The sequence below is a fragment of the Eumetopias jubatus genome, unplaced genomic scaffold, assembly GCF_037043125.1.
Source record: "Eumetopias jubatus isolate StellerSeaLion01/CBP00866 unplaced genomic scaffold, mEumJub1_p1.0 scaffold_6, whole genome shotgun sequence".
NCBI lineage: Eukaryota > Metazoa > Chordata > Mammalia > Carnivora > Otariidae > Eumetopias > Eumetopias jubatus.
This window is the reverse complement of record NW_028274812.1, coordinates 77,800,469-77,872,557: the sequence shown is the minus strand read 5'-3', so window position 1 is coordinate 77,872,557 and position 72,089 is coordinate 77,800,469. Positions and strand designations below refer to the sequence as shown.

General features: G+C 41.0%; 2 pseudogenes; one reads left to right on the top strand and one right to left on the bottom strand.

Annotated features, from left to right (window-relative positions):
- The first annotated feature begins 28,620 nt into the window (after window positions 1-28,620).
- Window positions 28,621-67,054, top strand: LOC114213006 (parafibromin pseudogene; annotated as a pseudogene).
- LOC114213088 (U4 spliceosomal RNA) lies at window positions 41,689-41,816 on the bottom strand (annotated as a pseudogene).
- Window positions 67,055-72,089: the final 5,035 nt, after the last annotated feature.

Sequence of the window (72,089 nt, the reverse complement as noted above, 5' to 3'; positions counted from 1 at the left end):
CCAAAATTGAACATAGATTTATCATGTTTCTAATTCTGGGATTTCCACTTCGAAATATATACCCCAAGGAATTGAACGGAATGCCTTGAACGGATATTTGCACACCCATGTTCATAGTAGCATCATTCATAATAATCAAAAGGTGGAAACAATCCAAATGTCCAGCAACGGATGAACAAGTGTGGTATCTACATAAAATGGAGTTTTGTTCGGCCTTAAAAAGGAATGACATTTAAACACAGGCTACACATGAATAGACCTTGCAGACATTATGCTAAGTGAAATAATCCAGTTACAGAAGAACAAATACTGCATGACTCCACTCACATGAGGAACTTAGAGCCGCCACATTCCTAGAGACAGACAGTAGAATGGAGCTTGCCAGGGCCTGGGGGAGGGAGGAAGGGGTAGTTAGTGTTTAATGGGTACTGAGTTTCAGTTTGGGAGGATGAAAAAGTTTTGAAGCTGGATGGTGGTGATGGTTGCCCAACAATAGGAATGTATTTCATGCCACAGAACTCTACTCAAGCATGGTTAAATAGTAAATTTTATGTTATGTATATTTTATCATAATTTTGTTTTTAAAAAGGAGACAAGACAGTGATTTTGTGATAGCTGTTTGAGTCCGTTGTTATTGTTGTTGTGGTTTTCCTTTTTTCTTTTTTAGAATGGAGGGAATTGGTTCATGTTCATGGTAGGAGGGATGGAAGGAACTGGTGGAAAGGAGAAACTGCAGATGAGAGAGGAGGGACCATGAATTGTGCCATTTACTTCCAGAGCGACTGGACATTTTGTACCATCTCCTTCAGTATTCAAAATGGCTAAAGTCTCCATTTGGCTACTACAATAATGCCTTTCTTCCTTTCCAGGTTCTCCCCTTCCCTCCTCTTCTTCCGGTGATTAAACTAAACTCTCCAGGGGTTACTCAAACCCAGGGTTACCAAGCCTAGGTACAGTGGTGGGAAACAAAGAGACTAAAGGAGCGGCCAGCTGTCTTCAAGGACATCCTGGGCTCTGCGGCTGTCACTGTTGTGGCCACAAGGTGGCACTGATTCTCTGGCAGCCCTCGCTATCCCTGACTTGGGGAGTGGGGAGGAGGTAGGGCTGGGTAAGAGCAGCTCACTCTTGGGAGGCTGCTGGTAGGTTCCACCTCTGCCCCCACTCTTGTGGGGGGATCTTGAAGATTGGGGTCCTGACTCTTCCTTTCTTTGGAGCCTCTCCTGACTCGCTGCATTCAGGGGTCTCTCTCTGAGACTTGCCCCATTGTAGCTGAGCAGCTTGCTCTCAGCAGTCCTTCTTCGAAAGGTCCAGTTTATGCACCTTCCCCTAGACTCGCTTCCCAATCCTAGCTGGGTTCAGGGATCCTACTTCAGTTGCATGAACTCTGAGCCCCATAGTGCTGCCCCCTTCTTAAGAGCTTTCCTCCCTAACCCCAGCGTACAGGAAATCCTCTCTCTCTCTTTCTCAGTTCTTCTCACAGAAGGAAGATGTTTTTCTGGGTGCAAACTCCACCAATTTGTCAGAACACTGACTGAGCAAGCCCTTCCCTGAAAAACTGGGAGGGCAGAAGATAGAGAGTATGGATGGAAGGGCCAGACTTTGAAAGAAGGAAGGACCCATAGCTCTCCTTCTGAGAAAGGAGAGATGGTTAGGTGGGCAGAAGGAAGGGAGTTGGGGAGACCTGGGATCAAATTCCCTCCATATTTTCATTATGAAATAGAAACAGATGTCATGTCCAAAAATGAGAATGGTAAGGCTGAGGCACATTTGCAGAAACGGAAAATTGCAGAGGGTGAGGCCAGTTGGCTGAGTCCTGCACAAGGGTCATGTGATCTTGGAAACCAATTGTTTGCTCATTTAAGTATTTAAGATGTAAGAGGTGGGGATACATCAGTGAACAAAGTAGAAAAAAATCTCTGCCCTTGGGAAATGTTCTAGATGGGGAGGGGGACCGAAAAGAAAGAGTGAACATTATTCATTAGTAAAAGGAATGGGATACTTAAAGGTGATATGTGATATGGAAATAGTAGTTCAGGCTGAGGGATATCAGACGTTAGGGGTTTGGCAGCGAGGGAGCTATGACTTAAAATTCCAAATCAGATGTTCAGGGAAGTCCTCATTGTTCTCAAAAATGTGAAGGAAGTGTGGAGTTTACCATATTACTACAGGGGGGTTGTTGGAGCGTGTGGGGCAAGCAGTCCAGCAGAGAGCAGCCAGTTAACCATGTGGCATGTTAATGTCACTCCTAGAGTAAATGGGATGCTGGAATAGGACAAGAGGGGAAAAAAGAAGATGGTTGGGCAGGGTAGTGTAGTGCAGGAGTGGAGGAGGGGTAATGGGGAAGAAATGGAAGGAAATTGGTGTGTGAGTCAAGGAAGTGATGATAGGGAGTGATCCTGTGTCCCAAGTAGACCAGGAGAGCGGAAGGAAATAGGAGGTCTTGACCAAAGGAAAGGAGGCTTAGTAGAAGTTGTCAGAGTCGGGAAAGTAGGAGGATTCAGTGGATAAGCAGGAGGTATCTGGGTTAGAATCTGAGATGTCATTGGTAGAATAATTCAAAGTGATGGCAAAGTCAAGAGTGTGCCCTTGGGAGTGAATTGCTAAAAATGGCCTGATGGGGGCTGACGCACGGTGCATGCCCAAGTAAACCACAGCTACAATCACATTCTTCTGAAAGGGTTTCAAATTATATTGAGGAGTGTAGGAAATTTCTCTCATGTTTTACCAACAAACATACAGTAGAATTTTAAATGTTCCCTAAAGCAGTTAGGAATGCATGGATGCCTGCCAGCAAATATTATAGGTAGGGACCTTAAATTCACCACCAATCTATCCATTTCTCTTGTAATAGGTGGATTATTTTGTTCTCTTCTAAAAGGATGATGCCCATCTGTTGATGAGAGGCAGTGTGCAGGTGTTGAGGTTGAAGTCATAGAGAAGTGTACAGAAGTTTTGTGATCTAGCAGCTTCCGTTTCTCTTTTGCCAACTCCTGACTTTAAGGAAGGAAGTATTGCCAGGAGTGGCAAGGTGGAGCATGGAAATCTCAAGCCAGAACTGTACATTGTGACCACGGGGTCTAGTTTCCTTTATCTGGGAATGGTTTCCCTATTGCAAGTTCCCTTATCTTCCACCACTAAATATGTTGGCATGTCCTCTGCTATCTTATGAAAAGAATTTATTGTGGGAGAGTAATGATACATGAGTACAAAGGAATGTGACTGGGGGAAGTGAAATGAAGAACAGTGATGACTCGTATTCATTTGTTACTTTAACAAATATACATTAAATGTCTACTTAGTCATGTGCAGACACATGCAGACATGTGGGGGGCAATCCCTGAACAAAACAGAGGCCCTGCCCCTTAAGACTTACGTTCCATTAAGAGAAGACAGGAAATACACAAAGGTGATAGGTTGTAGGGGTTGAGTTAGAGGAATCAGGAATTTTCCTGATCAAGGAAAAAGATAACTGTGAGAGGGAGTAACACACAACAAGCTTTACTGGGTGGCACTTGGTCAAGGTTGCATGAGAAGCGAGCTTCCTCACAGTACTAGACCGGCTAGAGATTTGTAGTGAGGGGGCCAGTATCCAGAAGGGGAGGAGAGCAAAGGAAGCCCCGGGAAAGGGGGGATTGGAAAGGGTCTTCTGTGTCTAGGTGATATCATTCAGCAGCACGGTGGAAAGTCTCTGGGTCAGAGAGCGCTGAAGGGCAGTAGTGGCTTGGGGCCTTCTAATTCTAGTGCCCAATCTTATCAATGAGCAGCAACCGTTGCGTGAGGCTTTAAGGGGTATACAGTGCAGGCGGGCTCTAAATGGCTGGAAATCTGTGTGGCTGGGCTATTCTTTAAATAATTGGATGTATAAATATTTGTATTTGGCTCAGGCAGGCTTTGAGCTAACAACCCAGAGGCCAACACACAGAGGATATCTTTGACCCGTTATAAACATATGAGCTCGGGAGAAAAATAAAGCAAGGTAAGGAGCCACAGGGACACAGGAGATGGGTTCTATGGTAGATGAGTTGTCAGAAAAGGCCTTTGTGGTAAGGGGACATCTGAGCAGAGACATGTGTGAGACAGTGGTGGGAGATGAGGCCACATTACTTAGGGCCACACAGGCCACACACCGGAAGGATTTTACTCTAAGTGAGATGGGATCCCATTCGACAGAGGGGAGTCGTGATCTCACTCACATTGATTTTTTTATTTTTTTCACTCGCATTTTAAATATGCTTTGACATTCCACAGAAACACATGTTATTCATGGAAGAATGGCAATGGCTTGGACCAGAGTGGATATTGGGGCAGGCCATGAAAAATCAAACTCTGGAATTTTATTTTATTTTATTTTATTTATTTGACAGAGAGAGAATACAAGCAGGGGGAGTGGGAGAGGGAGAAGCAAGCTTCCACGGAGCAGGGAGCCCGATGCGGGGCTCGATCCCAGGACCCTGGGATCATGACCTGAGCCGAAGGCAGATGCTCAATGACTGAGCCACCCAGGTGCCCCCAAACTCTGAAATTTTAAAAATAGAGTTCAGAGATGTTGATGAATTGTGAGGTATAAGAAAAAGAGAAAAGGAGTCAAGGATGACCAGTATCTTTGGCCCATGAAATTCTCCTGCACTTGCCATATTTAAATGCTAGGCAACATGGTGCCTGAAGTGTGCATTTTACCCATTTAGGTCTCAGAGAAGCTGTTAGTGGAGGCAGCATAATATGGACAGGAGAAGAAGCTGTGGGAGCAGATGACAGGGGATTGAATGCTGGCTTCCCCACTTACTAGCTGTGTGACCCTTTTCTTAACTATTTCTTAACTATTCCCGCGTCTGTAAAATGGACATAATGATAAAACTATTACTGAGATGCTGTGAATATGAACATATATAATGGGTAGAAAGTGTCTAGTGCCTGATACATGCCAAGTGCCCAGCAGATGTACGACTACCAGTGTTCAAGCAAGAACTTACAGAGATAGGAAGGCTTACAATTAGGGGATGGGAGGAGGGACAATTTCAGGTGAAGTGAATGAGATTCTTTTGGTTTGTAACTACTCTTAGAAAACATCCTTCATCAGCACACTGGCTATATAATTTGCAGGGCCCAGTGCAACGTGAGAATGCAGGGACTCCTGTTTAAAAAGTGTGAATTTCAAGATGGTGGCCAAAGGGTATTATACCAAGTCAAGGACCCCTTAGAACCAAGGTTGTTGCACACCCATGAAGTCAGTCCCATTCATCAGAAAGTGCTTCAACCCTTTTCCTCTAAGTATTTATTGCCAAAGGCCTCTCAGTGTCTGTTTGACCACTTCTGAGTCAAACTGAGTGAAATTGGTGGCATAATTCAATTGTGCACTAGAATCGTAGCCCATCCCACCAAGCTGTTGGTCTCAGAGGCCTTTCTTTTTGGCTTCTATTACCATTTTAAAAAGTGCCTCACTTCTCTGTATGCTCTTGAATAAAATTAGAGCCTTCCAAATATATATGCTGAGCTAATAGAAAGATGAAAATGAGTAAATAACACCATCATGCCCTTGAGAAGATAATGCTGAGTGTATACTATAGTTACACATTCCCTACCATTTGGATAGTACCATATACATTTGAAAATGCTTCCACAAATAGTAGTTCTGGGAGACGAATGATACTGTAGGGGACACAAAAGTTCAAAATGTTTATATTGTTTTCTCAAAGTCACTGTTAGTGGAATTACTACCATTGGACACCTTGTCCTCTCCAATTCTGTTAACCAATTAGCAAAATAAATAGAATCTAGAAATGACCTTGGTCTCTCAACTTGGGTTCATGCGAAAGATATCAAGATTTATCTTTCTTTTCAATAAAGAAAAGTTGAAAGATGACCCTAGTTTTCTTTTGAATGTGGAATGTAATTCCATGATATCAAGCATTTTGTGTATTTTTATGTCTGTAGTGTCTTGTTTGAAATGTGAGTGCCTTGAGAGATTGGCCTAGGTCAGTCAGTTTTCTTCTATCCTTCCTTCCTTCCTTCCTTCCTTCCTTCCTTCCTTCCTTCCTTCCTTCCTTCCTTCCTCTTTCTCTCTTTCTTTCTCTCTCTTTTTCTTTCTCTCTCTCCCTCCTTCCTTCCCCTCCTTTCCTTTGTTTCTTCCTTTTTTTAAGAATGACTAGAATATGCTTTGCATATAAATGTCTTTAGCCAGTTGCTTTGGGTGTAGAGCCATGGTTTTTAACTAGGGATGATTTTTCTCCCAGAGGACATTGGCAATACCTGGAGACATTTTGGCTGTCACATTGAGGAATGCCACTGAAATCTAGTGTACTCTCAATTAGAATAATCTTTGGGGTGCTGGGAGGATATATTTAAGCTGACTAAAACTTAAAGCAATAAACATTTATTATCTCACCAGTTCCATGAGTTAGGACTCTGGGTGCAGCTTAATTGGGTCTTCTAGCTCAGGATCTCTCCCAAGACTATAAGTAAGGGGTTGAGTTGGGGCACAGATTTCAATCAGGTGAGGATCCACTTCCCTGCTGGAAAGAGGTCTCCAGTCCTCTCTGATTGTTGGTCGGAGATATCAGTCTGACACACACTAAAGTTCACACATTTGAGGTTATAAAACCCGAAGTGAGGATCACTGGGTCCATTTTAGAGGCTGCTCACCCCAGGAGACAATTTAGCATTATGTGTCAAAAGCATTAAAAAAGTATGCATTTCTTTGGCATATCAGTTCTAATTTCTCTTAAGGAAATAATCAAATGAGTGTACAAAGATATGAATACAAGAATTTTTGTGGAATAGCATTTAACAGAATAAAATGGGAACAACGAAATATCAATCATCTTGTTTAAATAAGTCATGTTATAGCTATACAACAGAATAGTATGCAACAATGAAAAGTTATGTAGGTACATTCATAGTAATATAGAAAGATGTTGAGCTATTACTGAGTTTAAAAATCAAATTGGGAATAATCTTTAAAATGCATACTTTTAATAGAGTATTAAATATATACACAGGAAAAAATCTGGAAAGACAGACTCTAACATATTGACAATGATTATTTCTTTAAAGTGATAGGAATGCACTTTTAAGATTTTCCTTTATTCTGCTTAATTCATATGATTTATATTTTCTACTGTGAAGATATAATATTTCATAGTAAAAATGAGCCAAAACTTGTAATAAAAAATAACAAAACCAACTTTGCTTGCTAACAATCATACTGTACATTTAGACTGTGTCTTAGTCCATTCGGGCTGCTATAACAAAAATGCCATAGACTAGGGTTGCTTAAACAACACACATATAATTCTCATAATTCTGGAGGCTGTGAAGTCCAAGATCGAGGTGCTGGCAGATTTGGCATCTGGTGAGAACCTGCTCCCTGGTTCAGAGACTCTCCCTGTGTCTTCTCCCTGTGTCCTCACATGGTAGTATCAGAAGACAGGGGAGCTCTCTGGGGTCTCTTTTCCCTAAACCCATTCATGAGAGCTTCACCCTCACAACCTAATCACCTTCTAAAGGTCCCATCTACCAAGACTATTGCACTGGGGATTAGGTTTCAACATATTAATTTTGGGGAGACTCAACCATTTGTGATTCAGTCCTGCTCCTGCTTTCAGCACCCTGGAGAGTCGTCTCCCCCCATCTCACCCCACCCGCTCACTGTCAGTCCCCACCTTCCTGAGGTCCTGCCCAGATGCCTGAATGCGGCAGGAAACAATCAGATCCAGACCATTCTTCCTTTCTCTGGGGAAGTTCTGCACAAGCCTCTTTCCAAGCTTCCCACACAGCAACGGCTGCGTCACCCTGCATCCTAGGGGAGGGAGGCTGTCACTGTTTCCCAGGTAGAGATGAACAGCACCATGACACATGTAGCTAACAAGCGTGAGAGACCTCGTTGGAGACATAGAATGCCGTACTCCAAAGCCTTCCTCTGACTCTTCAGATATGTGTGCGATGTTGATGCTCTCTTGTCAAGATGAGCCTGCGAATAAGACATAGCACTAATTTTTCATTTTTAGCACTCCTTTGAAATTTAAAACACATTATTTTTGCCTTTGGAACACAAAGCTCTTATTTTCTATTAACAACTGAGAAGTAAAATAAATTACATTAAGCTGTGCTGTCAGGTCTTCATTTCGATGAGATTATTTCTGCTGAAACATTTAATTGGGCATGGTTTATGCATTGATAATAACCAGTATATTCATTCCCCAGTGAACTGGGAATCAAATCCTCTGTTTGAAGGCATCATTTATATGTATATTATAGGTTCATTAAATAAAACAAGTGAAACCCGTGGCTGCACAATATTACCAAAATACTCGGCAGAATGCGTCCTGATTCCTTTATTGCCTGATGTTGTAATTAAATTCATGTACTATAAAGTAATACGGAAAATGGTTCCATTCCTTTCTGAATGAAATATATTCTTTCCAGTTTTAGAAATTAAAACTGGAAAATGCCTATATTTAAGGCAAAGTGCTTTCAAAACTAATCCCAAGGAGGAGAATTCTTAATATGGCAGGTCGTTAAAAATGTGAGTTATTTCCTACCAGGCCTTTCTTAAGCTCCAGCCCCCAACCCTTTTATCTGATTCTGAAACTGCCTCAGACATAATTGGGTTTCCTCAGACCTGTTTCTCTCACTGGACACAATTGTGAACAAAGAGGACTGAACTGGGAAAATAATTAAATTTAATGAGAGAGACACTGGGGGAGTGTGAGTGGTTTCCTCTGTTTTCTTTGATCTAAAATAATGAATGTTCATGCAGCAAATAGAGCAGAAAGATTACAAAACATCTAGTCCTAAACAGGGGTGGCACTTTTATGCAATCTAATGAAATCTCCTTCAACAAAACCATGTTCACAACTGGGTTTGTTCAGCCGTGACAGAACGTCCCGGAGCTCTGTATCTTTAATCTTCGTTTGTGCCAACTAAATTGTACAGAATGTGCTCTGTCCAAGGTACACGAAAGGTATGTCCCGTTATTTCTATCCTTTCAGGTTTGGGATGTAGAATTTTCTCCTTTAGGTGTTTAGGGCCTTTTTATTTTATTTTATTTTATTTTATTTTATTTTATTTTATTTTATTTTATTTTATTTTTATTTTTACCCTCTGTATGAAGACTGTCTCACCTGCACTTTCTTCTGACACATGGTAGGACCGTGAGCTCCCTCAGGTAAAGAAGATCCCATGTTTATCACCAAGTATCACACAATTCCTCCCACTCCATTATCAGTGGCCTCACTGGCCACCTGGCCTCCATCTGACTCTCAGGGAGGCTGAAAATGTTGTGGGTCAGTACTGAACGTTCCGATGGTGACTCTGTCTCTGCCATGTAATTTCCATCTGGTACTCCATCATATGGCCGTGCCGTAAGTACTTTAAGCAATTCCTTATTGTTGAACATTATGGCAACTTTCCATTTCTATATATTATAAATAACATTGTGGTTTAAGGGGGAAGAAAAGCCTCAACAGTTTACACACATTTCTGGTTACTTCAGGATAATTTACTAGAAATAAATTACCTCTTCAAAGGAAGCTTCCTGACTTTTACAGTAGTGATCATCAACCAGGGAAGACTTTGCCGTCCTCCCCTCCCCACCTCCCACCAAGGGATATTTGGCAATGGTTGGAAACATTCTGTTGTCACGACTTGGGATGGGGTCGGGGGTCCGTGCTACTGGCATCTAATGAGTAGAGGCTAGAGATGCTGCTAAACACCCTCTAATGTACAGGACAGCCCTTATGATGAATGATTACCCAGCACAAAATGTCAATATGGCTGAGGTTGAGAAACCTGTTTTAAACTACAAACATGTCCTAAATGAATAAATCAGCCTCAGTAGCGTATATGTATTTTATACCTCCCCATAGTAGTAATTCTTAATATTAGTGGCACCTGGAACTCTTTCAAAATTACTTCCTGAAACCATATTTCATTGAACAAAAGCCTCTAACATTTGGATTAGAAATTAATGCTCAAATAGTCCTTTATGTCCTTTCTAGTTTTGTACACGTTGGTAGGGTCTCTCCAAACTTGCTAACAGTAACTATTAAAAAATCCAATCATTTCCCCGGCCTAGAAACTCATCTTCATCTTAACCTAAGTAAAATCTGACTAAATGATGCCTTTTATGAATGACTGCTTATAGTTTTAATCCTATGGGGAAACTACATTTCAGATATACCTTTTTTGTTCAAATGGATTAGACTTATTCTTATTTCTTATCATTTTACTTAATTTTCAAATTTTAAAAAATATGTAATAATATTTGGGGGGAATTTGAGTATTTACTTTTACCTTTGCATTCTCTCTATGGCAAGTCATCTTGATTTTCCACACAGAGCAGTAATATATTCTTTTTTTTTTTTTAAGATTTTATTTATTTGACAGAGAGAGACACAGCGAGAGAGGGAACACAAGCAGGGGGAGTGGGAGAGGGAGGAGCAAGCTTCCCGCAGAGCAGGGAGCCCGATGCGGGGCTCGATCCCAGGACCCTGGGACCATGACCTGAGCCGAAGGCAGACGCCCAACGACTGAGCCACCCAGGCGCCCCAGTAATATATTCTTTTAAAAAAGTTCTTTTTATAATAAAATTAAGTAAAACAGAGTCAGTTGGAAGTAAAATATTTAGTAATAGTGTAGATGGCACAGAGCAGTCATGAAAATTTGCATGGTTGTAGTTAGAATGGATGATGTCTGAGATGAAGTGATTTAGCCCACTCCCAAGAGCCTATTTTTAGGGTCCTGGAAACTGGATGTATACCTTTCACTGTTGAGGTGACAGAAGGTGGTTCTCCATCCTGGGTATACATTAGAACCACCCAGGGAACTTCTAAAAATTGGTGACACCCAGGGACATCTGAGTGGCTCAGTCGGTTAAGCACCGGACTTTTGGTTTCAGCTCAGGTTGTGATCTCAGCACAGAGTCTGCTCAAGATTCTTTCCCCTTCCCTCTCCCTCCCCTTCTGCTCCTCTCCACACCCACCCCCACCATTCACTCCCTCTCTCTTAAATAAATAAATAAAATATTTTTTTTAAGAAAAGATGGTGATGCCCAGACCCAGCTTCAGACCAATTAAATTAGAATCTCTGGGTGTGGGGCCCAGGAATGGGCATTGTTTAAAGCTCCCTTTGTAATATGCAGCTGGAATTAAGAAGTACAAGATCTCCTCCCTTCTCTTCATGATGGTTTCCAAGGTGAACTTTTGAAATGTACGTTCAAAGTAAAGTATACAGCTTAGCTAATAAACAAGGGGAAAAGTAAATTCAGTTTTTTATACCTTTGACGTTGAGAACTATACTCAGTTGTGACATCTTGTTCTGGAGCACCCCCCCCCCCCCACTGACAGCCTACCCAGGCCAAGCTGTTCCCACCCTGTGAGGATGCCCTCCTCAGCCCCCGCTCCCCCCAGCCCCAGGCTCTGTAATCTCATTATAGGCTGTATAACAAAGAACAGAATCAAAACAAACTTCCACTTATCCAGTTCTTACTATATACTATCTTTTGCTACAATGCATCAATGAACATTATTGTACACACAACATTTTCCACATAGGAAAGTATCTGTAAGACAAAAACCGACATACATACCTTCTTTATAAAAGTGGAATTTTTACATACATACTTCAGCTTTTAATTTGGAAACAATCTCCAACTCAGAAAAGGTGCAAGAACAGTGCAAAGAACTTTTTTTTCCTGAACTATACAAAAGTGAATTGCTGACATGATGCCCCAGCTCTCCAATACTTTATTATGTATTTTCTACAAACAAGGACATTCTCTTCTATAACTGCAATACAGCCATCAAAATTAGGAAGTTAGCACTGATACATTGGTCATCCTAGCTTTCATTCAGATTTCGCTAATTATCCCAAAGTCCTTTATAGCAGAAAGATTCAGTCCAGAATCACATGTTGCATGTAGATTTCTCTAGTTTTCTCCACTCTGGAAGACCTCCTCAGACTTTCCTTGCTGCTCATGCCCTTGGTGCTTCTGAAGATTACAAATCAGTTATTAGCAGAATGTCTGTCAGTTGAGGTTTGTCTGCTGTTCTGTCACAATTAAATTCAGGTGTTCATCTTTATGGCCTCACTGAAATTTCGCTGCACTATGCTCTTTGTATGCTACCAGGTGTTGCATTATTTCAGTTTGTCCTATGCCTGGTGTTGTGAATTTTGCTTAATTATTCGACCAGACTGCTAAAGTGACTTTCTCCCCTCATAATTAGTAAGTATTTTGTGGGAAGGTATTTGGAAACCATGTATTTATCCCGTTCCTCTTCAAACTTTCAATTCATTCATTCATGCATCTGTATCATCAGGCACTCACGGATTTCTAGTTCATCCAATAGGTTATAATCCACTTGTGTCATTACTTATTGCCATGTGGACATTATTCCAGCCTTAATCAGTGGGAATCCACTCAAGCTGGCATGGTATTTCATAGATCATCCTTTGATCACTTCCTTGTTTTCTTGCGTCATGAGATGTTCAGGCTCAGCTTTTCCTTTCTCTGCCCCTAGCCCAGGTATCATATCTTTATCCAAGGACTTTTGGATTTTTTTCATACAGAAAATTATTTACAAACCAAAATCTAGGCACCATATATGTTCATTGCTACGGAGGTGTCCCAGCTCGCAGGCCTTCTGAGGGGACAGAACTAGGGAATCTATATATGTGCACACACACATATATATTAACATCACATTTTTTTTCTATAACTACCTCTATATACTAAGGACCATGAGTTCACACCAATATCCTCAATTCCAATCCAGCACTGCAGGGTTCATTCCAGTTTTCCTTTCCATATCCGTAACTCCATTCTCCAACACTGAGAATCCTGTCTCATGTGCTCCTTAGTATATTTACTAATTCGAAGTGGGGACACTGGCCTCATTCCATTAGGACTGACACTCTGTACTGAACTTCCACTGGATTTTAATGCCTTGTTCTGGGCCACCCTCCCCCACCCCCGCCCTCTGCCCCCTCATCCCACTTGGGCTCTGGAGCCCTGAAGTGGACTGCTGTTACAGACATCCCTCCACTTAGATGCCCTTCTCGCTCTGCTCATGGGCTGCCACCCTATGCCTGTTCTCCTTCTTGCTGGGTCCCCTCTTTGCCTTGCTCAGGCTGCACCAGCTCCCTCTCCCCACCCTCATGCCTGCTTCCCTCAACCACACCTAATGCTATGCAAATTTTTAATTTTGATGTTTTTCCCCAAATGCCATTCAGAGAGGCTCTTACCACCAATGTAAGAGCACCTGTCTCCCTGACACCTTCCACAATGGAGTGTGTTATCCCATGTTCAGACCTTTGCTATTTTGAAAAGTGAAAAGTTTATATATCTTATTGTAACTTAAACTGTATTTAAAGAAAAAAGTACTTCTACAAAACAATTAAAATTCATATTCTCATTAAAACTCAAATTTATGATTCCATTAGCATTCTTAGTCTTTGATAGTAAACATCAAACTTTGTAAAAGGCTGAAATCCCCTCAGTTATGTAATAGCATAGTTTCCTCTATTTAATAACTAAACTGAGTGCCAGAAACCTGTTGGTCCCAGATTTAATTGAAAGGAATAGCAAATTTTAATGTCTAACGGGACAAGAGAAATAACACATCAGCAGTCTGTTTTGACTGGAAGAGTTGTCAAATCAATAACTGATTGCACTTATGTCACTTTATCTGGGAAAAAATTGAATTTAGAAAGGAAAAAGTCCTCATCACATGATGATAACAGGCCTAGGTCATTTGATTTTATGTCAAAGTTTTGGAGAAAGTCGGAAGGCCACAACATGACCTTGATCTCAGAGCAGTTCCCAGCCCCCATCTCATAGTAACTGATGGTGGTCTTTATAGAGCACCAACATCATCCACAACGAAGCCCTGGTACACAGGCGGTGGAAGCAAGCTGTAGCCCATTTGCATTTACGCAGGAAGCAGCCCTGAAATACCTGCTCAGACTTCCCTGTACATGGCTCCTGGCCAGATCAGAGCCTCATGCAGTTACCAGGCCACTGTTTTCCTCTTTGTTAGAGGTAGACATGTGAATTTTAACAAGCTCTAGAAATGAAATGTAATATATCCCAAGGAGTTATGCCACTTGTACTTATAGTTAACAGAATCTTAAGGGAGGGGGGGAACCCTTCATGATAGCTTCAGTTTTGTATAATTTCCTAGATTTCACCAAGTAACTAGAAATTGTCCAGGGCTTTCCATTCTGGGAAGCAAGAGGGCATTCTTTAGTCACACCCATGCAACTCAGACTCAGGGTGTGTCAGAAGATATTCTGGGATCTTATAAAAACTCACTTGGCCCAGTCCATACAAAGAGGGCATTCACAAGGTTAAATTAATTTTGCCAGCTACACTGGGGAGCCTGAGAACCATCAGCAATACCTCATTTATCCAGCATTATCGGGTAGAACAAGGTTTTCTCTGTGGATACATTTCCAGGGTAACAGAGCTTTCCAGATAATTGAGGTGATTTAATTTTAAATATTTTTGTTAATATTTTTTCTAAGTGTCATCATTCGAGGGATTCTAGAACTAGAAAGTAGCATAAAGAGGATCCTGTTTAAAGTTCTTATTTTTCAAATGAGGATACTAAGGCATAGTGAGGTTAAGAAATATGACCAAGGTCCCACAGTGTCCTGTCTGGAGCAAACTGGGACAGGAGGGTCACAACCAGCCATCATCAGGCAGGCTATCGCTTCATCCACCACGATGCAAGAAGTAGGATTGCAGGGTTCTCTGAGATTAATTATGGGAGGGGTCCCCAGGGGGCATGATCAAGACTCAAGGGAGTGAGGGGGAGATAGAGTTGGAAAACAGTGACATTTATTGGAAAACTTCTGCTTATCCTTTAGGCCTCTGTTTAAACATCACCCCTGTGCGAAATCATAAATGCTTGGCCTAAAAGAGGAAGCAATGGTGAAATAAATATTTCTGTGCTCAGTACATCCAGCATTGCCTGACATATGCTAGGCACAAAAGATAGGTTAGCGGAGTAGTTCAATACGTACATGAGTGAATGATAAACAAATGAAAAATGAACACAAACTGTGTCATGATTTAGGGTCATCTTGCGGACAGCAGGGATTGGCTGAGGGTGGATAGGCCTTCAGGCTGGCCTCTTCCCATTGGGACCCAACTTTCCTGAGCCTTTCCGCATGCTTCTGTTTCAGTCTCATCTCTCACTCTCAGCTCAAACTCCCAGAAAGCTAAACTTATTAAATCACTAATCATAATACTTGGAACAGCAACAGGATTCATTGATTCTCCGGGGGTGGGGGGTGATAACTGATTCCTTTATTTTTTTAATCAAATATTTATTGAGGGTCTACCATGTGCCTAGCGCTTTTCGAGGGTCTGTGAATTCAACAAAGTTCTCACCCTTGTGGATCTTACATTAAAGTTGGATCAGACACTAGATAGATGGGAGTATAATAAACTATAAGCTTGTGATGAGAATGATTAAGACAAAGCAAGGTAGGGGGCTTGAGAGACAGGGAGGGACTAAGATTTTAGACAGCCCAGAGAAGAATGTCTCTCCGAGGAGGTGACTTTTAAGCAGAAACCTGCTTTGTCCCTTGTATGTCAGACTTGCAGCTTCTAAGAGCATCAGTGCCAAGGTAGACATGACAGGCTCGGGCGATTGGCTGGATCTGATGAGTGGAAGTGAAGGACCCTGCAGAAAGCTTTGTCTTCCTCTTCCCCATCTTCTCAGCTCTGAAAAGAATAGTATGTCCTGGTGCATGAACTCCAGTTTACATGACTTTCATTGGAATTTTTATTAACCAACAAACAACTTCCCATTCTGTCCTAGCCATTAGGCAATGAATTTTAAATCGAAAGAGTTTCAGAGGCCAGTTTCGCATCACTGCTTTAATTTCTTGTTTGTCAAATTGTATAGATTTCCAATGCTGCAGAAAGGGAGGGCAGTTGGGCAAAGGAACACAGGGATGCCCGTGATTCCCTCTAGGCCTTTCGATGAATGTTTTGCAGCGGCACATAATAAACTACTTTCCTTTACCTACACAATAGATGGAAGTGGGAATTTAAGATTCTAAGTATTATTGCCCCATTCTCTGTCCTCTGGCTCCCCCACAGCACCCCTGTCTGTATATTCCAGATACTCCTCTGAAAGGCAACTATGTCTAAGGTGAAAACTATTTTATGCATCAGACAAAAAAAAATACAATTTAAAATACTCTGGAATTCTTTCAGAAGCAGGAGACCCTTGAATGAATCTAGACTTGTGTCTGTGTTTTCAGCACCAATCAAATAATTCAATAAGGTAAATGAAGGAATCCAATAAATGTAATTTATCTGTTTTATCGCCTGCATTTTGAAATTAAGTGTGCAAAAATTCTTAGAGTAGATGTTAGAGGTCCTTCCTGAGGGAAGTCACGTGACCTCCTCTACCTCCCACAAATGCTCCTTTTTATAACCAAGAGCCATTTGTTTGCTCTTAATGGCAAATAGCACACTCCATCCTCCAAATGGCCACCTGCTCAAGTCTAGCGTTTGATAAAGACTAAAAAGCTGTCATAGACATTGATAATACAAAGGCCTTCATGAGGCTGATGGAATTGGATTGTCTCAGAAAAACCATCACCGGAGTGTCAGTTTCTTAAGTGGATTAGACTGGGCTGAAGATTGTATTACAGCCTCCTCCTATTCTGGAAAAATCTAAATCATTACAATATTTTCTATGATAAAGTTTTCTATATAGATCCTTGCAAGGAAACGAAGCACTTAATAACTGCAATGTACCAGCCATCAGCCAAAATCTTCCTCCAGCAGTTCAAGGCCCAAGATGCACTTTACCAGATACTAAAAAGTATAATCCCTTCCAGATATCAGTGGCAGATTCTGGGATGCGATATCTGAAAGTCACCTGAGATGTGAGGGATGTGTTTCTTCAGGTTCATGCCTCATCCTTTGGAATTTTTCTCTCAGGCTGAAGAAAATGTGTTTGAGGCATAGCCCCCAATCAGCCTGTGTTGGGGCTGTCCACGAGAGGGGAACCTGCTTGAGTGGGTAGGATGGGGTGGGAACAGGCGCCTTCTTGCCACCCACTACACCAGTGGTCCTCAGATTTTATTGTATATCAAATGACCGGAAGGCCCCACCTCCAGAGTTCTGATTCAGTGGGTCTCGGAGGCCAGGGGCAGGATAAGAGGTGTGGGGAGAGGTGAGAATTTTCATGTCTAACAGATTTTCAGGAGATGCTGAAGCTGCTGGTCTGGGACCACACTTGGAGAATCACAGCCCTACAGCATCCTTTCAGAACCCCTCAGGAGGAGGCTGGTGGCTAGCTGGGAATAGCACGCTGGTGTCTGCTTCTCCATCCCCCTGGGTACCATTTTTTCTGATTCATACTCTGCCCTGGCTGGTTTCCTCACCATTCGCGGTCCTCCACAGTCATTGCCATCCCCAGGCTTTGGCTCCCCACCGCCCCTGCCCGAATATCTCTCCTTCTCTTTACCGTCTCTTCACCTTCCTCCCATTCTTGGAAGCTCCTACCGTATCCCACTCTTCACAAAGACTGCCCCAACAGGCTCACACCCTCATTTTTCTCTCCTTTTCTTTAGTTCTTCTGGGTTTTGCGCTCTGCTGCAAGTCTCACTTGTTTTCGGACAGATTCGTAGGTTTTTCCCTCTTCATTTAGATCGTAAGCTGCTTGCAGGCAGGGCCTCTGCAGAGAAAGTCGGAGTGGTATTCAATGTACCGAGTGTTTACCATGTGTAACACATTGCGCCAAGCATTTTCCTTGTATTAACCCATGAGGCACCCCTTTCGCAAGTGAGGAAAACGGAAGAATAGAGAGAGTGAACAACTCATTTAAAGTAACACCCACAGATAGTACTTGCTGGGGCCAGGATGCAAGCCCCGGCCGCCTCACAACCCAGTTTGTCGTGAGGGGCCTTGGGCACCTCATGAAAATCACTCAGCAGGGCACCTGGCCCCCCAGCACCATAAACATTCTGTAAGTATAGGCAAGGTCCCTGGGGACAGGGGGGAGACTGACTCCCAGGTGGTCACTGAGGGAGCTGAGCAGACACACAGCCTGACTCTTCTTGTGATCATTTTACCTCAGCCAATGCCTACTGCATTGTCCTGAGCACACACAGAGGATGCTCACACACTGGGTATGCAGAGCTGCTTTCCAAATAGACGATTATCTTTGCACCGTGCAATTCACCGTCTATTATCCTTTTCTTGGACGGTGGCCCATATTTGAATGGGTGGGATAGACTTGTGAGGGCATCCCGTGCTCGCTAAACAATCTCTATGCTGTAAGAGTCACTGCTCGTTTGGCCTCTTACTACCCCTGAACTTAGCACAGCAGGGCATGCAGCATATACCAATGGCCAGATGTGAAAGCAGAAAATAAAATATTATGCCAAGATAACATAATTACGGCCATTTTCATAGCAGTATCTTTAAAAACTAAACGAATAATTGTAATACAAAGTATAAATAATTCCTATGAAAATATTTGCTTTGGGAAAACTGTACAATATGGCAGCTATTGTCTTGCTATTCTTTTGCTCAAAAGCAGATCTTTTTTTTTCTTTTGGCAGATCTCTTAATTCTCCTCAAATGAATATGTTTATCAGTGCACTAAGAGGCTTGAGTAGTATGTGGATAGGGTGTCCTCTTTTAGTGTAAGCCCTAACATTTATAGTTCAAAGAATGATACCCAAGATTTATCACATATACTAATTATATACTAATTAATACTAATTTTTCCTCATAGGGGATCTGCTTACCTAAAACAGGCTTTTCCCCCATTAAGCACTGAAGTACATTCTTCCATGCACGCTTGTTTTCTTCTATTTAAAAGATAGAAAATAATCTCATAAGCAGAAAGCACTTAACTCAAAACCCTGGAGAACCCATTTCAATCTGCATCACCTTGCAGTCACTGTGAGCACCCACACGCTAATGCCAGCAAGTGGGCGTTGCTGCCGATGGGGGCTGTCCCCTGTGCACACTGTGCTCAGCTCCACTGGGCCAGGCACATGGACACCAGGGTAAGTGATGGCAGAGTCGCTGCGTGAGCAACATTAGGGGGGTGGCGGGGGATGGAGAGTCATGGCAGGGGATGGTGGGGGATGGCGCCTCTCAGAGAGAACGGGTGTAAAGGAGGAGGCAGCTGTCCCCAGTCCAGGCTGTGGCTATCCAGACCAGGGTACAAGGTACTGAGTTGAGTAGAAGTTCTTGCCCAAAGGTGCAATGAGGGACATGCTGTCAATGCCAGGCCCCGGGAACCAGGGCTCCAGTCTGAGAACTGGATGGGCGGCAGTCAAAACTGTGGCCTGCCTGTTTCTGGTCTCACTGACTCCGTAGAATGTCATTAGCAGCCTTTCAGCCTCGCCTACCACCATCTGCACACACACACACACAGACACACACACACGGATGGTCCTTTTTCAATTACCTATGCTAATGTGTGAGAGGGATAGGGAAAATAACGAGTAACTGACCCCAAACTTCATTTCCTTTAACGCTCTTCCTGTCAGCTCCACACTCAATTATTTTACCAGAGCTTCCAGGGAGTCATCACTTTGTGGATATACCCAAATCAGCTTCTCCCGGCCTCTGACTTCCCGGTGCTCTTTTGTGTTGGCAGGCAATGCAGGAACCTAGGAAGTTTCTGGAACCCATGCATGGAAGGGATTGCAGATTTCTCTCTGGAGGCTTCCCAGAGGCTGGGTCTGTAACTGGGTCTCTCCTCTTAACCAAAGCATCAGGCTTCCTCTAGAAACACCAGTCTTTGGTACATAATACATTTAGTTTCTGGTCAATTAACTGTTCTTTCTCCCTCATCCCAGGTTCATCTTAGAAAAGCAGGTTAGCTCTAAACGTGATGATCATGAGGAGAAAAGTGCGTAGGTGTGAACGCATGTGTAAATTTAGAAGCATTGCCATTTTCCTCTAAAGCTATTTCTTCCTTCTTAAATCAAGAGGAGAAAGAAAGTTGGTTAATTTCTTGGTTGAAATCGTTTCTGTCATTTTACTGTGTACTTAAAGCTGCTGCAAGCAAATGTGTAGCTTTTTACTGAATTGTACCAGCTTTTAGAGTTGCAGATTTCAGAAAGCTGCTCCAGATCTCAAGCTTCTAAAGAAAGTGTCAGTGAGATGGATGCTGCTATATCTGGCTCGAGCATCAGATCCCAGGCGCCTGAGTGAGTTTCGAGCAAGAAATTACTTAATCGAAAAAAAAAAAAAAAGGCTCCGTTCCTGCCCAATTCCCTGAATATCAAATGCTTTTGCCAGAGTTATCTTGTCCTTGGTATAATTTAAAGAGAGTTGTTTATCAATTGCTCTTGCTTTTGTTTTGATTTTACTTCCTATTAGGATCTGGGTGGGAGCGCTGGGTTGTCTGTTGACAACTTGGCTTCATTGTGATATCCACTCCCTCCCCCACAATTCTCCATGTCTCAGTGAAAAACCAGGAACCTCATTCCCCAGAAATCCTTTCCCTTCGTTCCTCCAGTTTAGATCTGGCCGTGAAGAGCCCCCACCCCCCCACCGTGAGATGACCGCAGCAGTAGGGATGGAGAAACCAGTTTTCCTTGGCACCAGCTGCAGGCAGGCAGGCAGGCAATCACTCCAGTCCTTGATGGCTGGGGTGGGTGGGGGGTGGTCCTGAGAAACATCCGCCAGGGACAGCTTAATCACTTCAGCAGCCCCAATTTCCCTTGGGATTCCTGCACTTCCAGACGTCCCCAGAGCCAGCTTCTGCCCCTTACCTACCCAACCCTTCTGATTGTGTGCAAGCCTTAACTCCTCGCTCACGTCTCAGTGGAAAACCTAGCATGGCTTCTGTTTTCCAGATTGAACCCTGACTGATACAGAGGCAAGGGCTCATTTGGTCATGCAGCTCTTTCCTTATAATACAACCAGGTAGGAATTCAAGTGTTTCTTGAATGCACATAACTTACATTTCTGTGTCTTAAATACTGGGGACACATGTCAGAGATAAAGTCCTCACCTTCCAAAAGTTCCAAATAAGATAGAGATATTACAATGGCCAGGCATACATGAAAGTGTGTGTGTCGGCACAATAACCTGAAGTGTGTGCCCAGGGAAAACTGGATCAGGGAATCTGTTGGAAGCATGGAAATTATGTGAGTTTGTCTTTCTTCCCAAAATCCTCTGCCAGAAATGCTCAGTGGATGTCCTTCCCAGACAAGTGTTGTCCTCCCTGACTGCACTCCTGAGCGGCTCTGACAGACCGTCCTGCCAGGGGCAGTGCTGGCGCTGTCACTGCGTGCCTGGGGCACAGGAGGAAGGAGGCATGTGAACACAGAAATGCAATGTTAATTCTCTGCAACTTCCTGCACATTCACGGGGGACTCCTGGGAAGAACTGGAGGGTGAAAATAATGGCCATGAAAGGGGCATCTGTCAGAAAGATTTGAGCTTCAAGAGACAGAAGACGCTGGCCCAAACTGGCTAAAACTACAAGGAATGTACGCACTGAGGTGGTGATGTACCTGCCCAAATTCCTCCCACCTGCTCTGCTGTCCTCAGCATCCATTCCATTTTCAGGATCTCCTCCTGATGGGAGCAAGATGGCCACCGCCTTCCCAAGTGAGACATCCAGAAACGAAACACCACTGGGTGGCAAAAAGGGAGCATGGTTTCTGGTGTTTGTTTTCTTAGAAACAAGGACAACTTTGCCCAAAGTCCCCTCAACACACCAGTCCTCTTACATGTCCCATTGGCCAGAGTGGGTCCGCTCCGAAATCTGTCAGTAGAGAGAGAACAGGACCAGGCAAACTGGCTTAGTTCAGTCAGGATTGAACCCTGGACCCAGGACTAGGTCCCCAACTTTGTTTCACATTGGAGTGGGCTAGCCTGATGCTGGAGCTTTGGACAATAAGAAATGAGGCAATATACGTTGGCTTTTCCAGAAACGGGTCAAGAGGATAACTACTTAATGTAAAAAGAAGCCAGGAGGAACCCCAAGACTTGCCAGGAGTCTGCTGTTCATGACATCTACAGACCTTTGGGGAGTTTCTGTAGGACTCACACCTCATTTTGCACCACCACATTCAAGTGTCCTTGGATTACATTGTATTTCATGTACATTTGCGTTCAGCTATTTCTGAAATTCCATGGTCAATCTTGATTTTAATGAAAGGAATTCTTCTTTACCATGACAAAGTCACTGTCAGAAGAGTAGCTCAACATGGTACTGAGGTCACAGTACCAGGAGTCCACCTTCCGTAACTTCCACAAGTTGGCTTTGGTCTCTTTTCCACTCATATCTCCCAATCTCTGTGCCAGCTGGAGGAGGAGGATGGACGGAAGTGGAAAGAGACCCTAGGTGGACCTGCTGGGGGGGATTCAGTCTCTCACTGGAGCATTTTTCTTGAACATTTGAGAGCGAGGCTGGGGCTGGGTTTCCACCATTATTGTAGTTGGAGCAAGCTGAGCCCCATGGGTAGGAGTGTTTTAGGTTTCAAGATAGAGGAACAACCAGAAAACAGTCCCACCATTAAGACTATGCATACAGAGACCTTTCCATATAATGAGATAATGCCAGTTCTGACAGACCTGAGGATGACCTGGTCCAGAGTTTTCTAGATGATATTAGGTGTTCTGCAAAAACAGTGGTCTCATAAGTAATTGTGTTAGGGAAATGCTGGGTTAAGCAAGGTTAAACAGGTTTATTTACTTCATGACCTCTCAGAGCTTTTGATATGGTGCCATAAATTGTGGTTCTCCAAAAGGGGACATTATATTCAGTGTTTCCCAAACATATTTGATCACAGAATACAAACAGGACTATAGTGAGACTGATGTGTGGAAATCACTTTGGGAAATGCTGCGCAGGCCCTTTATTTATTTTACAGACAAATCAACCGAGGACCTGCTAGCTGAGGGCACTTGTCTAAAGTCACCCTATTAGCCAGATCCCTCAGGAAACAGAATCATCAAAAGAGGTCAAAAGAAAAAACATAATCGGGCTCCCTGCTCAGTGGGGAGCCTGCTTCTCCCTCTCCCACTCCCCTGCTTGTGTTCCCTCTCTCGCTGTGTCTCTCCCTGTAAAATAAATAAATAAAATCTTTAAAAAAAAAGAAAAAACATAAAGTCATGACTTGAATGTGGGCAGAATTAGGGAAGCCAACAGGTGCAGTGCGACACCCAGGGACTAAGAGCAGCAAGAAGCCATTGCCACCCCACCCCTGAAAGGGAAGGGAAGGAATGGGGTTACTGGAGCCCAGCTAAGAGCTGGAGCCACAGCAGAGGGGCTGCCTGTCAAAATGCCATGTGGCAGGGATGAGGGGGATAAATGCATGCCATCAACCTCGCTCCCCTCCCATCCTTCCATTGGCCAACACTGGCTGGAAGCCAGAGGGCCAGGAGCCTCGGTGCTATCTGTAGAAGCCAGCTTTCGGGCACAGAACCAAGCAGAGAAGAGCCCATGATGTATCTGTGTGGCAAGCGAGGAATGACCAGAATGATCACACAGCTAGTTTTGTTTTGGTTTGTTTTGTTTTTCATTTTTAAAAATGTTTACCTCACGTTTTGTAAACGTATTTGAGTTTGCTTAATACAATTTAATGCAATATGATATGACAATTACATCTCAATAGAAGTGGGAAAAACTCAATGCCATGTAAAACATAACAAAGACAAAACTGAAGATAGAAAGCAATGGTTCTCAAACTGCGGCCTGGGGGTCTTACTTCCACAAGGCCCAGTTATAATAATGCTCTGATGTTATTTACCTTTTTACTTTCGTTCTCCCACAAGTGAACGGTGAGGTTTTCCAGAAGCTTCCTGACAAGGGCTGATGTCATTGTTCTGACAGCTAATGGGATGTGTGCTTGTGGATTCTCATGTTTTGAAGTTGCTCCCTTTTAATTTTAATTACAGTTGATGATAAACATGACCCACATAAAAAAAAAATCTCTTTGAGGTTTTCGGTAACTTTGGATGAAAGGGTTCCTGAGAAAGAAATGTCAGAACTTCCAATGTGAAGGTAGTGAAGGCACCAGGTGTGCCCAGGTCCTTGAAAGGAACTATCCTCACATTAACCACCAAATCTGTTCTTGGGTTCTCTGGGGCAAAGCCTGTAGGACACAAGGGTTACATATAAGTCATCTCTAGAGCCTGGGGTATGACTCAGGTACATTTTCTAGCAATAAAGTGCAAGAAGATTTTGTATGCAGAGATATATCTATGTAAATAGTGATATGAGGGATACTAGATAATAAAAACAACAAAATATTTTTATTACAGGGGTGGTGTATTAGTTTTCTATTACTGCATAACAAATTACCTCACTCTTAGGAGCCTAGAACAACACCCGCTTATTATCTCATACCTTCTGAGAGTCAGGAATCTGGACATGACCTAACTGGGTTTTCGGCTTGGGACCTCACAAGGCTGAAATCAGTGTCAGCCGGGCTGTATTCTCATCTGCAGGCTCAATTAGGAAAGGATGTGCTTCTAAGCTCAGGTTGTTGGCAGAATTCATTTCCTTGTGGCAGTAGAATTCATGGCAGCAGAATTCGTGGCAGCTTGCCTCTTGAAAGCAAGCAAGCAATGGAGAGAGGCTACTTCAAGTCTCTAACTGGAGGGAAGGTCCAGAGACTCTTTTAAAGGGCTTGCTTACTTAGGCCAGGCCCACCCAGGATAAATTCCCTTTTGTTTAACTTTTAAAGTCAACTGATAAAACTGCATGTTAACTCCACTGGAATGAAAATAAAAAACAACAAAAATCGATAAAAAGTAAAGTCAACTGATTAACAACCTTAATTATATCCTTAAAATCCCTTCACCTTTGTTATATAAAATAATCACAGGAGTGATATCCCATACTTTTGCCACATTCTATTGGGTAGGAGCAGATCACAGGTTCCACCTACACTCATGGCGAGGGAATTAAGGGCCTGACTCATGAGCAGTTACCCTATGGTATGTCTGCCAAGGGTGGGAAGAGATTCAACCATAATTAAAAGCGTTTTAAAACAGATACCTGGGAGTTAGTACAAGGGCATGACCTTGGAAAGAACCCCTAAGCAAAGACCTTGGAAAGAATATCTTTTCCAGGAAGATCCCACATATGTGAACAGACTTTGAAGCAAAACACTGGGATGAAAATTCAGACTCACTTCCCCAGGCAAATGAAACAGTTAACAAAGAAGATGATGTAAAAGATGATGACTCAGAATCAAAATAAAGCTGCACCAGCATCCTACAATTCTGCTACTCTAGTCTAATCATTGGCTAATACAAATCATACTATGAAAGCTAACTAGAATCAAGGACCATTATCCTGAAGGGCAAAAGGATGTATATGTGTTTTTTAACCCCTACTATACACCTTCAAATTTTTTAGACTGTATTTTGGTATTTTCCAAAACTCTCTTCCTGAAAACTGTTGAGAGAAAAGCTGACAGGATTTTTAAAAGAGTAGCCTACAGCTGGGATGGACTATTGAAGGAATAGACTAGCCTGGGCTTGGGGGTGATAAAGACAGACGGATGAGGCCACCCTTTAGGCCCATGATACAGAAACAAAACCTGTAGAATTAATCAGGGAAGCTAGTCCATCAAGAAGGGGAAGATCACCATTTGCGAGGATGTAACTGCTAGAGGCTCCCCACACTCTGTACACAGTCTGCTCAAAACTCTTGACAGAAAAGGATGCTGCAGATGAAGATGAGAACCTTCTGAAAGGGTCAAAATCCTAAATCTTGGTAGTTGTCTTGGTTACTCACCAGGGCCCTCTGAGATGTGAGGCAGGACTGGCCCCCAGATGGGAAGGAGGGAGGAGTGTAGGGGAGAGTGCCCCCATGCTAGGGACCCCTTGGAAGGGAGGCAGAGAGCCTCAGAGGCAGAGTTTACCCACTTCAAATGTTTCCCACAGTGGTTGCTTATTTTTGGTCTAAATAATTCACTGATGGCGAAGTGGATATTTTCCCAACAATGTTCAGGAAATAGAAAACACAAAATTCTGTCTGATTTTCATTATACTCTGTAATTTAAGTCAGTCTGGATGCATTTGTAGTCTTCTTCTCCTCCACTTTTTCTGGTATGGCTTAAAAGTAATCAAGCAAAACCAATACACGGGTACTTACCAAATATTAACTGAGCCATTTATTAATAAACTCCGTGATAAGATAAACCCTGGCAAAGATTTTAAAGCCTGAAATAAAATCTATTAATGACAATGGTCATTATTTGGAATTTGAATTCACAGACACATTACCATATCTTGAAAGGAATTTACATTAGCTGACCAGCTATTTTTAATATTAACAAACCGTATAAAATGCAATAGTTGGGAATCTGGTACAATTTTGTAAAAGAATAAATCAAAACTTAAGAATACAACAAAGCAAAAGAATAAATAGGATGATGTTTTTCTGGCATTTCTATACAGAGTTGAAGATAATCTGTTAATCTCTTTCTCTCTCAGTCCCACATACTTTTATATCCCTCCATGCCTATCAAAAATCTCTAAAAACTACTCCAAGATTGGTTATCTTAATGATTTTTGCCCTCTCTCCATTTAAATGTGTTTTTCCAAAACAGCAGCCGTGGGGCTCAAGGTGGTGAATTAGTTATAATAAAGCAGCCCCGGTAATTACATTATTGAGTTGCCACCCCTAGAGCTGTGATTTGAAAGGATGAAAGCTTAATTTTTCCATCAGCAAAATCAGTTTCATCCAAGCTGTTCTTCAGAGTGCCATATGCATTTAAAAATTACATGTTTAAATCAATCAGAAGAAAATGGAGTTTAAACCCCTTATCACAGTAACATGGATGGATCGGAAATTTATGGGGCATCTTCACTATAGAAAACTAAGCCCACTGAAAGCAGATCTAGAAGTCACCAGGCACACAGAGCGGTACAGATATGACATCCCCACTGTGTGAGTGTAAAGCAGAAATGTCCCTAATAAATTAGAGTAAACAGCAGCGGAACTGTCCTCACCATGGCTTATCTGTTCAACCTGCCAAGGAAAGGAAGTTTGCATTAATTGGTACCCTCAACGCTCTCTCAAAGGACCAGGCACTTAGAGCAATTAAGTCAGATGTGGAAAAACAGCTCTGCATTGAAAGCTGACAGCAGGACTCGGGCACAATATACATAATGAGTGGCTGAGGAGTTTAATGGATGGAGGCTTGGAGACTAATGGACAATTAATGTAAAACAGATGACTTCCCTCGGAGATGACAGTCTTTTGAAAGGCGCTTCACCTGCTGCTCAAATCCTGCTAAAATGAAATGATAAAAGGAACATGGTCTTATTTAGCTGGGCTGGAGCGAGTCTGGGTGTCCCTGCTTTGTCCTTGAATATTCTCAAAAACCAGGTCAGGAACGTACCAGTTCCTGCAGCTGGGGCTGCCGGCCCCCTCCCTCAGCCTCCTCACGACACCCCGGGTGGCCAGAGATTGCAGGGCTCTGTTTGCCACAGAACTGTCCTGGGGGAAAACGACAGGGCACATAATACTGTTAACAGCCTAGCTTTTAAAAATGACAACAAACCACCCCAACACAAGAATTGCAGTAAAGACGTGGTGGAGCATCTCGGAAATTTTAAAACGTGGTTTCCTCTCAACTAAGCCATTTTAATTGTGCTTACTGAAGTCAGAGAGCCAGGGTCCTTCAAGTTTGAGCTTGAAAACCACAGAGTGTACCTGCGTGGCTCAATCGGTTAAGCGACTGCCTTTGGCTCAGGTCATGATCCCAGGGTCTCAGGATCGAGTCCCGCATCGGGTTCCTTGCTCAGCAGGGAGCCTGCTGCTCCCCGTGCTCTGGCTCTGTCAAATAAATAAATAAAATCTTAAAAAAAATAAATAAAACCACAGACGGCATTCTCCTGAGGAAGGGGTCAGGTACCAAAAGCATATACTTAAGTCAATCTTTTGGAAAGAGAAATCCATTTCCTATTGAAATAATGCTGCAATGATATTTAAATTCCCATGTGATCCCCTGTGAAGGCTATTTAACCCGGAATGAGGCTTAACACACATCACCTGAGCCCTGGGTCGCAGGGAGAAGAAAGTGGATGTTTTTCCCTTTTTTCTTAACGGGAAATGGGATTGGGCTGAGCTTTAATTTTGAGATACAAGCTAATCCTTAACAATTTTCTGTCTTCGAACATCCCTCTCCTGTGTTCACCCCTCAGGAAATCAGTACCTTCATGTAACATAAGCCACTAGGCATTCCACCCCAATCCCCGCTCCGATGTACCTGTTGTAGCAATCCTCCACTCGTTCCCCTCCAATTTTTCTTCCATTTGCTCGGAACAGTATCTCTCAACTGGAAGTTAGAGGAGAGCAACCTGTGTGGGCTCATGTACACCCCGGCATGATGGCCCAAACACTGAGACGTCTTTGCCTGCTAAAAATAAAACACATTGCTTCTAATACTATCTGTATCTCTAATTGGCAGAATTTCTGTGGGAGAAGTCAGGCGGAAATCTCAGGTAGCTGAGCAATTCCATTTCTAAGTATCTAATTTAAAAGTATCTACACATGCCGGAGAAAGGTAGGAGGGTATTTAATGACGATGGAAAGTAGAAACCGCACGGAAGTCAACAGGAAAACACCTCCCGTGTAGTATACTCACAGGCCGTACCATGACGCACGAATGGTGCGTGTCCACTAGAAAATCAGACGAAGTCACCCTTTGTTCACAGCCTGCCTGGATTTCGGCCGCCAGGTGTTGGGCAAGATTTGCACAGCTGTGCTGAGAAGTCCCACCCCTTGCCTCCCAAGTGAACACAGAGCTGTAGCAGGGCCAGAACATCGTTTGAAGCCTCAAGTACTTAATACATATGGATTATGTTTTTCCAAGCCAGAAGTCCGTGTCGTGGGTGTGGCATTTTCTCAAAGTTGGGTAGGCAAGAAATATCTATTTTCTCCAAATCGAATCATATCTGACTGCCATCCCCTACGCCACTGAGTTGGCAAGAAATTCCGTTGTTTGTGTCCTCTCCTCCAGGGACTTACATAAAAATCTGGGAGGCTTATTTGGGGCCCAGAAAATTAGCGAGTCTCTCTGTGTCACGCATGGTTCAGATTATCACTGTCAACGGTCCATCTGAGGAGTGGGCTCGGCTCACCCGGTTCTGGGCCAACCAGCTTTCCTTCAAGCCTCATTCTCAACTGAGCTCAGCCCTGCCCTGGGACACGGGTAAGGACCTGGGTCTGAATCTCAAGAAGTTCAGGACCTACAGACCTCCATGTTTTTCCTGGGCGTTGGGAATGCCCTTTCCCTCAGTTTCAAGAGCTTCCCATGTTCCCTCAACAGACACATTCGCCTATCCCTTCCCTACACAAATACTCCCCAGCATGTCCCTCAATAAGCTTAGGCCTCTGAAAGAGAAGGGAGCTTTCCAGGCTGCCTGAAAGAAAGGTTACCGCAACCCAGTAGTTCTCAAATGCGCGGTCCTGGCCCGCAGCATCACTATTAAAGGTACCCTTATGGTTTGAAATGCCAATCCCTGGACCCCGCCCCAGACTTGCCGCATTAGAAACCCTGGGAGTAGGGCCCAGCATGCTGTGTTTGTAAGCACTGCTGGGTCCTTAAAGCAATTTGGGGCTATCTGCTTAGACCCCCAACAACCACCTAGAGGCAAAAGGTCTTCAAGTCCTGGCTACCTCCTTTAATAAAGTGCGGGAGCAAAAAAAAAGAGAGGTAAAAACAAAACAGCTCTCATTCTTTCCCATGCTTCTACAACAATAAAATAACAAAATAAATACCTTAATTATCTCTCCCCTTTTATAAGGCACTGTGTAAAGCACAGTCTGGATTTATAAAGAATGAAGGAAACCTGAGAACTCATCAGATCCTCACCTCTCCAACAAATCCTCACCCCCCACCTTCCAGGTTTAAAAATTCAGGAGGCTTTATCCTGAAAAAAAGAGCATGCTGAGAAATAAAGGTCAAGTGTTCAGACTAGGCTGTTCCACATCTCCATGGAATGTAGAAACGTGTGAACACCCTTAGAATTTCAATTGGGTCTCCTTTTGCAAGGATTTTTATGCTAACCAAGGTGGAACCAGCATACAACTTCCTTGTAGTAAAGGATTCTGTACCCTCCCACAATATATTATACCAGATAATGATAATTTTTATTGCATCATCTTATTTCAACTTTGTTATAAGGTTTGATTCATGCAAAAGTGGAGAGTCGTTCTTGTTCTTAAACCCAATTAAATCACCATTTCCTGATTCATCCTCCTGCTGCCCCAGATACTTCCAACACATTTCAGACCTGAAATTTTCTGAACTACTTCTTTTCCAAGTCATTTTAAGAACCTAGCATTAAAACATAATTACATGACTGAAAATACTTTTGAAGTCTGCTCAGTGAGACTTTTTTTAATAGTGAGGTTTCTGAATTGTGTGCCTCAGAGGACAATTTTCTGAGCTGTGTATAACTCGAGAGCATCTCTCTGAGCCCATTAGTCACCTTACAAAATTACATGAACTCTTTCAGGCCTCCCGGGGTAGCAACGATTTAGCAATAAATGAATGGATTACGCCTCATAAAGTCATATTTTAAAACAGCTTATATTAACAACCAAGACTGTTGAGTATTTTTTAGGCTTCCGATATTACAGTCGCCGTTTTTACTATGAAATACAAGATTCACTTTTTATAGAATCAAAAAGATGTTAGAAAGCCAAATGGAGAATTAGTCTCTAAGTTTTACTTGAGGAAATCCAGGCCAGAAATCAATTCAGACCTTGACCAAGGTCACACAGCCCGGTTTCCGTGCAGCAGGAATTGGACGCCCGCTTTCCTCCAACTGCCAATCCTCATTTCAGCCAATTCTTAATTTTCCACTAACCAAAAAGCCAGCCCATTACCTTCCAGCACACGACTGCCACCTAGTGGTGATAATGGTCATTGCTGCTTATGCTTACAGACTCCAAAGCCAGGAAGGAAATGGAATAAGAATTAATTCACCTTTAAAATTTATCCAGAGTCTACTGCTCTGTTAGGCGCTTTATGTTATCTTGGTTAATCGTTTTAATACTATGAACTAGGCATTTTTATCCAGGAAGAAACGAGGCTCAGTCGAAGAAATTTACCCAAGTTCACAGAGCCTTGCTCTCAGTAGCTGCATCACCTTCTTCTCCCCTGGGGCTGAGTCCCTGTCCTGTAACTTTGACCTGCCCAAGGCTGGCTTCTCTTAGCTCTCGGCAATCCTCTCTGACCTGTGCGCTTATTCCCTGGGCTGCTGTGATTGGTTCAGGCAGAGCCAGTAAGACTCACGGACACTTTCCGGGAACAGGTGAGGGAGAGGAACATGCAGTTTTCCATTCACACGGGTTTGTAGTAAAAACAGTGTGGGGCGCCTGGGTGGCTCAGTCGGTTAAGCATCTGCCTTCCGCTCTGGTCGTCATCCTGGGGTCCTGGGATTGAGCCCCACCAACGGCTCCCTGCCCAGCGGGGAGCCTTCTTCTCCCTCTCCCTTCCCCTCCCTCCCCCCCCCACCCCCCGCTCGTGGTCTCTCATTCACTCTCTCCCAAATAAAAAGAAAAAAAAAAGTGTGAAGCTTGCAGCCGCCCCTGCTCTGCAAAGTGCAGCTGAAAATCAAGTCACCACAGGGCAAGAAAAGTTAAGAGAGAAGGAGAAACTGAACCTAGGGACATCCCTAGTGCTCCCAGTTTCAGCTGTGTTTGAAACTAGCTCTACTCCTGGGACTTCAGTTCCGAGAACCAGTCAATGCCTCTTTAAGGATTAAGTCAGCTTGAGGTGGGTTTTTTGGTGTCGTGTGCTGAAAAGTCCAGGTTCGTTCTTATTTGGTTTCTTCTCTTTTCCTACTTCCAACTGTCCACAAATCAATATTTGTATTGTCCTTATGCTTACAAGGCGTGGGTCTGTTTTCCAATACTTATCATTCTATTCTTGCAGGTACAGTACTTATGTAAAAACGTTATTCAGAAATATTTAAGCATAATTTTTTAAATGAAGTTTTCACATAAATTTTAAAGTACAAAATTCCTTGGAAATCTTTTATTTTTCATCCTAAATATCAGCTTCTCAAGAGCAACCAGGAAGTCTACGATCTAAAGTAATTAGTTCTTTCATTAAAGCAGGAGCCGAATAGAGCTTTGGGGTTTGTAAGGGAGTCTCACCATCTGTGCAGAATTCCTGTGTCGTTATGGCTTAAAGGAGTATCGGGAGTTTTTGTCAAACAAGACATAGTCCCTTGAGAATATCACTCATTTATTTAATGTAAGGTCAAGACATATAAATGCCTTGGGAAAGGTAGTCCTACAAATCAATAATTTTTTTAAATGTTGGTAATTTATTCTTGGATAATAGGAGAAATTAACTCCTTTTCTTATAATTATCTCATCTCTTAAAATTACATATCTCATTGTTAATTATATAATCTCTTTACTAATGTTCAGGTAAGAAATGTACTACATGCAATTTTCTAAACCAGGGAACTTCTTGGGAGGTGATTCATTTACAATTTCAGTGGTAAAATAAATAACTTGATCCCAAAAGGCAACACCATGCTTATAATTTGCTTTCCCAATGTTACTATCAACTTTTGGAGACTATTTGCTGATTAGTTTGAGGGTTGGTGGCCTGGCTGATGGCTGCCCTAAGCAATGTTCAAATGCTTACCACAAAACTATCCAATGAAAATGTTTTGGCTGCAGCAAAGGAAAGTTTTGGGTTTTTTTGTTTTTAACTATTTAAGGCCACTGTATCAAAATACATTTTGCAACTAATACATGGAGCCATGAATAAACACTGTAGTTAAGGGCTTTTTTTTACTGAGTCATTTTAGTGGTTCTAAAACTCTTTTTAAAATTGTTGACCAAGGGGCATCTAGGTGGCTCAGTTGGTTAAGCATCACACTTTTCCTGATTTCGGCTCAGGTCATGATCTCAGGATCATGGGATGGAGCCCCACGTCGGGCTCCTGGCTCAGGGGGGAGTCTGCTTGACATTCTCTCCCTCTCAACCTGCCCTTCCCCCAACTCTCTCTCTCTCTTTCTCAAATGAATAAATTAAAAAAATAAAAATAATAAATAAAATAAAATTGTTGACCAAGTTGTCTCCAGATTGCTGGCTCCTCCCCTCCCCACACTTTCCCTGGTTTTCATACTCTTCTCCAAAGAGTTTCAGGAACAACTAGAAGAGAAGCTCAGGTAGGGGTCAGTCTACTATCACCACCACTCATTCCCACCCTCAGCTCCTATTCAAGGAGAGCAACTTTGCTCAGAGCTCTTTTCTTATGTATTGGGATTTCTTGATTTTCTTTCACTCATTGAACCATTGTCTCTTGAAAACCCAACTATCTTTTAAGCATGATATTAAGGTATTGTAATATTCCCTGAACAAGCGAGTCCCTACCTTTATGTTCTAGTGGAGAACAGACAATACACAAATACACAAGAGACTAAACAAAATAATACCAGTGGAATGGAGTATAATAAAGAGAAGAAAGTGGTAGTGTGGTAAAGGGTCACCAAAGGGGTCAGGCATCATTAGAAAAGGTGCTGAGGAAATGCCTCACTGAGAAAGTGATATTTGAGTGATGTATTTGAGCCATTAGAAGGTTGTAAACAGAGGTTTGATATGATCCAATTTTGTAAAAATTGTTTTTTTGTGTTTGATGAAAGGAGGCAAGAGAGAGTAACAAGAGGGCCCGTAGGAGGCAAGTGGGATCATCCCAGCAAGCAACCATTTGGCTAGGACTAAGATAGTAGAACACTGGCCATTAAGATAGCAGAGAGAAATAGACACACTGGGCATATTTTGGAGGTTGACAGAACTTGCTGTTGATTTGCATATGATAGATGAAGTAAAGAAAGAAATCAAAGACCACTCCTAGTTTTTTTGGTTTTGAGCAGTTGGATGAGAGGTGATGCTTTTCACTAAGATAGGAAAGACAGAGAAGAGAAACAAGTGTGGCTTGAAAATGTAGAAATAAAATTTTGTTTTGGATGGTTCTGATTTAAAATGCCTCTTAGATACTCAAGCTGAGATGCAAAGTAAGCAGTTTTATATGGAGTCAGAAGCTTAGAGAAGGAGGCCCTAGAGATCTAATTTTGAGAGTCAAAGATGTAAAGCACTGGGGTGAAAGTGAGTGGCAGGAAGGGACCCAAGACCATGTTCTAAGCACTCAAGCAATTAAAATTTTATCAGAAGAGGAAAGAGCAAGATAGAAAGAAAACCTGGAAAAGGCAATGGATTTTTGCAAAACAAGCAAATTCCCACATCCCCCAAAAGACTAAAAAAATCTGAAGCAATTACAATGGATATTCCCAGGATTAAGCCTCAGGAGTCCTTCAAAATTCCTTTGGACCAAAGCAGGAAATCTTGGCCAGTGATTCAGGAAGAACACTAGGAAAATTCAATGAATTCTGCTGTTTTAAAGAGCCCAAAAGTACTATAACAGGTAATTTAGAGAGAATAATCCCATTCCCTAAATGCTCTACTCTGGGGCGGGGGACAATGCCCTAATCCTGGGTGCCACGGTTAAAATCTTTAAAAAAATAAAGCTGTATTTATTTGAGAGAGAGTGAGCATGAGAAGGGGGAGGGACAGAGGGAGAGGGAGAAGCAGACTCCCCGCTGAGCAGGGAGCCCACTGCAGGGATGCAGGCCTTGATCCCAGGACCCTGAGATCATGACCTGAGCCCAAGGCAGACGCTTAACTGACTGAGCCATCCAGGTGCACCACAGCTCTATTGTTTATATTCACATGGTTATTGTTCCCAAAGGTGCCCCAATACTTGGGTACCTAGATCAGAAGATGCCAGTTTCATCTACTCTTCCAAATTGACTCCTGTTCCATGCCAAACAAGGATTTCTATATTGAGCACAGACTACCCATCCAGAAGACCTTACAGTGAGTTCCCCTTCAAGAGTGCCTTTCAAATTTCCTGGCAGACAAACTCAATTAAAACCATTGGTCACCCGTAAGATAAAGTTTAATAACGTTGGACCGCAACAGGGAAAGAATGGACTTCTCCACTCTTCCGTTCCCAGGAAGTTCTTTGGACCAAAGAAATTTACAAATATGCAAAGCTTCCCCAGACATTAGATGGCATCCTAAGGGGTAGCAGAAAGAGCAGACTTGGTCAAGCCACACAGGATTTTATTGTGCCCTTTCTTTATGTGAGAGGGAATCTTCTTTCTTAGAATAGTTGATCCTCAATATTCACAGATTTTGCATTTGTGAATTGCATACTCAAAATTTACTTGTAACCCTAAAATCAGCATTCCTGGGGATTTCATTATCCTTCATAGACATGCATAGAGCAGTAAAAAAATTGAGTTGCCCAATGCACACATTTCCTGCTGAGGTCAACTCTGCCTTCATGTTTCAGCTCTTTGACTGTAAGCAAATATCCTTTGTGTGGTCTGTCAGTGCCACAGTTTCCACATTTTTGTGTATTTGTTGGTGATTTCCCTTTTTTTGGTGGTTTAAAGGCCCCCCAGGAATAGTGCCGAAGTTCTCTGTAGTGCACCTAAGCACAAGAAGCCTGTGCTGTGTCTTACCGAGCAACTACGTGTGTTAGACAAGCTTCATTCGGGCACAAATGAAAGTGCTGTCTGCCATGAGCTGAATGTTAATGAATCAACAATATATATTAAATATGTTGTCTTGAAATAAAAACACATAAGAGAAGGATATGTTTCGATCAGTTAGCAAGAATGTTGTGTCCAGAGGCTCTTGAGAACCTAACCCTGAATTTGCCTTAGAAGCAGTGTTTCAGTATTCACTAATTTAGTGTTTGTGGTGACTTTATAGAACATAAGTATCGTGAGTCATGAGAATCAACTGTATTTACATTATCAAAGGGACACCAGTCAAGTGACTTTCCTAAAGAAGACACCTACATCCAGGTGACCAAGGTGTCCACCTAACATGCACAGAAAAGTGCCTTTAAATGGCAGATGCTCTTCCTTTTAAAAAAGGCAAAAACAAAACAAGAACAACAAATAAAAATCAAAACAAACATTTAAAGCATTGTTTAACCAGTCCCCCACCCACACCCCTCCCTCGGTAAATATATATACACAAATATATGCATATATATATGTATATGTAAGCAAATATATTTGTATATATGTATATATACACACAAACATGTGTATGGGGTGAAAAAAACTAAACACCAATTTTAGAGTAAAATTGATATTAATGAAAGCATTTGGAGTAAATCCTGGCAGATGATATAAATTTTAGTGAAATATGCTCAAACGAGAAAATTGCAGATACAAAGTTATTTTGATACTACATGTTATTAAGAATTAGAATCGAACATAACCCAGATATTAATATATTACTTCACTCTTACCTCACACAATTATGTGAAATCTTTTTCTCGGAATGAGATAAAGAAAAGTTGATGTTTTCTATTTCTCCTTTGGAAATATCAGTAGGGGATTGTTAAATAATGTTACAAACACACAGTAAATTATTACATAACTATTCACAGCATGTTTTAGAAGAGTACTTAATATGGGACGATAGTGATCTACAATGAATCTTCAGAATCATACACATAGCATGATCACAAGTTTTTAAAAATTATATAAATGTTACAAATACAATGAGAAGACCATACTACAACATTTGAAGTTATAAACTTCAGCTATGATATTCAAAGTAGGCTTTATTTTCTTTGTACTGTTCTGTATTTTCTATACGTTCTATAATAAGGGTATTACCTTATATAATAAAAACTATTATTAGTTATGATTTCTATGCTTTACCACTGCTTTTATTATTCAAACCTAAAAAGTATTCACTTTCATTTTTATATTAAAAAGCTACATTTTTATCATTTAACATCTCAAATAATTAACATTTCTTTAAACTTTCCAAAACCTGAGTGAAATGTAATAATCACAGTCAGGTCTCTGTTTTTCCAATAATGAACGGCAATGTGAACAAGCCCATGCAGATAATACGAAAGTTCTTTTGGGTTTGGAAATGTGATGCGATTTTCATGCAGAAAATATATCTTTCCAATGCTGAATGTCAAATGAGCCTGTCTTCCTGGGGTACCTTCCCTCCAGCAGGCAGAGGGAAGAGACTGCCAGGTCTCCAAGTGACAGCAGAATGCTGGGAATAATTTGCAAAGTAGAGAACCTTCTACCATGATCATTGATCATAAATCATGCTATAAATTGAAAGGAATGAAAAATAAGCAAATATCTTTCGAGAAAATGGTCTTCAACCGACTGGCACAAAGACAGATACAACCACCCAGTTACATAATATCTCAGCAGCTAGCAGCAAACTGCCTTCAGCAGTTGTCTGACTGATGTAAGTAGGCTAAACAGTGTTATTTTTAATGGTGCATATTTGGCATCTGTTTGGAAACCTTGTGTAGAGCATTACAAAGAATTCATTGTGAATACTAGGCTCTTGGTTTTATATTAATCATTAAATTCATGAATTTGTAATGAATATTTAGTATTCATCTCTTAAACTATATACTTTAAGATGCTCTGGGTTCATTTTGAAATGTTTAAAATAAGCATGGGCTAGTTTTCTCTTGCTCTTCATAAAAAACTCCAAGAGTTGTAAACCCGTCAATTCTTGGCCCTTGACTTTGATTTCTCTGCTACCGTTTGTTGCTATACGTGCTCTCTGTTTTTGTAGACTTGGATGGTCTCCTTGCATTGTGCTGGGTTTCCCCTTGTGTTCCCCTTCAGGGCTGGTGAAGGACATCCTGGAGAAAATTCTGACTCAACGAGCCTCTCCTACTCTGTGGGGTTATAGAAGATATGTGACTGGCTCCCCACACAGACTTCAAGGACAGATAGAATGTGAAACTTTGAGGTGCTACTTGGCAGTACCCAGCCTCAACTTGAAGTGAGATCATAAGGCCAGAGAACATAGAAACGGTCACACAGCTTCAGGCTGTGACCAGAGACCTATTCCTAACATGGCTCTTTCTGTCTTCCATAGTCCCAGGCTCTATCTCAGATCCAGAATCAAGGGTAAAAGAATAGGTATCACTGAACTTGATCAATTCTTTCCCCTCATATTCATTTTCTAGCTCTTTCAGAAAAAGCGATTCTCTTCCAGAGTTCTCTCCATGAATGTAGAGTCCTAGAAATAAGTCTCCCAGTTGGGAGTGTCTGTGCTGACCCTGTGGGATCAATTGGTTGGGTGATAAACATCAACCTGTGTCCTGATTTCTAGGGTCCTAGATGGAGGAGACCCAGGCATTCATTAACAGGCCTGATTCCTCCTTGTATCCAGCCTCGGGCTACCCAACAGTCTGGAGCTAAGGTAAGTGGTTTCCCTGGAGAACTGAGAGTAGCAGTACTTAAAATCTCAGCTAGGCAGAAGACAACTGCTCCCGAAGGCACTACATGTGCAAATGTTCAGCTTCGCTTGGAAAAACTTTTATAAACTTACATAAATATCCATGTGGACCTAAGTTTCTTCTAAGTTAAAGGTTGACATCGAAAGTTTTTTTTTTCTTTTCATTTTATTTTTAAATTGTCTGGTGTTTTATTTGCTCCTGACATTTATTTTTTTTGTAAGATTTATTTATTTATTTGACAGAGAGAGACACAGCGAGAGAGAGAACACAGCAGAGGGAGAGGGAGAAGCAGGCTTCCCGCTGAGCAGCACCCTGAGATCATGACCCAAGCCGAAGGCAGACACTTAACAACTGAGCCACCCAGGCGCCCCTCCTCCTGACATTTAATTATGAGTTGTTAGAGTTCCCCTAAAGAAAATCTGTTTAGATTTCAAGTACTAGCATGATAATGCCACTTACTTCATTAAGTCTTGGTCACTTGAACCTCACAGCAAAACCCGTGGAGAACCACCAGTTTTACCACAATGACAAACAGTCTCTGCTGAGGTGACAAGCAATGCCTTTTTATATTTGAAGAGTCATCGATCATGCAGGTCCTAGGAACACTGAAAAGGGAAAAAGTCATGGTTACTTTTGAAGGAATGAAGTAATGGTCGAAAAGATGGCTCAGGGAAGAAATATATTTTAAGATGTGGGGTTACTGCAGAGTTTTGCTGAACGCCAGGAGCTTTGGAACTGGCAAACCATTTTTACTTCTGTGTAAGACATGCTCTGGGAACAAAACAGACATTTTGTTGGGACGCTGTAGGACAGTTTGATTAACTTTCTTTCCTAGGACAAAAGGCTACCATTTAACGCAAAATCCTCAGGAGCCTACTGCAAATTGAGCGACTCAGGCAGTGATGTTTATCCATTTGAATTCCATTTGAGTTTATTGATTCCTTCATCTGAGAAATAAACAATCAAAAAGAAACAGGGGCCAGTTGTGGAGGCAGTAACCCCGGTCTTCCTGGTCTTTGCTGTAAATCGTAGGAAGGGATATGTTCTAAATTGCTCCCATTCGTAAATGCTTCTAGGCTGTTTCTTATGTGAAAAATTACTTATCTTCTAGCTCCTTTTTCTGTCTTTCATTAAGCTACAATAGCCTAGTGGCTAGCAATAAAGAAAACTGTACTAAACAATTGGAAATAATTTTCCCAGGAGACTAGCTAAATGAAAATTTGTTGGGTTTTGTAATCAGCATGAGCAGAGAATGGTATTCTTACTATCGGCAAGGTGGCCCTTTGGACCATGCAGGCCGGGAACGCCAGTACTTGCTGGGAACCCCTAGATGCAGGGAAGACAGCTGTGATTAATGATTCAAAGCACCCCAGGTATATGCAACAAGAAGTTCAGTTGCACTTCCATTTACAAAACAAGATATATCTGGCAATAAATAATGCCTTCAACCTTGTTTTTTTCCCCAGACTAATCCGATTCATTAATCAAACTAAGCCATTATTCTAAACCCCAAGGCTTAATACACTACAAAATGTTCACACAGTGAGGGAGGATTGATTTGTGGTTGGGGTAGGGGAAAAGAAGGATAGTCTTTTGTTTCCTTTCTCTCTCCAAAGTTTGCTGTTTAAAACGCATATAAAATGTATAATTTAAAACCCTCTCGGGGCGCCTGGGTGGCTCAGTTGGTTAAGTGACTGCCTTCAGCTCAGGTCATGATCCTGGAGTCCCGGGATCAAGTCCCACATCGGGCTCCCTGCTTAGCGGGGAGTCTGCTTCTTCCTCTGGCCCTCCCCGCTCTTGTGCTCTCTCTCTCTCTCTCTCAAATAAATAAATAAAATCTTAAAAAATAAAAAAATAAAACCCTCAGTTTCTTGAGCTAAGAACACCCGATTGTTATTCAAATAGATACTGATATGCAAAGGCCACAGCTCTGGTCTGAATGTTTGTGTCCCCTCTCCCCCAAATTCATACATAAAAATCCTAACCCCTAAGGTGATGGTGTTAGTAGGGGAGACCTTTGGGTGATTAGGTCCTCATCAGGTCAAGAGAGCTCTGCTCTCAAGGATGGGATTGGTGCCCTTATAAAAAGGGCTCCAGAGAGATTCCTCGATTCCTTCTACCGTGTGAGGAAACAAGAAGTCTGCATCCCAAAGGCTCTCAACCATCCTGTCACCCTGATCTGGGACTTCCTGTCTCCAGAATTCTGAGAAATAAATTTTTATTTATAAGCCACCCAGTCAACAGTATTTTGTTATAATAGCCTGAACACATTAAGACAGCTATACTCAGAGAAACTGTAGAGAAAGCCAGTGTTTCCATTTATAAGCATGTGAAGACAGATGAGGGGGAGGGGAAGCCCACCTGAGAATAGAACAGCCTAACATAGGACACCTGGGAAATCTCACTCCAGCTGAAGTGAAAAGGACTCTTTGAAATCTTCATATTTTCTTGGCTGACTCAAATGTTGTAGAGTGTTGCCGTCATGTTACATATTTTTACTCTCTTCACAATTTTAATTTCATCCCTTTACCCTAGGAACTGTTCCTTGTGGTATAAGAAATTTGTAATAGCCAAATTGTTTTAAGAATCATTAAATTTGGCAAATGTATAAACAATCTTAAGTATTTTTGTAACTCAGTCATTCCACTTCTAGTAATCTGTACTAAGAAACTAAACAGACATAAGTTCAAATGAGTTTGTGTGTGTGGGCGTGTGCATCTCAAGATGTTTATCACAGCGTTCTATATACAAAAAATTAAAATACAATGATAAAGTTTTTAATTTCTCAAATCAGTTTTTAAAGATCTTAAAAACTACAAACTAGAATATTAAACCCTCACAAAAATTATGTTTTAGAAGTTATTTAGAAAAAGTTTGGGAGGTGCCTGGGTGGCTCAGTCGTTAAGCGTCTGCCTTTGGCTCAGGTCATGGGTCCAGGGTCCTGGGATCGAGCCCCCGCATCGGGCTCCCTGCCTGCTCAGCAGGGAGCCTGCTTCTTCCTCTCCCACTCCCCCTGCTTGTGTTCCCTCTCTGGCTGTCTCTGTCAAATAAATAAATAAAATCTTAAAAGAAAAAAAGAAAAATTTTGGCTCCTTTAACTGTAAAAATCCATAATGTAAAACTATGTTACAAAATTAACTATATGTGAATCTTAATATATTTATAATATATTTGCAAATAGTATGTATTTTTTTAAAAATAAGAGGAATTATTTCAGAGTGTTAAACTCGATTATCTCTGGGTGGTGAAATTCTGAATTTAAAATTTGTTTTTCTTTTCACTATTTTCTAAGTTTTTTCTTTTATTTATTGATAATCAAGAAAAAAGGCATATAAAATAAGTTAAGCCAGTGGATACAACCATAGAATATGAATGCTTTTTACATAATTATCCTACACTTCATTGCAGTCTACTATTTACAATACTATATAAAGGTTTTTCAATTAGCAATAATCGTGCCTTGGATAAACCTCATTGGCTACGATACTGCCACTGTGCAAAGCTATACATAAAGGTTTTTCATTCTTTTTGTTTTACTAAGAGAGAAACTTAACTGTTTCCTGGCTTTCAGTTTTCCTAGTGTAGTTTCAAGTTTCTCACCTGGAATGGAGATTGAATGTAATATATCGCTATCCCTGAATTTAAATAAGACATCAAAAAAAAAAAAAAAACCCAAAACAGGTCACTAGAGTTAAGAAACTAAGACACATTTAAAAATGATTACATCTCAGTAAGTTAGGAATAGAGTGGAACTTTTTTAACTTGATAAATAATAACCACAAAAAGCCTACAGCTAACATGATACTTAACGGCAACAATCTAGAAGCTTTCCTGCTAAGATCAAGAACAAGGAAAGGCAAGGGTGTGGATAGAGCTAGAGAGTATGATGCTAAATAAGTCAGTCAGAGAAAGATACCATATGATTTCATTCATATGTAGAATTTAAGAAACAAAACAAATGAGCAAAGGGGAAAAAAGAGAGAGAGAGGCAAACCAAGAAAGAGACTCGTAACTTTCGAGAGCAAACTGATGGTTACCGGAAGGGAGGGGAGTAAGGGGAGGGTTATATGGGTGCTGGGAATTAAGGTGAGCACTTACTGTGATGAGCACTAGGTGTTGTATGCAAGTGTTGCATCACTAAATTCTACACCTGAATCTAACATTACACTGTATGGTAACTCACTGGAATTTAAATAAAAACTTAAAAAAAAAGAACAAGACAAGGATGTCGCCTCTCACCAATCCTTTTCTTTTTTTCCCGAATTTTCATTTAAATTCTAGTTAGTTAACATAAAGAGTAATACTGGTTTCAGGAGTAGAATTCAATGATTCATCACTTACATGTAACACCCAGTGCTCATCACAACAGTGCCCTCCTGAGTACCCAGCACCCGCTTGGCCCATCCTCCACCCACGTCCGTCCATCAAACCTCAGTTTGTTCTGGTTTGCTTCCCTCACTCTCTCTTTTTTTTCTTTCCCATATGTTCATTGTTTTGTTTCCTAAATTCCACATATAATTGAAATCATATGGTATTTGTCTTTCTCTGACTTATTTTGCTTAGCATACGACATACTAGCTCCGTCCAAGTCATTGCAAATGGCAAGACTTCAATCTTTGATGGCTGAGTGATATTCCACTGGATATATATCACATCTTCTCACATCAGTCAATGAACATTTGGGCTCTTTCCATATTTCGGCTACTGTTGATAATGCTGTTGTTTCCATATTTTGGCTACTGTTGATAATAAACACTGGGGTGCATGTATCCCTTCAAATCTGTATTTTTCTATCCTTTTCAACATTATACTGGAAGTCCTTGATAATGCAAGAAAACAAGGAAAGGAAATAAAAGATACACAGTTTGGAAAAAATAAATGAAACTGTCTTTTTAATAAAAAGATTGTCTATGTAAAAAATCCAAAAGAATCAACAAAAAAAACCTCCTGGAGCTAATAGAAGATTACAGCAAGTTTGCAGGATACAAGGTTAATATACAAAAGTAAATCACTTTCCTATATACCAGTGATGAACAAATGGAATTTGAAATAAAAAACACAATGCCATTTACATTAGCACCCTCCAAAATGAAATATTTAAGTATAAATCTAACAAAATATATACAAGATCTATATGAGGAAAACTATAAAATTCTGATGAAAGAAATTAAAGAATAGAGAGATAGTCCCTGTTCATGAATAGGAAGATTCAAATTTGTCAAGATGTCAGTTCTTCCCAATTGGATCTGTAGATTCGATACAATCCCCACTGAAACCCCAACAAATTATTTTGTGGATATTGACAAGCTGATTTTAAGGTTTATATGGAGAGACATAAAACCCAGAATAAAAGGGAGAAGGCTATTTTGAACCCAGTTGTAGTTTCAGGTTGAAATATTGAGCCAACACAATATTGAAGGAGAAGAACAAAGTTGAAAAACTGACACTACCCCACTCCAAAATTTACTAAAAAGCTACCATAATCAAATGTAGTATTAGCTAGAGATTAGACAAATATATCATGAAACACAATAGAGGGCCCAGAAATAGACCCACATGAGTATTGCCAATTGATCTTTGACAAAGAAGCAAAGACAATACAATGGAGAAAAATAATCTTCTCAACAAATGGTGCTGGAACAACTGGATATGCACATCTGAAAACTTGGATCTAGATACAGACTTCTAGCCTTCAGAAAAATTAACTCAAAATAGGTCATAGACCTGAATGTAAAACACAAAAGTATAAAACTAGAATGTAACATAGAAGAAAATCTAGATGACATTGCATTTGGTGATGACTTTTTAGTTACAACACCATGAAAGAAATAATTGCTAAGGTGGACTTCACTAAAATTTCAAACTTCTACTCTATAGAAGACACTTCTACTCTGCAAAAGAATGAGAAGACAATCTAAAGATTGGAAGAAAATACTTGCAAAAGACATATTTGATAAAGAACTGTTATCTAAAATATAAAATTAATTCTTAAAACTTAATAAGAAAATGAACAACCCAAGTTTTAAAATGGGCAAAAAAAACTGAAAAATATTACCAAGGAAGATATACAGATGACAAATAAGCAGTGAAAAGATACTCAACATTATATGTCATTAAGGAATTGCAAATTTAAACAATGAGATCCTACTACACACCTATTAGAATGGCCAAAATCCAAAACACTGACAACACCAAACATTGGCAAGGTTGAGGAACAATAGGAACTCATTCATTGGTAGTGGGAATGCAAAATGATACAGCCACTTTGGAAGACAGTTTGGTAATTTTGAAAACATTCTCACAAAAACCTGCACACAGATGTGTATAGTCACTTTTATTCATAATTGCCAAAACCTGGAAGCAACTAAGGTGTTCTTCAGTAGGTGAACTGGATAAATAAACTGCAGTTAATTTATTTCCTAGTATTTTGCTAAGGATTTTTGCATCTGTATTCATCAAGGATATTGGCCTGTAGCTTTCCTTTCTTATGATGTCTTTTTCTAACTTTGGTATGGGGGTAATACTGGCTTTGTGAAATGAATTTGGTAGTATTTTCTCTTCTTTGTTTTTTTTGTTGTTGTTTTAAAAGATTTTATTTATTTGACAGAGAGAGACACAGCAAGAGAGGGAACACAAGCAGGGGGAGTTGGAGAGGGAGAAGCAGGCTCTCCACAGAGCAGGGAGCCAATGTGGGGCTCGATCCCAGGACCCTGGGATCATGACCCGAGCCGAAGGCAGACGCTTAACGACTGAGCCACCCAGGCGCCCCTCTTCTTCGGTTTTTTGGAAAACTTTGAGAAGGATCAATGTTAATACTTCTTTAAGTATTTGGGGCACCTGTGTGTCACAGTCAGTTGGGCATCTGACTCTTGGTTTCAGCTCGGGTCATCGTCTCGGGGGTCATGAGATTGAGCCCCACATTGGGTTCTGTCCTCAGTGCAGAGTCTGCTTGAGACTCTCCCCCTCTCCCTCTGCCCCTCCTCCCAGCTCTCTCTCTGAAAGAAACAAAAATAAATCTTTAAAAAAAAAAATCCTTCTTTAAATATTTAGTAAAATTCACCAGTGAAGTCATCTAGGCCTAAACTTTGCTGGAAGATTTTTTTGATTATCTACTCAATATCCATACTAGTTATGAGTCTCTGTAGGCTTCCTATTTCTTCATGATTCAGTTTGGGTAGGAATTCAGTTTCCAGGAATTTATTCATTTCTTTTTGGTTATCTAGTTTGTTGGTGTATAATTGTTCACAGTAGTTGTCTTTTTTTTAAAAAAGATTTTATTTATTTGTTTGACAGAGAGAGAGACAGCTAGAGAGGGAACACAAGCAGGGGCAGAGGAAGAGAGAGAAGTAGGCTTCCCACTGAGCAGGGAGCCGATGTGGGGCTCGATCCCAGGACCCTGGGATCATGACCTGGGCCGAAGGCAGACGCTTAATGACTGAGCCACCCAGGTGCCCCCACAGTAGTGTCTTATGATAAGTTTTTATTTCTGTATCATCAGTCGTAATGTCTCTTCTTTCATTTCTCATTTTATTTATTTGAATCTTTTTTCTCTTTTTCTTAGTATAGCTTAGAGTTTGTCAACTTTGTTTATTGTTCAAAAAACAACAACCCTTAGTTTTGTTGATATTTCTCTACTTCCAATTTTATTTATTTCTGCTCTAATCTTTGTTCTCTCCTTCCTTCTGCCCACTTTGGGTGTGGTTTGTTCTTCTTTCTCTAGCTCTTTAAGGTATAAAGTTAGTCAAGAGGAAGCCACTAGAACTGCCCTAACTACCAAAATGGTAAACCCAAAGTCATGTTGCATTACTGGAGGAGTAAATGTGCAGAGTGTCATCACCAAATACTTGAAAGTTTCCCTTGAAGGATGGTGATTTCCACAACATTCCCATTGAATTGATTTATTTTGCCTGTGCAGAAAGCAGATGGAACTCAGGAAATGGTAGCACATTACTCTAATCAGGCAGTGACTCCAATTGCGGCTGGATTCCAGGTATGTTTTGTTACTGGAGCAAATCAATACATCCCCTGGCTCCTGGTATACAGGGATTTAGCTTGTTACTGCACTTTTTTTAAAAACCTGTAACTATTAGTAAATATTATCAGGGACTCTTTGCTTTTGGATGGCAGGGCCAACAGCACGGCTTCAAAGTCCTACCTCAGAGCCATGCCAGGTTGCTGGTGCGATGCCATTATCTAGTCCTCAGGGACCCCAGTCACTTCATAGCACATCTCATCACATGGTTTCATTACGTTGGTATCAGCAACCAGTTAGTGAGCAGGAAGTAATAACTACCTCAGGAAAACTGTTAATATATATGCATGTCAAAGAGTGTGAAATAAATCCCTAAAAACACAGGGGCCTGCCACCTCTGAAGTTTCTAGAGGTCCACTGGTCTAGGACACGTTAACATATCTTTTCCAAAGGGAAGGAAAATTGCTGCATCTGGGCCTCCTAAGAAAGTGACACAATGTCTAGTGGGTCTCTTTGGGTTTTAGAAATAAAATATGCATCATTTTGGTGTACCACTATAACCCAGTTAACCTAAAAACTAGAAATTAGTGGAGTTGGGAAAGGAAAAGATTCTGCTACAGATCCAAATTTCTGTGTAAGCTTCTCTGATGTTTGAACTTGTATTGGTCAGGGTTCAATCAGAGAAGCAGAATACTAGTATGTACATACATACATATATGTATAAATTGTTCAGTATAAATGATATATATACTCAAAGGGTAAAACTCTAGAGCTTCTAGAAAAAAAGAAAAACAACATAGAAAATCTTTGTGACCTTAGAGATGGCAAATATTTCATAGAAGGACAAAAAGATAAAAATCATAAAATACATTCCATCAAAATTCAAAGCTTCTATGCATCAAAAGATACCATTAAGATAACTAAAAAGCAAGCCACAATTGGGAGAAAATGTTTGCAATATAAATATTTCACCAAAGATTCATACCCAGAATATATGAAGAATTCCTACAACTCAATAATAGAAAAACAAACCATTTTTTTAAAACTGCAAAAATTATAATAGACACTTCACAGAACAAATTATATGATTATAGTTATACAAGTGGCCAATACACATGTGAAAAGATGCTAAACATTGTTAGTCAACAGGGAAATGCAAATTAAAACCACAATGAGATACCAATTTACACTAACTAGAATAGCTGAAATTAAAAAGATGGACAACATTTGTTACAAATGTAACTCTTCTACATTGCTGCCAGGAATATATAAAGATAAAACTTCTTTGGAAAACAATTAGGTAGTTTAAACATATACTTACCGTATAATTTAGCAATTCAATTTGTAGGTATTTACTGTAAGGAAATGAAAATATATTCATAAGAAAACCTGTACAAGAATTCTCATAGCAACTCTTCCATAATAGTCAAAACCAAGCCAAACCAAACAAAACAACAACAATAAAAAGCAATTAAGAAAGTTAATGTCCAAATTATATTGTGGTATATCCATACAATGAAATTCTTCTACTCAACAACAATGAAAAAATGAACTACTGTGTATCAGTTATCTGGTGCTCTGTAACAAACCACCTCAAAATGTAGTGACTTAAAACAAAAAAAATGTATTATTTCTCACAGTTTTGTAGGTTGACAGAGTGGTTCTTCTGCTGGTCTTGCCTAGGCTCAGTCTTGCGTCTGTATTCGGCTATTGCCTAAACTGGGCTGAAAAGATCCAGGAAAACCCCACTCACGTGTCTGAGGCTTTGATGCCGGCTGTGGGCTAAACGCACCTTACTTAGCAGGACTCCATGTGGCCAGATGGTCTTATCCTCTAGGGTTTCTCTATCTCATCAAGACAGCCTAGATTTCTTTATATGGATGCTGGGCTCCAAAATTTAAAGTGGAAGCTATCAGCTTTCTTAAGGCTTGGAGTCAGAGGTCCAAGTCAAAAGTCAGAACTCAAAGAATATCACTTCCAATTGAGTCAGAAAAGCAGCCCAGGTTTCATGCGGTTGGAAATAGACCTTATCTCTTGATGAGAAGAGTAGCAATGTTACATTACAAAGAGACAAGGTGATAGAAAAATGTGATTCATTGAGAGGGTATTTTCACCAATATAACATCATGATACATACAACAACATAGATTAATCTCAAAAACAATACTTTGGCTGAAAGAAAACATTCACAGAAGAGTAAACGGCATATTATTCCATTTATATAAAATTTTAGAACAGGGAAAATTAAGCTATGGGGCAGAAATCTGAATACCAGTTGCATCTGGTCATGGGGATAGGAGTGGAAAGGTTGATTGAAAATTGGGACAAGGAAGCTTTCTGTAGTGACTGAAATGTGCTATGAATTTTAGGTTATCTTCATTGAATTTAGTTTTTCATGTGAAATCAGCGTATCATACAAATCTTTCTTCTTTGTTCATATAATTCATTCTTCTCCATTAATTAGATTAGCAAATAACTGAATATCCTATATATTACTCCTATCAGAAGTTTACTTCTTAGTGAATTACAGCTTTTATTGTGCTCTGCAAACCTTTTTGTTACAATTTGCTTCTCAGTGCCCCAAAATATGTCTATTTCCTTGTTCTTTATTGCTTTTCTTATAGCCCATCAACTTTTGAGCACAAAATCTATAGAAAAAAATGAGAAATGACTTAAAGAGGGTTCCCCACCCAAATTTTTATATAGCTAGAGGAAGTAACAAGTAAATCTGTGTACATAATTCAAATGAATAGAAAATCAGTTTTTTTCTTTTACCACCAAACCAAAAAACAAAACAAAACAAAACAAAACTTTTTTAATGGAGAATTTTTAGTATATATAAAATTAAATAGACAAGTATAGCGAACCCATTACCCAACCCTAGCAAGCATAAACAGACCAGTCTTGCCCCATTTGTACCCCAACCCCAGTGCTATTAGGGATGGACTATCTTGTTACACTTACTCTTCAAAAATTATCTAAGACAGCATGTGTGTTTAATTTACTCCATTAACTAGATGAACCTGAAAAGAAAACAAAACTGTTGTTAAAATACCAAAGTAATTAGTAACTTCTGATCCTGAAAGGCAACTTTTTATCTGATGAGATGAAGAGAAGGAGCAACACATTACATATTCATGTTTTTAAAGAGTTCACACAGCTCTTGGTCCTCAGCTCATAACTGCTATGTTACCGTACAACTGAGGGCAAATGTTTTTCAAATGACAGGATGCAACTTTCCAGAACATATTCTACTGGTAGAAGAAACTCACAAATAGATTTTCATTTGGAAAAAAACAAAAACAAAAACTTAGAACTGCTCATAAGATTTCCTTTTGTAACACTTTTTCATCATTATGACATGTGATCAGAACATGTCTTTTCCAGTGTAGAATCTATGTCAGTGGAGTAGTATGTGGTGTCTGCGTTACCTAATAATTAATTTCATACGTATTCTCTCATCATTTCGATTATTATTATTTTAAAATTTTTATTTATTTATTTGACAGAGAGAGAGAGAGAGCACAAGCAGGGGGAGGAGCAGAGGGAGAGGGAGAAGCAAACTCCCTGCTGAGCAGGGAACCTGCCGCAGGACCCCGGGATCATGACCTGAGCCGGAGGCAGACACTTAACTGACTGAGCCACCCAGGTGCCCCTCATCGTCTCAGTTTTTTTTGTAAAATGTTTGGATAAAAAGTCACACTTTTTTTCATTTTGACATTTTTTTTCAAGTCCTTGTGCAACAATGGATTAAATTCAATAATTAGATGATTTCCATAAAATTTCCATTATTTGAGAACCTCACTTTTCATTATGACCTCTGTGGGACAAAACTTTTTCACTTAAAATATAGCAACTGTAACTACTTTTTAGCACACTAGAAATAATATTGAATTGTTTTTGTTCTTTAAGACACTGGTCCAGTGTGTTTTGTTTGATTTGCATATAAAACAAATAAACACAGCCTCCTTATACTCTGTGTAGTCTTCCTGACTTGAGCATTGTCAATGTGGTCGTTCAGCCTGAACACTTGTCTTATATAAGTTGTGTCTGTCTGTTTGAAAACAGTTTACGAACAATTAATGCAACCTTTAGTGTTGGTCTAGGCTAGCAAGGCTCTCTAAGTAACTGAACTATTTACTTTTTTTATTCTGACAATATCTGTTTAAGACTCTTTTTATTTTACATTCTGTTCTGTTCTCTATACATATTAGGACCACAACTTTGAAAAACAGTATTAACTTAACAATGTTGAAATTTTCATTGCCTTTTGTAACAACGTGATGAAGGAAGATGTGACTCCTAATGAAGTCAAGTTCTCCATCAAAATGGAGCTGCTGTTGACCATCTGGAATGTTCGCTGAACTTACAATTTCTCTCCTTTTACTTTCCTTCATCCTTTATTTTATCCTTCTAGAAGTAGTCCAGTTCTCATAAACATATTTATCTTTTCTGTTGTCATTTTTATTACATTTGTTTGTTTGGGCTATTTAGGTCCTTTTCCTTATCTTCATGATTTTGTTCACAAGAGACTTCAGTTTCCTTGTGATGTATTAAGAGAAATTAGACATTTTAAAGCTACTACAGTCTTTTTTTTCAGAATAGGTTTTTGGCTGCTAGTTGGATACTTTCTATTTCTTCTTTCAAAAATTCAGAAAAAATGTACAAAATTAATCTGAATTTAAGATATGCAAAAGTACAATTAAAATGCATATTTAAAATTGCTCCTGTACTGTATAGAGCTATATAAATTGGTAATCAAATCACTCCTACTATGTACATTAACTTGTTGATGGATATGTGTAGGAATTTTTATCATTGGAACACTATTTTCTTCAGGTCTTTTTACTGCATCTGGGGGCAATTTTGTATGTGGTTTCACTATATCAGTGTCAATGTTATATGTTTTTTCATCTGGAACTACTGTCAGGACAAGATGCATTGGATAGGCTAATATATGATTGCATCCATCGGGATGCATAAAACATGCAACCTCACACACAGACCTTCTGGATGCATGTGGTACTGCAATGGTTTTGCTGTATAAACACAGGAATTCTTTTTTTTTTTAAGATTTTATTTATTTATTTGACAGAGAGAGGAAGAGAGCACAAGCTGGGGTAAGAGTAGAGGGAAAGGGAGAAGGAGCCTCCATCCCAGGGGCTCCATCCCAGGACCCTGGGATCATGACCTGAGCCAAGGGCAGATGCTTAAACATCTGAGCCACCCAGGCGCCCCTGAACACAGGAATTCTCATAAACTCCCTTTTACATGTTTCCCATCAAAAATGTATAAGGTATTTAAAATTGTATATTCTGAATTATTTAGTTTATCCCTAATAAAATTTCCATTTTTTGTACGTATTGTGGAGACCAAATCTTCCACTAACAATTTTGCGTGTCTGATCATTGGAAGAAATTTCAGCCGACTAGCTTCAGGTCCATACATTCCTAGCCTTCTTTCTCCTGCATGGCCCTCATATCTAGGGCTGAGTAGATAGGGCATGTGCCCATTGCAGCATAATCTGTGACACTTATGAGTTAGATGAGTCAGCACTGGGGACAATAGTGGTATTCCTGGAAGTCATTCCTATACCTGGACACCGAGCAATAAATAACAATATGAAGTTTTGTTGAGTTATATAAATATGCCCCAAAAGTAAATGTTTCCTCAACTTAACTCCCTTTATTTGTCTCTCAAAACCCATGCTATTCTAAAACCCTGAGACCCTAGGGCAAGTCTAACAAGGGAAACAATGGAATGGAAAGGGACAATTGTCTTAGCTGGTGAAAATATCTTACTTTGGTTAATTTTACAAAAACACAGGACTATGTGGACACATTTCTAATGTATCTCCCAGGCCCTAGAAATGGCCCAAGAAAGTGAGGCACTCTGACATTTTTTTACTTTTATAGTGAATCTGCCTCTGGTTACCACCAGCAAGATACATCTCAGTAAATTATAGTTTCTTGATCACTCTTGACATATCGCTGATGATAATATACAACAAAGCAAAATCAGGTAGAATTAATAAAGCATTTAACTATTATATAATTTAATACTTATATCAATTAATTAACAGTTAATTATATAATATTTATGTATTTAATCATAAAATAACAATGATAGCTCACACATGTATAGCACTTACTATGTAACAGGTACTTTTCCAGGGTTGTTTGATCTTCACACCAACACTATGAGGTACTGTTGTCTTAGAGGATCTAAGACAACCTTCATGCAGAATTCTAAGACAGAGAGCCAAGTGTCTCTTTTCGGCCAGGCAGGTAGGATAAAGGGGAGAAGCCATGGGTGTAATGGCACCAGGCATTTATTTATTCCCTCTCCACTGGGAAGACTGTTGAAATGAAGAGCTCAAGTGGCATGTAAAGAGCACAATCCACATCCTGGGGCTTGTGGCCCTGCAGAGATACTGGCCCAGATTATCTGAATTTTTTTTAAGAGAAATAGAAATAGGAAATTTGTGTGTGTGTAATCTCCTAATTCAAGATATTGAGTTTATTTTTAAAAAGAAGAACAACTTGGGAGCCAAGCATAAGAACTTGTGGTTCTAGCCCTGCTCTAAGGCCAACACTGTTCAGCCACAAGTTTCTTTGCAAAATCTCAGAGTATAATTTGTATTTCTACACTCCTTTTTCCTTCTCCAAAGTTTTCGTAATTTGCTGCTTTAGCTGATAGCACATTGCCTAGTATTATGCTTTTCCCAGAGTAGGTGCTTAGTAAATATCTGTGGTTGCATACATGAAGTCAGGTGTGTCATATTCCCTGAGTTAAAAGCAAAGCCTGAGCTCTATCATCAGGATGCTTTCAGGGATTGATGTGAGAAAAGATAACCATACAGCAACATTTAACTCTTTACTACAGGTGATAATTTAAGTGGGGTAATCTATTTTTAGAAGTATATTAATTTTCCCTCTGGTTACTCTTTGGTGGTCAAGTATCATATTAACCTAGGAGTAAAGAAATATAGAGACAGACATAAAGTGCTGATCAAAATCTGTAATTAACAGTCACAAACATTTCAAGCTCCCAATGCACGTGTCCCACTTTAATCTCAGCTGTATGAAATTTGTAAGTGCTCTCTAAAAGCACAAAGTCAGCTGATTCAACAGCCTTTGCCCCAGGTATCCTGCAGTCCCCAAATCCGTGTTGTTAGCAGGAGACCTCAAAACTTCAGGGGAAATGTAGCTCTAGTACTCATGCTATAGACAATACAAATTTCTGTCAGCCCAGTAAATTCATTAATTTGCTGGTTTCCATCAACTTCATTTTATCTATTTTATTTTTCTTTTAAATTTTTATTTGTATGTTTCATACTTCCAGAGACAAAAGGCTCATGTCAAATGACTGAAATTTTTATTTCCAGAAATTCCAGTAGGTTGGCTTGACGAACGTCTGCCTGTTCCGATTTTTGAGCCCTGTGGATTTGTCTGTGCATATCATTGGAATTCATAAATATCATGCCTATAGCTGGCCTTTTAGACAAGGAAGAAAGGGGGAGATTCACCTCCTCTCCATAGCCTCTCTCCTGTGCCCACTGGCCAGGGTCTCTGCTATTGTCATTTGCAATTCGGTCTGTTCTATTTCTTTAGTCCAAGCATGTGATTAGGCCCTTTTGGAGCTTTGACAGACAACTCAGTAGTTTTGGGCCTCCAGTGGCTATCCCCTAAGGCAGCAAACTCAATCTATTTAGAGAGCTGTTAATTAAGTGAATTATGTTTGGTCAGGTATTTATGAGCAAAGAAAATTGGAATGGAAATGATAAGTGTGCCCTTACAAAAAGACTGAGTAAGCTATATGTAAATTAAAAAAAAAAAAAGGCAACCCAACCAAAAGAATCTCTCTAAAAGGGTTTTTCCTCTAGTCTAGTTTGGTTTTTCTCCTTAACCATTTGAGAGAACACACTTGCTCTTTAGTGACGTCATTCATCCCAAATATGCTTGTAAATCTGGGCAAAATGCAAAGAAGAACTGAGAGGAATGTAAATACTGTATGTTCTCTCTACAGAATTGTTCAGGGAAACGCCGTTCACTTAGGAATAGAGTTCTAGGAAGTATGTCTGCCATCTGTAGTCCAGATGATGATGACTGTGGCAATGAATTAAACATTTAGAAATAAAACCTAATGGTTACTGTTTGCAAGGATAAGGCAACTGAAATATTGTTTCATTACTCATAAGGCACAAAATAGCTAGAATTTGTTTATGTGTCATGAATTCATAACTTAGAAAATATATTTAAAAAGACACAGCAATTGTGGCTTTTTGAGTGTGTCTTGGCACAATCTCCATAGAGGCTATGGTGCATGCATAATGTGCTAGGACACGGGGACAATGCCAGAAGCTTGAAAGCATTGTGATCATCATCATTACTACTCTTCAATGAGGAATCGTGCTCTAAGATTGATTGTTTTCTATATTGCCACACACGAGCATGATTCTACAGCTTTCAATCAGTTTCTCGTGAAGACCCCCATCCCCGCAGCTATGAAAAGACATTTGTAAAGCCGCTCAGGATTTTTTCCAGAGTAAGATGCAAAGAAAACTAAATGGGCATGATTCCTGAGCACTACTCATCAAGAACAGGCAGGCTGGAGTGGACATATAAAAGAAAAGGGTAATGAAAATATTCAACATATTCATAAAATCAAGGCCCGTAGAAGGTTGTTGGGTTTTGTTTTGTTTTTCATGTGATTTAAAAAAAAAAAGAGCAAATTTGATTTGGTTGGTGGGGTAGTAGGAGTAAGTAACAGTGGTGGAGTCCTCCCCTTTCCTCCAAAAGTCAAGACACAATTCCAGCTTGAAGTGGGATTTTAAAGGTTGTTTGTACATTCTAGAAGGTTGAAAAGGAGCTCTACAGTCCAGAAAATACAGCTGGATAGAAAATGAGTGACTGAAATCAAGGAGGACTTGGGAGGTAGTGAGGCACAGAAATGCCTTGTGCTGCCGAATACAAAAATAATAAGTTGAAGCAGGCTACTTGCCTACAACTTAAGATACTTAGTAAAAGTCTCTAGGTTTTGAAAAGTTAAAGAATGTCCCAATCTTCTTTCCAGTCTATTTATTCTTTTTTTCACAATTGTTTTTTACAAATCTGCCATTAACCTAAGCAACTAGTTGTTTCAATCAAACAGCAGGTATTTGGGGTTGAAAATGCTAGCAAAAGAATAGGTGAAGTGATCCTGAGTGGGTTCAAGGTTGGAGGGGGAAGTCTGGTACTGAAGGCAGGTCAAGAAGAGTCCTATCCAGGGGCACCTGGGTGGCTCAGTTGGTTAAGTGACTGCCTTCGGCTCAGGTCATGATCCTGGAGTCCTGGGATCGAGTCCTGCATCGGGCTCCCTGCTGAGCAGAGAGTCTGCTTCTCCCCCTGACCCTCTCATGCTCTCTCTCTTTCTCTCTCATTCCCTCCCTCTCAAATAAATAAATAAAATCTTTAATAAAAGAAGAAGAAGAGTCCTATCCAATGATTTCTGAAACCAGCTCCTACGGTCTCGTGATAGAAAATTATTAAATTATCGGGAATTTTGCAAGCCAGCTGTGACATAGGGCAATGATTAAAAATTACATTCAACTTAAAATTAAATAAATTATATGAAAAGCAAAGATGATAAGCACTCAAACCTTTCCACTTCCTAATTATTTCGTAACATTTTACTACTATCTGTGCTTTTGAGTAATGTTATGTCGTAGCTCTATGAGAGAAATACTCTAGAAGGGGGTGCTTCTGATGCTGCGCTCGATGACAACAAGCTGGTCGCTTGAAAATCTGCTACACTGATCAACATTTCCCAGGACATTCCCTGGCCCTCACTGTAACATACCGTCTCCAAGAGTGGGACTGCTCTTTATGTCAGAGCTGACATTAGAGGCAAAATAGAATCCCATTGGAAAATAGATGCCAGAAACCTAGAAAGGTAGAAAAGAGGTACCCAAGCCAACATTTCTCTGATGTTGCTGTCGATAATTTTTTAATATTTAGCCATTCATTTATTGGCATTTATTGAGCTTTTTCTACCGTCACGCCAGGCTTTCTGAATATGATGAAGTAGATAATGTGGTACCTTCCCTTAGGGAGCCCATGGCCTAAAATGCCACCAGAGGAGTATCCAGATGATTAAAATAGAGATTGGTATGGGAGGGAAACACAAGGTGCATGGAAGTACGGCATAGGGCAACCCGGTAAGGCAGGTGTGGGACTAACGCCATAAACCAAGCAACACTTGGTGCTGGCTAGAGTAGGCTCTTGGGGAATCTCCCAGGAAGAGGGCCTTAAAGTGGGTGCTACCCTTTAACTCTTCCCATGGCTCTGCGAAGCATGGGTGGCACTCTGAGAGAGGCCTGTGTGCAGCGCAGCTGGGGGAAGTTGGGAGGCGCAGATGGCACCCAGCAACAGCGTAACAAGGGGATTAGAAGGTTTTCCGGGTCTGAGGAATGAGCCTGTGAGAAGAGCAGGCTGGTAATGGTTTGCCCATTCCAGGCGATAGCCTTGCGTTCCTTCCCACCTGTGGCTGGGTGCAGCTTGGCTACCTGAGAACATCTGTTTCCTCTCATTCGCCTGGACGGAGGGGGTTGGAGGGCAGATGGAGGGAATTTTTAGAAAAAGGAGGCTTTTTCTAAAATTCTAAAATCTGAATTTTGAAGGGTGTGAGGATGGAAGAAGGGACCAGACAAAAAGCCACATCAGGGGACAACCACCCTGACATCATGGTTAATTCGCATCTGAAGGGGGACTATTTCTGGGATAGTTTGAAATAAACCTGGAAGGTAAAAAGAGAGAAGCAGTGAGAGCGTAGGAAAGGAATGAGAAGCGCTGCCTTTTAGTTGCTGATAAGATCTTCAGCTGGTCCCTGAGATTGGGCCAGGAGCTCTGAAATAATGATTAAATTCTCATCCAATTCCTGGACAAATACTTCTAATATCAGGCAACTGAGAAGTAAATTGAAATGACATTATTAGAAATAAGTGTCTACATATAATAATTTTCAGTCTCTTTGCCTGAAAGAAGAGATTTCATCATCTGTATTCATTGCTTTTGAAACTGCTAAACTGAATCCTATATTTCTTCATGTTAAATTGAAGCCTGTAGTTATCAAAATGCTGACAAGTTGAGTTATTGGTTATTCTCAGGGTCCATGCAAAGACTGTACCATTAATAACATTCAGTGTGTACACTGATAGAAAAGAATTATTTAGAGCTACCAATGTGTTATTACAACTTATCCTATATGCCCTAAAAGAAGTCATTTCTGACTTAAGGGAGAAAAAAGGATATTTGCAGGGGGCTGACAAATGATAAAATACCACTGCCAATAAAAGAGGGGGAAATGTAGCAACACAATTCTACAATAACTCAGTTAGAATCTGCTACTCTCTTTTTTTTTTAAAGATTTTATTTATTTATTTGACAGAGAGAGAGATAGTGAGAGAGACAACACAGCAGGGGGAGTGGGAGAGGGAGAAGCAGGCTTCCCGGCGAGCAGGGAGCCCGATGAGGGGCTCGATCCCAGGACCCTGGGATCATGACCTGAGCCGAAGGCAGACGCTTAACGACTGAGCCACCCAGGCGCCCCTCTCTCTTTTTTTTTTTTTTTCAGCAAAGTTTACCATGCTCATGTCACAAGAAATAAGGGGTGAAACCAGAAAAGAACTCAGATGAAGAAACATGTTGCAAATGCTGATTTATCATGTGAGCTTAAAAATCCCTGTCAAGAAAAAAAAATCGTCCACCTATTTCCTTTATTTCATACTAAAAATGTCTCAAACTACCAGGTTATGTATACAAGACTGTGTCATGTGCCCTTAAGGGAAAAAAAGTGTTTTAAAAAATTCTAATTTAAAATATAAATGGAGTGGCTGAGGGTTAAATATGGGATTACTACTATGCAATATAGGAGGCTTTATTTGACAAATAAGAACTTCAATCTTCCTTTTTGGTTGTGGTTTCCTACCTAAGTAGTTCTCAAACTTTTGTATATATCAATCCATGAACTATATTGAGAGGTTCAATATGGACCATTCTGAACACATCCCTTTAGACGTGATGTTACACAGACTGCATTTATAACTATATATATATATAATAACTATATTCCACAGCCCCACAGCACAGAAACACACATGCATGATTCAAGAATGAATTAGGGAAATAATGGCACCATTAATACCACTTATCCACGCAGGTGATTTCTACTGCATAGCTCCTACGTCCCAAGTACTGTGCTAGGCAGTGCAGTAGACACAGAAAAAGTACCTAATTCCTGTCCTCAGGAAGGTATCTTCTAGAAAATGGAGAGAGGCCTAAAAAAGGCAAATCACAACATAATAAGGCAAACAATTTTGTCAAAAAGGCATGGAGGAAAGTGCTGCAGAATTACCCAGAATGGAGGAATTCACTTTGCTTAGACCCAGGGAAGGCTCCACAGAGAAATTGACACTTAAAGTAATAGGATTTTGCCAGGCAAGGTAAGAGAAAATGTCTGAAATTAATAAATTTCAATTAACTCTAGAAACTAAACACTACAGGAACATGATCAAAAGATTTCCCGAATACCAGTACATAGACCACATGAAAGACCTTTCTGAACTATGAGCCAATTTCTGAGGTCTCAGGTTGTTTCTTGCCACAGCAGAGCCTGTCTTATCCTTTCTAATACAATTGTGTGATTGTCTTGTTGAGGTCAGAGGGTCAGATCAGGGTACATGAAGGTGGGGATTCAGTTTCCTTGAAAGGAGCAGATACTCTCAGAATGATCAGGCCTGAGATAAGAAATAAGGATTTTGTAAGCAAGTTGGGAAAGAGAACATTTTCCTTCCCATTGGGGCCATTGGTCTAAGGCAGGGAGATTCCTCTAGCATTTCTGATGCTGGGAGTGGTGTAAGGGGTGGTGAGTGTGACAGGCATAGAAGCTTCCAGCTCGTCAGGAGAGATGGGGAGAGCCAGGAGCTCCTGTAACAGGCTCAAGCCTGGTCAGCAATGTAAGTTGTTCTTGGGCATCTCCCTTATTTTCCTCAAATCCTCAATAAAGCCTTACTTAGAGGTACAGCTTGGTTTCAGCTGTGCTGTGGGCAAGCAGGGACAGCTCTGCCTTGTTTCCATCACATCAGTAAAGGAGAGGGCAGTGTCCCTATGCCTGGAGGGTACAGGTAAAAAACCACCTGGCCCAGCTGAGGGCCAGAGACTAGGTAGTAGGAAGAAAATATCACAAGCAGTGCAGTAATTGATTTGATATAATTCTTTCCTGTCTGAAGCACAAGCAAAACTAAGGTGCTAAGCACTAAAAATAGCCTCTGTCACTGGCCTACCTTCCTGATTGCAGTGAGTTGCAAGCTTCAATTTCATGGTGCAAATGGAAATTTTCCACGAGGCTTACTCAGTAGGAAACATGTCATTCTGTCTTCCTTGTTATTGGCTCCTGTGTTCTAACAACATTATGCTGCAGTAACAAATAAGAATCTCAGTGACACAAAATAAGAAAGGTTTGTTCCTTGTTTATCTCTGCACTTGATGAAAGTCAGCTGTAGCCTCTGCTCAAAGTCATGCTCCTTCTAGGACTCAGGTTGAGGGGGCAGCCATCTTCTGAAACGTGGCCAGTCCAGTGGCCGAGGGAAACAGGGCCCGGCCAAGCGAGCACCGGGCTTAAAGCTTCCACTTGGAAATGATAGCTGTCGTTTCCGTTTTCCGCTTACCCAACGTGAGTTCCATAAGCAGGGAAAGGCAGCGGCCTTAGAACGGGTGCGGAGCCGGATGGTTCCTACACACCCCACACCTTTCCCAAGAAATCCCTTCAGTCCCTTGCTGAAGATGTTGTTTTAATTGAGCAAACAATAATCGCATTCTAAATGTACTGAATAGGCTGTTATCTTTCCTGACAAGAAAAATTGTGTTAGGAGGGCTTGGTCATAGGTAGAGAAGATGAAAAAAGAGACAAACGAGTAAGTGGAGAGGCGATGATGAGTGAAGTGTAAGAAGAAGAGAGAGAAATAAGAGAAATGAAGGAGGGAAGGAGCATGATCAAGACAGGGAGTGTCCCCCACTCTTGCCCTAAATGGCTTTGTTACAACTTTCTACTTCTCCAATTCTCCACTGCTGTTCACTTCTTGAGGTCCTAACTAGTTAATTGAACAAAGGAAGACCCCTAAGAGGAAGGAAGCAGAAAGGAAGACCAGGAGGATGTGGGCAAATCAAAGACATAGGAGTCTGGGCTACTAAAGAAGGATCAACTGGAGGGGAAAAGAGCCAGAAACAGTAAGGAGCTAAAGCAAATGGCGGCCACCCAGGTAGAGTCTAAAATTCAAAAACCACTCTAGCTGGGAGAAATGCTGCACCAGATGAAATGATAGTTTGTTATCACAGCCCTTGAAATGTCAGATTTTCCCCTTGCTGCATTCTGCCTGATAATGTTTGCAAAGCTCACACTCTTGAGATCATATATGTGACCCAGGGAAGAAGACTGCCAGTTGAGAAGTGATTATCTCAGAATAAATACACTGGGCCCTTTGTGTCAGGAATGGAGGGGTGGCCTGCTCTGAAACAGGGCCTGGCTGGTCAAGCTCCTGGGTCCAGCCTTTTCCACCCATCTTTAAACACACGCTGTCGGGGCACCTGGGTGGCTCAGTCGGTTGGGCGACTGCCTTCGGCTTGGGTCATGATCCTGGAGTCCCAGGGTCGGGTCCCACGTCGGGCTCCCTGCTCAGCGGGGAGTCTGCTTCTCCCTCTGACCCTCTTCCCTCTTGTGTTCTCTCTCTCTCATTCTCTCTCTCTCAAATAAATAAAATCTTTAAAAAAAAAAAATAAACACACGCTGTCTTACCACTTCCACACAGCCCATGGCTTTGAGCCTACTTGGTAAAGGTGGTATGACCCATGAGAATTGTTTTGGGGATTGTTTTCTTTTTTATATATTTTAAATTTTTTGCAGCACCGCAAACCTGGTGCTAAAAATATCATTTAAATGTAACCAGGGCTGCTTTCAGTATCACTTTGCTAGTGGAGACTATCAGACTATCAGGCATCTCTATTAAATGTCAGACTGTTTTTTTCTCATAAGAACCATGAAATTGTTTAATTGAAATCCACTGTGAGAGAGCTTCTGCATCCTCAAAGAGCTGATGTGTAATGCCTGGGAGTTGCAAGCCACTCCCCAACGTGCTATTAGACCTTGAAATGGCGGTGGTTTCTGCTCATATTATAGCCCACCCCTATTTATCATTTTTTCATGACCTAATTGTGGAACTGTTTTTTAAAAAATTTACATGAAGTAGAAATCGTTTTCTAAAGAGAATCCACTCACTCTTTGTTACTAAGCAAGAAACCTTTGAATACGGCAAGTGGCTTAAATTCCCTTTCAACCTTCTGTTGAGTATCTCCTCTTTTTCTGAAATTAATACTTCCCTTTTCTTCCTCTATCTACAAATATATCATTTCCTCAGAAGCTGTCATATTTTACATAGAGCAGCTACAAGCCTAATCAATGCCTCCATGTGAAAAAAAAAAAGGTGGGGAGGGGTGTTCATTCATAGATACAAAGGACAGATTGGTGGTTGCCAGAAATGGGGGACTGGGAGATGAAATGGATGAAGGGAGTCAAAGGTACAGATTTCTTAGTTATAAAATAAGTCATGCAGATGGTATATACAGCATGATGACTATGGTTAATAATATTGTATTACAGGGGAGCCTAGGTGGCTCAGTCAGTTAAGTGTCTGCCTTCGGCTCAGGTCATGATCTCAGGGTCCTGGGATCGAGCCCCATGTTGGGCTCCCTGCTCAGTGGGGATCCTGCTTCTCCTTCTCCCTCTGCCACTCTGCCTGCTTGTACCCTCTCTCTCTCTCTCTCTCTGTCAAATAAATAAAATCTTTAAAAAAATAATATTGTATATTTGAAAGTTGCTAAGAGAGTAGGTCTTCGAAGTTCTTATCACAAGAAAAAATAATTTTCGCAACTATGTATAGTGATAGATGTTAACTAGACTTATGGGGTGATCATTTCACAATATATATAAATATCCTATCATTACATTGCACCCCTGAAACCAGTATAAAGTTTTGTCAATCATACCTCAGTTTAAAAAAGGGGCTCAGCCCAGTGGGCGCCCAGCATGGCAAGCCCCAGTGTCTGAGAGAAGCAAAGGGAATTCCTTCCTCCAGTAAGTCTTGGTGAGCAGAGTATGGGCTTCGTGTCAATCGGCACATGCCCTTTGGGTGGGCACCTTCGTGAAGCACACAAACCACACAGCTGTACATGTCAACTTTTGCAGGTTCATACGTGGTAAGACTGGTCCAGAGGTGGCTTCTTATTATAAGCCTGGCCAGTCAGAGCCCTTCTGTGGATTTTGTTCCAACTAGACCCAAGAAAGTCAGACTCTCTGTTGGTGAAAGTCAAAAGATGAATTGCATGAGCTATCAGTGACTGAGATTTCTACTCTTTGAAAAAAAAAAAGCCATTGGTAGTGACAAAGAGTGATGCCAGCCTGCACACAGAAGTAAGAGCAAGAGATGGTAAGCATTCCATTGGCACCGAAGTTCCTGGTTCCGGAAGTGCCTGAGACCAGCAGCATCCCTACCCCTCTCGTGGGTGCGTGGTTTGGTTGTTCAGCCCTCCCTTGGATTTGATGAGTCAACAGACATCCTTTTATCCTTTTTGCTTTAGCTTCTTTGAGTTAGGTTTGCATCTTGGCAACTTGAGGGTCATGAAAAAATGCAATGGCACTACAGCAAGCAGCCATATGTCATGGAAGCCATTGCTTCTAGAGGTGGTTCCATCTTGTGGAGATCACCTCCCTGAGTGGCTCCAGCACAGGGGAGGTAACTGTGACCTAGACACAGAGATGTGTGTGCTTGTTAAATGATTAAGAAGTGATAATTCCTTATTTCCATGTATGCACTTCTGTAAGTCTCTAGACCTCAGTTTTCACATCTGTAAAATGGGAATTTTAATATTTTCTATTTCATAGATTTGTTGAAAAGATTAAAGGAAACAATGCATGTATTTGGGATAGTACCTGGCACATCATGCTCAATAAATGTTTGAGATGATTATTATTCTTTTATTATTTCCAGTGTGCTACTGGTGCTTGACATAGGACAAGTACTGCAAGAGCAGCATTGCAAGAATTGCAGTGGATATAAAAATCTCACTTTAGCCCTAACTCCATAGCTGATATTCTTTGACCTTAGGTAAGATATTTTTTTGAACCTCAATTTTCTCATCTGTAAATGGGAAAAATAATGTTTTTGCAGGTTAATTGAAAGACACATGAAATAGTGTGTATGAGCAAGTTTTATAAACTCTAAAACTTTACCCAACTGTAAAAGATAAAAGATTAGAAAGATGAATTTAAGTTTGCTTCTTTTCAAAGATGCTTAGATATCAATACTTTACTAACTAAAAACGAAGTGAAAACTTGAATATTCATCTATTGGATACAATAGGTAGTATATGTCCTAAAAATAGAGATTTTTTTTCTCCACTGGAATCAATAAAACTCTTTTAATTTGATTTGAAAAAAATGCGTCCTTTAAACATTCTTGCTTTTCTTGAATTAGCACAAATGCAAAAATCTTGCCTTCCCTTCATGAGAGACTGTCTGAGAATTTTGAGAATACCCCAAGCTCAGCCTGGGAAAAGAGCAATTTTAAAATTAAAAATCAAATTTTGGCATGATGTTTAAAACATTAGCCTGCATACAACAAAAGAAGCCTCAAATCAAACCATCTGTTTTCTTTGCATGCTAGTATTTGATAAATGGAGATTTTAAAAATAAAACTGAATACAATCATCTCTGGACTGTTTCAGTGAAAGAGTAGCCTGAACAACAACAACAACAACAACAAATCTATTGCTTTTTCTAGCAAGTTTGAAGATATTATTGAAGAAGATTTTCAGCAGAATAAATTCAAGTTAAAGAATAAAAATATGAGACAAATTTTGAGAATAGACAAGTTGAACATAGCGCTACAACATCCCATTTCTTTTAATTTAGAACATCACCATCTGTTCTCTGCCACACCGCCCTCCCCTCTTGGAATCTGGAGGCTTCAAGATCAATGTCTTCTTTAATTTTTCTATGGCTGGACATTAAGTAAAATTTTCCACAAATGTCATGTGAGATGGAGAATGCATTTTTTCCAAGTTGCCTTCCAGAAAAGCACAATGAGAAGTTCCTCCAGAGGGCATGAAGCTCTGGCCTCACCACACCTGTGGCTGTTAGACCCTGCTCTGGTCATTGGCAAGGGGGAGGTTACTAAATTCATATAACCCCTTGAAAGAGGTTTTTTTTAAAAACAAAAAACAAAAAAACCCAAAGAGCTAAAATAATACTATTAGGGTTACCAGAGAGCAGTTTTCAAAGCTGCAAATATTTTCTGAACTTCTGCAATCCCATTCTTCCCTAGCCAAGTAAATGCAACCTGACTGATCAAGTCATCTGAGATGTTGCCTATAAGATTTTTCTTGAAATGTTGACAATTCTTCCGTTTTTTTTGCCACAAACCTTTATAAAAAATGAAGACTATTTTGATCAGAAAGATGGATGGAACTAGAGGGTGTTATGTTAAGTAAAATAATTCAATCAGAGAAAGAAAAGTATATGATCTCTCTCATATGTGGAATTTAGGAAACAAAACAGAGGGTCATAGGGCAGAAGAGGAAAAAATAGAACAAGACGAAATCAGAGCGGGAGACAAACCGTAGGAGACTCTTAAACATAGGAAACAAATTGAGGGTTGCTGGAGGGGAGGGGGTTGAGGATGGGGTAACTGGGTGATGGACATTAAAGAGGGCACATGATATAATGAGCCCTGGGTATTATATAAGACTGATGAATCACTGAACTCTACCTCTGAAACTAATAATACATTATATGTTAATTAATTGAATTTAAATAAATAAATAAAGAGAGAAAAGCAGGTTTAGGTGGGTGTGGGCAGGTAGTCAAGAGACCAATTTTAGACACAGTGTGAAATTATAAGAAAATCCCTCTTGATGGGGGTGTTTATTATAGATCTGCACGTTGGACCGTGCTTCGATCAAAAAAAGACCTTAAGATGGGAAAGGCCTGGTTAAGATTATCTCATATACCCTTATAAGGCCTTATGGTATGGGGTCTTCAGAGACTTGGGGGGGGCCGCTGTCCCTATTGTTATCAGAGATGGCACTGAGGTGGGTGACACATGTCCCAGCATTCGGCAACAGTACAGTACCCTGGAAAAGGAGATTGTGTGAAGGAAAACAAAGTGATTGTCAAGCATTCTAATAACCCCAGAATGTCAAGACCAGGTACATAGGTTGGGGAGACCAGAAAGGAAACCCACCCAGAGAACACCCCACATTGGATTTGATCTTATTTGTACTTACTAATGTGTATTTTTCTCATCCTACTGTTGGTGTCCTGCTGTAGCTCCTGAAAACATGGCTGTGATTAGAATCCCTGACTGAGAAGATGTACTTGGAGGACTCCTGGTGCAATATTACCTTCGGCAAGTAAGACAGAAGGGCACCCCCAGAAACAGGTCTTCAGGGACCTGCTCAAGTTAAAATGAGGTGAAGTTTTAGGAGGAACAAAGAAACCATGAATTGAAGATGGAGAATTTGTGGACCTTGATAAAGAGAGATCGGCTGCTGGTTTGGAGGGGACCAAAGGAAGGATTGTACAAACGGAACAGATTAGTCTTTGTCTGAAGCCATGGCAGTGGGAAAAATTGCTGCAATCAAAGTTAAGGTTAAGAAAAGATGTGCAGCAAGCCTGACCTAGATGACGATATAAGCGCCCTGAAACCAAGGTTTGGGGGGGATGTTGAGGTAACTATGACCCAAATATCATCAGCAGAGTTGGGGTGAGGATCGGAAATACAGTAAACTATTTTACAAGAATATTTTTGCAATTCTTCAATTTGTAAAAACCAGAGAAGAATGGAATGTACCTGGATTGTGACTGGCCCCAAATACAGCACCTGGGGATCCCATGTTATATACCCAATATCCTGTCCCAGCTGCCTAAAACAGATATGATCAGGAAACATTCAAAGGAGAAGAAGAAATGGACGTCTTCAAAACTGGCATGATGGTACCTACCAGGGTAAGCCACTAAATTCTGTAACAGAGGATGATGCATCTGCCCGTAAGACTCAGACTCCTGAACACAGCCAGCTCTGAGACCAGTTTCTCAAGCCAGGTTTCCACCAAACCAGACAAAAGGATCTTCAACCCCAATCATCATAAGTTAGGCAGCTACCACCTCTTTAATAACCAGGCTCAGAGCAAAAGACCTTCTCCAGGTTCTGAAATTTGTCCCATCAGGTGAAAAGCAGAAACAAGGCTGCCAATGAGAAAAACCAAACTATGATTCAGAGTAGAAAGGAGCAGAGATAGCCAGAAGGCCCTAAGTTCGTCTCTGGGCTCCTTATGGAGTAGTAGACCAGCCCCATGAGTGCATGCCTCAAGAGATCAACCCCATCTGTGCATGCCCTGGAAGAGGACCAGGTTGTAGCAGTTTCTGCAGAGGGTCCTGTCTGGCGGTTCAAAGACCGGCCATGGCTTTTGCCTGATGGATCACCAGTTGATGTATTTGCTAAATTTGAAGACTTTTGTCTCAAATATGATGAAGTTTGTCTAGATCTAAATGTTCAGAAATAGGACTGAACAGTATAAGAACTCAGTCCTCACAGAATTTCTTTGGACAAATCAGTTTCCTTAGAGTTCTGAGAAACATTCATAGTTATGTGGTAAAACAGACATCCCACTTGAGATTCTGAATTTCCTCCTGTTTCTGGAGTTTGGATTAAGAAACATGGATATACCTTGCCCTAAAGGCTGAGACTCAAGCTTTAAAGAATTTACCAAAACTTACAAACGAAGGTCCCAGATTGATCTTTAACAAAACCTTGCTTAATGCCTTGAGGAGAACCCTGATTCATATACTTACGTTCTGTGGCTCTTATCTTTTCCAGATGTCTCCTCCTAACTCCCTGACTTTCTTCTCTACATCTTCATCTGCCCAGAAGCTCCTCCCCTCCCTCGCACTCCCCTGTTCAGGGAGTGGCATAGAGTAGAAACTCCTCCCACGCTTCCAACTCTGGAATGCTCCTGCTAATTGAGGTGCAGTTTGAAAAACAAGATTATTGTTTGTTATTCTTATTGTGAGTTTTGTAATTACGACGATTGCTGTTTAGCATACTTTGGGCTTGCCATTGGTCGGAAACCTCACCTCTGAATGATCTGTGCCTAATCACAGAATGGAGGGGCACTGTCGTAAATGTCACCCCACTCTACTGCTCTGATATATGCCCTCATTAAGGTCGAGGAGAAGAAATTTAAATATCAGGGTTGCGCTCCTGTGCAATCATGCCCTTTGTGTTGATCGCCTAATGAAAATGTATGGCCTGTAACTGTGAAGAGATAAGTTTGCATGGGGATGTGAGCTTCCACGGCTGTGCTCACACCATTCCCAGGGAAGGCTTCCACCATGCTTGCTCTTACAGTGCATCTGAAGATTCTGCTAATTGCAGAAAGCACGGTAGGACTGAAGAGAGGCTGGGCACGATAGTTCTGCAATTTTATTACCAAGTGATATACATAAAATTTAGATGTTGGTAAGCATCAAGAGAAAGCTGAAAGTTGAAATGTGGAGACCAAAGGAAAGGGAAGATGAAATCTTGGAAACTTTGCTTTCTCTGTTCAGGTAGATTATGCCTATACTATTTTCCTGGGGTCCTACAAATGCCATGTTTAATAGCAATTATAGAAAAACAAATAGGGAGCATAAATATTAGCACAGAAAAACCACACAGCGGTAAACCATTACCCCCTTAAAAAGAAGCAGTGACGCGCAGCGCCTGTTTGAGATGGGTAAGAATTATGTCATCTACAGAATCTAATTCATCGTTGTGAGAAGAAATGAAAATTCCCAACAAGCCACGGCAACTGGTCTTGGCAGTGTGACTGGGGACATCACTCCTGGCAAACGTGGCCTTGTGGTGGTTTAAAGAGGTTGACATCACTTGCTAGAAACTCCTTATTTCTTTTAAAATTAACCATGAGAGCGGGAAGGGAAAAAAGCACCCCCCCACACTCCCCCGCTCCACTACTCTACAGAGAACTCTGAGGTCCAAAGCACACGGAGAGCTATCCAGGCATGGCACCTTCTCAGCCAGCGCTCCCCTGACTTTGTAAACTGGCGTGTCCCCCGCGCAATGTCCAGCCCCTCCCTCTGCCCGGCTGTGTCCGCAGAGCCAGGGCCCGCCTGGACGACTGATGGTCAGCAGCCCGTGTGGGCAGTCTACGTCTGCGACTTGCCAGCTGTGGGCGCTTGGGCAGGTCCCGAATTTCTCTCTGCCTGGGTTTCCTCTTCTGAAAAAGAGAAATGGTAATAGTGCTGACTTGAGAGGAATGTTGGGAAGATTAAATGACTTACTACGTAAAGTTCTGGGGACGGAATGTGGCACATAGTCACTGTATGTTTGTGAAATAAAACGGGTAAGTAAAATGAGTTTGCTTTTTTTATTACGCCCCCTGCTAGAACATAAGCCCAGTGAGGAGAGGCCTGGCTTACCTCAGAGCTAAGGACAGTGCCCTGCACACAGTAGACTCTCAGTAAAGGCTTTGCTGAAGGGGTAGCACCCTGAGCTTCCTCTCTGTGATTTCACTCCTTTCTTTCACCTTATTCGGGTGATCTGGCTTATGTGTTTCATTCAAGACTCATAGAACTGTTTCATGCCAACAAGTTCTCTGGGAATCTGATCCTGTTAATACAGGCATTAGTTTATTAAGATCTTATAACGTAAGGCCTAGAGTTTCTCCTGGTCCAAATATATGGTCCAGAAATACTACTCAGCATATAGTTTAACTACGAGATAATGAAATGTTGTTTAAATCAGGTCTCTAGGCTGAGTCATGAGGCGTGAAGACCGTAGGGAACGGGGATAAGGTAGGTTAGCAGGCGGGACCAGGAAACAACCCGACCATCGCGCATACTTTGAAAGGGATAGCCCACCTTCCCAACTGTGGAATCAGAGTCCAGCCAAGCTGGAAGCTTTGTCCAAGGCTAGTGAACAGACAGCTATAGAACATTCTGCAAACAGAGATAATAGTTATGGTCAGATGGAGGTCCTCTTTCAGCAAAATGGAGGGGCAGGACGAGCCATCTGAATTGAAGCAGGTCCTTAGATAGCAGCTGAGCCACAGAAGCAGGGCCCAGCTCCAAGACAGAGGATCCTGGGTGAGCATTCACACGCTGTCCAACCCAGACATGTGGCCTGCATTTTAGAACTGACTCCTGGCCCAGCAGGAAATGGGAGGACTAATCAGAGGCCAGAGGCTAGGCCCAGCGGGTTGTACTGGTTACTCTGAATAGTCTCTGTGAAGTGTTGGTCGTGGGCTTTTCTCATGCCTCATCTGCACTGTATTTTCTCCTTTCTATCTTCTCTTTTCTCTTTCAGAAATTCTTATTATTTAAATTTATCTCCTAGTTTAATCCTCCATTTCTGAGAGTTTCTTTTCTGTTTTTCTATTAGAACTCTTTAGGGATTTACTTTGTTTTGTTTTTATTTCATTTCACTTCCTGATCTAGTTCCTTAAATTTATCCCCTAAGCAATTTTATTGACTTTTTCCATTTCAATTTTCCTGAATTTTAACTTACAAGAGCTCCCCAGCTCTTGTTTCATGGCCATAATGTATTCTCTTATCTCTCCCCGAGGAATTCAATTATAAGATGTTTGGGCATGTTTGTTTCTTCCCTTCTCTGTACAGTTTCTGAATCCTTGGAATTCCTTTTAGTTTTTACTTTTTTGTCTGTTTTTCATGTTAGCAAGTTCCCCCTCAACATCTACCCATCCTTGACTGTTCTTACTCATCCGTATAAGAGCAAAGCCCCCTCCCGCCCCCCACCCCATAGCTGAGGGAAGCTGTGAGCAGTGCCAACCCTTGTTCCCTGGTGAACCTCATGGCCATTTATAGGCAGAGATAGCCATTTTGTCAAGTGACCCTCAAGTCTTGGTGTTTGTATAGTTGTTCTGCCCCAGTCTGTTTCTCCAGAGAGGAGTTTTCCACTTCCACAGTGGAAGAGGGTAAGCCTCATTTCCAGGGTTCTGGGGGGAAAGTTCAGCCTGGGGTTGAAGAGGGGGCTCACCCCTAGATGTGTGGGCTTTCACTGAACCCTCCTGCTTCTAGCCTCTACTCTCACCTCACCCACCTCCCCCAACCCACAGTTCTTGAGTCAGTCCCTTCTTTAGGAACTTCAGAAAGTTAGTGAAGTCTTCCCAACAAATTCCAGAATTCCCAGTGAATAACTTCCTCAGCAGGATCACCTTTAAAAGGTTGCAAATCAGCCTGGGTGGCTCAGTTGGTTAAGCGACTGCCTTCGGCTCAGGTCATGATCCTGGAGTCCTGGGATCGAGTCCCACATCGAGCTCCCTGCTCAGCGGGGAGTCTGCTTCTCCCTCTGACTCTCCCCCCTCTCATGTACTCTCTCTCTCTCATTCTCGTTCTCTCAAGTAAATAAATAAATCTTAAAAAAAAAAAAAGAATATGTTCCCATATATCCCCTTTGAGGACCTTGAAGAAAAGGGCTACAAAGTTACAAAGGGCTTGGTTGCAGAGCTGGGTCATGCAGGATGGCATTTCCTACTCGTATGCTCATGAGGCACTTTGCAGGGCAGGACAGAGTGGGGCTGGGAGGGAAGGGGGGCCCAGGGACTCCGTGTGAGCTTTTGTCCTGAGCCACTAGGGACAGGCTGTTTCGGTAAGTTACCTTTGCCAGTAAAATGGGGGGCTGAAGATGGGATCTTGGGTCCCTACCAGCTCAAACATCATGTATTCCATTCCACATCATGTATTCCATTTTTTTTTTATTATTCAGACATTCAGGCAATGTTGACTTCATTAGTGTTGACAGAAAAGAAGCATAAAAATGCAAAACATTGTTGTCTTAACCTGAACATACCTGCATTACCTATTATTGACCAGTTTGTGTTGCCAAAAGACTTAGTCCTTGACATTAAAATGGAGCACTTAAAAATATTGCTAAAAAGCAAATGTCTACACACTGGTCTTTGCAGCAAATAAGGGTATTTATACTTTTAAAATATTTTAAGTCCATAATTGGATTAATATACACACCTTCTTATGTATAAGGAGTTGAGATCATATAAACACTGTGCAGTCCAAAAACCCTACTGAGACTAAAACTAAATAGGCTTATGATAAGAAATACAGATACCGCATGTATTTACAAATATCATAGACACACAAATTTGGTCAAATACTGTAAAGAAAAAAAGTAGTTTCACATTATAATGGCCAAAACATCCATCTACCTTGCTCAAGGCAAACAAAAAATAAAAACTCAGTATGTAACTCCTGTCGTTTAAGACATCATGACAGTATACAAATAGACAGAATGAAAACTATTGACCAAATTATACAGCAAATGTCTTCTAGGCTTTTTTCCTTTTTTTCTTGTTTCCTTTTTTCCTTGTAGAAAGCTAGGATGAGTCATATACAGATGTCATAAATTCTACGGCAGGACATGAAGGAGAGAGGACATGAATATACGAACCACAAGTAACAGCCACTTCTCCCACCTGATGTGGTTTGGGCTGACAAATGAATATGCAGCCTTACCCATGCTCTGCTTCTGCTGTTATTTGAGGTTTCCTTTCAGGCATGAAAAAGCAATATCTGTAAAAATGTTTCTTTTAAGGCTTGTTAGGGTTGGAGTTTCACATTTCAAAATCTGCATTATATATCTAAGAAATAAGAATGAGACAAGCCAGTTTGTGTGGCTGGGGATG